Here is a 72,089-nt window from a genome sequence, read left to right on the forward strand (position 1 = left end):
TTGTGGGAGGCGGGTAATGTGACTGAGGATGTATATGAAGAGGCGCAGGTGAAAGTGCGGGAGGCTTGCGTCAATTGCGGATATGATGCGGCGACGCCAGAAACCAATGGGGGGTGGACGCCGAAGGAGAACTTCCCAGAGATGACAGTGGAGAGGGTGGCGATGATGATGCAGAGTAGAGGGATAGGGATATTGATCTGTTTTCCGTTTGTTGTTTTCTTCCCCATTTTTTTTATATTCGTAGTCGATTGTCGTTGTTCCTTTATTCTTTTTTCCTTTGTTGTTTGTTTTTTATTATTGTTGGCTTGGGCCTTATGTAATCCGCAACCATTTGCATGGAGACTTTGTATAAAGAAGAATTTTTCGTTGTTATTTGTCTTGTATTCTACCCTTGTTTTCGTTTCGCGCGATTTCGTTGCGAGATAGATTCCCGCACGAAGAGTCCCGTTTTTTTTTTTGCACTTTTTAATGGTCCTTGGCCTTAGAAATATTTTGCACTTTCTCTCTGGAGACGGCTTATGGCCTTAAAGGATGTTCGCCGAAATATTAACCTATCGTTGTTCGATCGAGAATGAACTCTTCTTTTTGGTGAAGGCTTTTGGCCTTAAAGGGTGTTATTTCGAACTTATCGAAATAATAACCCGTCGTCGTTCGATAGAGGTTGAACTCTTCTTTTTGGCGAAGGCCATTGGCCTTAAAGGGTGTTATTTCGAACTTGTCGAAATATTAACCCATCGTTGTTCGATCAAGGTCGAACTCTTCTTTTTGGCGAAGGCCCTTGGCCTTAAAGGGAGTTATTTCGTACTTGTCAAAATATTAACCCGTCGTTATTCGATCAAGGTCGAACTCTTCTTTTTGGCGAAGGCCCTTGGCCTTAAAAGGTGTTATTTCGAACTTGTCGAAATATTAACCTGTCGTTGTTCGATCAAGATCGAACTCTTCTTTTTGGCGAAGGCCCTTGGACTTAAAGGGTGTTATTTTGAACTTATCGAAATAACAATCCGTCGTCATTCGATAAAGGTCGAACTCTTCTCTTTGGCGAAGGCCCTTGGCCTTAAAGGGTGTTATTTCGAACTTGTCAAAATAATAACCCGTCATCGTTCGATCAAGGTCGAATTCTTCTTTTTGGCGAAGGCCCTTGGTATTAAAGGGTGTTATTTCGAACTTGTCGAAATACTAACCCGTCGTTATTTGATCAAGGTCATACTCTTCTTTTTGGCGAAGGTCCTTGGCCTTAAAGGGTGTTATTTCAAACTTGTCAAAATATTAACCCGTCGTTGTTCGATTAAGATCGAACTCTTCTTTTTGGGGAAGGCCCTTGGCATTAAAAAGTGTTATTTCGAACTTATAGAAATAGTAACCCGTCGTCGTTCGATAAAGGTCGAACTCTTCTCTTTGGCGAAGGACCTTGGTCTTAAAGGGTATTATTTCGAACTTTTCAAAATAATAACCCGTCGTCGTTCGATCAAGGTTGAACTTTTCTTTTTGGCGAAGACCCTTGGCTATAAAGGGTGTTATTTCGAACTTGTCGAAATATTAACCCGTCGTCGTTCGATCAAGGTCGAACTCTTCTTTTGGCGAAGGCCCTTGGCCTTAAAGGATGTTATTTTGAACTTGTCAAAATATTAACCCATCGTCATTCGACCATGGTCGAACTCTTCTTTTTGGCGAAGGCCCTTGGCCTTAGAGGGTGTTATTTCGAACTTGTCGAAATAATAACCTGGCGTCGTTCGATCAAGGTCGAACTCTTCTTTTTGGCAAAGGCCCTTGGCCTTAAAGGGTGTTATTTCAAACTTGTCAAATTATTAACCCGTCGTCGTTCGATCAAGGTCGAACTCTTCTTTTTGGCGAAGGTCCTTTGGTCTTAAAGGGTGTTATTTCGAACTTATCGAAATAGTAAGCTGTCGTGAGTCCCAGTTTTTGGAAAACCAAACATTTTCTGGGAGAGCCCCAGTTCGTTTGACATTGCTTGCATTAGAGGGTGCAACGTCGGAGAATACGAAACTTTGCTATTTCGCTTAGGTTCGTTCTGCGCACACATTGTAGTTTCCTTGTTTGACTCCTGCCTTCCGGCTTGGAGGTGTCACCAGCTAGCGGTACTTCGGTTGTTTTGCAGTAGTTTTTCGTTCTTTAATTGAGATGTTTCTTTACTCGCTCGTCCGCGCGGTCTTTGTGTTTCTGCTTGAGCAAAGAGCAGAAGGTGAGTTAAAATGATACTTTCCTTACCCCCCACCCGGTGGTCCGATGGAGGAGAACAGGTTGGTAAGGTTGTTCGTCTCGTTTGGTATTTCGATGGTTAATGGGGCAAAGATTTCTAGATTTGGTGATTCTACTCGGCTCTCCTTCCCCTACCGTGTTGCGCCTTTGTTCCGCGTGGGTTGGGTTTTTCCTTAGCACTCTTTTCGGTGGGTGATCGTATTTCTTCTCTTTGATCTGGGAGAGACTAGAAAATTTCACTAAGAAATCCCCATAGACGACACTAAATTGTTTGACTCAAAAGATATCGGAATCTTTTTGAATAAATCAATCAAAGAAAATGAAGGGGTAAATCTTAGTCAGACATAATAAATTCCAGATCAAAGAGCTAATAGTGTAGATAATACATAGGATGAAAGAAATAAAGTCGATCTTATTGAAACTCAACATTGTGGCTCCATCAATCAATGGGGGATAGTTTTACATGTTCTTCTGCAGATTATTTCTCTCCTATGAAAATTACAGGAAGAGAGCTCGGGAGAGAGAAAGGGAAAAAAGCCCCCCTCCCCCATCGAGGGTTTTTCCCTGCTATATATAGTCAAGGCATCCTTGCCATTTACTTGGTCTGACACTCTCTCGCACCAAGTGTGCCTTGGTCGTTCTTTTAGACACTTCCTTCCGACTTGACGGGTGTCGAGAAGGGGATGTAGGGTGGGCTATGTTATCTTTTACTACTCTGTCACTTGGGTGGGACGTTGGTCAGCTCGGTCGTGACGGTCAGATTTTGACCAATACATATATATCGGAGAGTACGATCTTTCCAAAGGTGGAAAAAGTCAAATTGATCATTTCGAAGGTGAACGTCCAACACTTACCAAAACTATGTTTAATGTTGTAGTATATACTAAATTGAACCTTTGGGGAAATAACATGTATGTAACCAGCAAAGAGCTAAGTGGGAAATTAAGAAGAAAAAGAAATTAAAGGTCTCTTTATGTGCGTAAATAATTTTTTACACCTTCAATGTAAATTGAAGTTAAACTCCGAGTAAATTAAACCCTACGCATATAAATGCTGGGAAATAACTCAAGCAAAATTTGGTTTTGTTGTTGCAGCTAGACTGCTGGTCCCCCATACCCTTTTGGTTACAGGACTATAAAAAAACATTTCCGTACCCATACTCATCAAGTTGCATTTATTAAACAAAGAAACTGTAATGTTTGATGAGAATCAGCAGTTAGACTTTGCTTGTTTTGGTGCCCTTTGGATAGGTGCCTTTCAACTAGAATTCTCATAAGGAGCTAGCACCTTAGCAGCTTTGCAGCGTATTAGGTAAAGAGAAATGGTCCATATATATATATATATGAACAAACTAAAAGCTGAAACGAAACATAAACTAGAAAATGCACGCATGATCTAATATATATAGAGAGAGAGGACTTAGCTAGAGATCACTCATGATGCTGGAGAATCTCCTTTTACAATGACATGAAATAATTTATTACTTTTAGTAAACCATAAACAAATCCCATAAATAGGACAGTTCACATGGACATCTTTCTAGACTCTCAATAATAGAACAGAAAATGTAGCAACCATAGACTTAGCTTGCCATGCCACATTTTAGGTCGTCTCTGAATATGACACATAAAATACTTAGAGAAAGAGTTTTTTTTTTTTAAGCAGCACATCTACTAAAAGTCTAAACTCCCCAAATTTACGCCATAGTTATTCAGTCTAGCTAGGAAACTGAATATGAGGAGCGCTAGCTAGCAACCATAGCAGGTAGTAGAAATTAAAGGAAATGATCCAAGAAACCTGAACCCTCTATAAATTAGGCTCAAATATTTCCTCCTCTTCCATGGCCTCCGGAAGGGCTTTGATCATTCCATGATGGAGGATAAGGGAAAGGAAAATTATGTGTTTGATGAAAACCTCCCAATTCATACCCCCTTTGGGGTGCAACCAATGGAGCTGAAACATCGTTGCAAGAAGCATAGCGAATTAAATCTGCGTTAGCAGCGTCGAGCTCCTTCTGGAGGCGCTCGACTTGGCGTTGGAGGAAAGTGATTGCGCCAACACACCCATAAACGGGATCCCTGACTCTTGCCTCGGCTTCGTAGGCCAAAGTGTTGACGGCGTCCTCCCTCTGGTGAGGGAGGAGCTCGTTCAGAAGCTTGGTCACATTGCTAGCCCCGAAGATTTTGTGGACATTGGCAAATTTCTGTGGCTCCTCAGGTGGGAAATAAGGTGCAAAGATGCAACCAGGCAGACATTTTCTCCTTAGGAATTTGCAGGCAGCACAAGGGGAGTTGTAGCAGCTGGATGAAGCCATGTATATAGATATATATTTCCCTCTAGCTAGCTAGCTGCATCAAGTTAACATGATCAAGTAAATCCCTTCTTTCAATTTTCTTTATATGCATCTTTAAGCCATATGGGGTATTTAACTATTCTACTGGTTACTATAAGCTAGAATATACCCACAACTTTTCCTTAACTATTTCTAGCCTAATTTCATTTTTTCCAATTTGGGATTTTCTTGAAACTTTTATGTCTTGAATAACCATCAAAGAACCTTAGCACACCTAAGATTAAGAAAAAGAGGAGAAAATAACTTGGCTATAGGCCTTCTATCAAGAGGAAATCACAAAAAGTCTTTTTATCATATCTGCATGTGTGTTAGAGATCGTTCGATGATACATGTACAATGTCTAATTAAATGAATTTGTTTATGGTATTCTATATAGTGCTAATTAGCCAGCTAATTATTTTTCTTATTCTGTTCTCTCCCCTAAACTAGTTCCTTTTTTTCTTTCCTTTTAACGGCTAAAAGGAACTATATATGCATGGTTTGTTCAATTTAGTTTCAACAATTTTTGTCTTATCTATTATCATCCAGCTAGCGCACACCCACTAGAATATTGTTGAGTTCAGTTGGATATAATGAGATAGCCTTCTGAATATAAATTCTGTTAAACACAAGATCTGATCTGAATATAAACATGATGAAATCTACCGTTTTTGAAATACATTTTCAGAATATAAATAAAAAAAACTGGTAAACCCTAGATCGACAACTATGACATATAGTAGTTGTATAGCAAATATATATTTGTTGGACTTTATCTTAACACCTTTCCCAAAAGAGTGGCAAGTCGCACAACAGAAAAAAATTTAGCAAAAAAGATAAGAGATCACAAGAAAACGTCATGACTTTACCTGTTCGTTGTGATCTATGTTTTTCTGATGAGAATAATGAAAAGGGAAGTACCTTTTTTTTTATTTATAATCTTTGTGAAAGCTCTCTCAGAAAACTGGTTACAAAGTAACAAAGAGAAAGTACTTCACAGGTTCTTTAAATTACCACTAGTGATGAAACCCTCAGAAGGGAAACCCTACTTGGAGAAGGGAGCTTTTGCCCTAATCTGCAAATCCTATAGCAAAAGTTGTGAACAAAACTGAAAGGAGGAGGCAAAGAGCATTTAGTGATGGAGAAGGAATGAAGGCAAAAGACAAAAGGGCAATAAATGGGAGGTACATTATGATAAAAAAGATGACTATGGCCCTCAAAATCGAATAATAATAATAATATCAAGGAGCTGTGGGGTTGTTTCCCATTTTTCCTTCTACCCTTTTCTTCCTGCTCATGCACTACTCAGTCACAACCAAAAGAAATTCTAAATATGTGTTTCGTTTTTTTATATTTTTTTACTCTGTCAAATGAATCTCAAATAGTATGTGTCAAACATCTCATTTACCTCCTGGTCATTCCTTGTCTGGTTGGCCATTATATTAAACCAATAATTCAGCAATTCAACCAACATGAACTATTGTGGTGGAGTGGTAAAATACTTCTTATTTCTTATTCAGAGGTCTTAAATTCAAACCTTGAGTATGAAGTCGCCCTTATTTATGGAAATCTTTACCTCCCAACATAGAATTTTCCGGCACGAATCCAAATTTAATTTAGTCAGACTCCAATACATATATCCCGAATTTAGTCAGGCCCCAATACCAGACAACATATAATAAGATAGGAAGAGATTGAGTTACAGATAGTTTCTTAATTTAAAAAAAAAGGTATATATTCTCGTCGAATTGGAGCATGGAGATGATTGTTTGAAGAGAAAATGCAAATTAACATTGCGTATAAAAGAGAGCTAAGCCTTACCTGAATTTCCCTCCTAATTTGTAGAAAATCCTATCCAGTATCCACTTGTTTGTATCACTTCTTGTCCATTCATATTTGATGATCACTCTTTTTATGGAGTTAACATGCTACGTTACTGCTCTTGACAAATGTCTAGGAAATAGGTGAAACAGCAATTGAACTTAAGTATATATTCATCATTCTGACGTTTTTCGCGCACCATTTAAGAACTAAAAGGAAATATTCCTTATATATAACATCATGTCGTTGTGCTTAAGAAAATAATCACTAGTATCCAATGCTAACTCATGGTTTGTTTTGTTGTTTATATAAGAATTTCAAATTAGATCAATGTACCTATATACAATTTTTATTTTTTGCGTGTATGTGTTGACCTAAGCGAAATATGTTTTGATGATTTGACAAAGAAACAAATGCATAAACCAGGTCATGGATACTGTACACAGGTCAACATTGATCGGAAACAAGCAAAAAGCATACATGTTGCAAAGGATAAGCATAAGTGGTTATTTCTGATAATACCTAAACAAAAAGATTGCATATTTGATAATAAGGAGCATGACTCCTAACTTGAAGAGAACTCAATCCAGAATAAGGAAAGAGTTAGAGGTTGAAGTTAACTAAAACTTTTCTACCAAGGAAGAACAAATAAAGCAATAGATTTATAGCTACTCTTTATTTACTAACTCTATACATATCAGTGTTGTTATATTTTACAGGCAATCGCGCACATACAAAAGTGAAAGCAAGAATTAAGAGCAAATAACAAGGCATGTTGTGAACAATTCCTTTTAGACTTAAAAGTGTGACCTTGAAGCTACACGAATCCGATTGAACAACCAGTTCCATGAAGAGTTTATGCATCTATCTTTATTTCTTGTTTAAGTGTAGTAGGAGTTTTTGAGTTGTACATTCAGCTTGCTCTAGAAGCATTTGTACTAAGCACTTGAGTTGTGTTATTCAACGTAGAATTAACTTGAAGTAGTTGCAACAGCCTGTGACATTGCTACAGGGGTTGGAGTTTAATCCTTATATTTGCAAGAGTTTTGTACACTTTGTTACGTTTTGGCTCAGAGTTTGGTGAAAAGTTTTGAATAAATTCTACCGGAAAATAGGTCGTGGTTTTTTCATCTTTTTGAGCTGGGTGTTTTCCACGTGAAGATCTGTGTGTTCTTTACTTTCTGCTTTATTGATTCCGCTACCATAGTTAAGAAACTCATAGAAGAATCAGGTCCTTCGATAAACGAGCGCACGCAAAAATTCAAATCACCCCTGTTGTGTGTGGTCTTGAAGTATAAAGCATCAATATATATTGTCTTGATCTTGTTTCTAGATAGGAAATAAACAAATTTAATAGGATTGAAAAAGTTGGGAATGAGTTGGAATATTTTTTCTTTAAACATCAAATTATGAGCAGGGTCATGTTTATTAATTTGAATTTCCCAGTATTTGGAGTTTTTTTTTATTAGTAGTTGCATTAATGAAACTTATAATCAAATAATTCCGAATACTGGGAAATTCAAATTAAAGACCACAAAAGGTGATTTCTAAGAGACGATGGGTATTTGTTATTGTAATTTTTATTATCAATTAAATATAGTGGGATAAAATAAATCACTAAAAGGTGATTTCTGGTAACATTCTGATGTAAATGAAGAAAAAAATTTATATTCCTGTGCACTTTTAATCAATTATACTATGGATTTAAGACTTCACGGATGATGACTAGAATATTCTTCCACACCAAAGTATAGAAAGGTAATGTCAATATTGAACAGTCGATCAAATTTTGTTGTTATTCTATGCATGATTCAACAGTGGATCTGTACGATCAGTGACGAAATTGGTTCTGGCGAATACAAATAAACATTTCTTTGATTCATAGGAGGAGCTTTTAGTTTTAGTTGTATTCGGTTTTAACAACAAAAAAAAAAATATAGTACCTAAATATATTTAGCTCAAAAAGTGAAATAGTTGTCTGGAAACTAATATAATTGGTTTCCAAAATTAAAGCCAATCCAAACCTACAAAACTGACCAGCTTGCTCAATCCAGTCAATCTTTTTCTTCATTACTCATGTATCCCCCTTTCCTGATCTTTCTTGCTTAGTGTAATCTTTTTGGTAATTTTGTGCTATATGAATATGAATCAGGAACGAAACACAGAAAAAGATCATTTTTTCGAGACTGTCACAATTTTTTTTTCTTCCTATTTAACATTTAGATATAATCTGCTCTATGAATTTGGACTAAGAGGGTGTTTGGATTGGCTTATTTCAAGCTTCTATTGGTTTTTAAGTACTTTTTTAGTTTATTTGGTTTTGTACTGTGATTAAAAGAACTTACTTTTAGGCATAAAAATTACAAAAATAAGTCAAAATTATGATTTTTGACTTTTAACTTAAAAGCCTCTAACACTGAGTAAGCTACAAAGAGAGGGAACACTTTTCATGAAAAAGTTCCAAACTCAGACCTCTAATTTATAAGGGTAGAGTGAAATGGTCCCAATGCATTTGCAGCCAAAACAAGGCCCATTTTAGTATTTGCTCTTTTTGGGGTGAAATGCAAAAATAGTCAGACTTACCGGTATTGAAAAATAATCATAGTTTGAGAGGTAATCGAAATTTACCCATTTTCATGTAAAAATAAATTTGAACGAAAATACGGTTCAAAATCCAGAAAATATTCCAACATAATATATTGGAGTTCGAATTTTTTACATGTGAACTTCCAGCATAATATGCTGGAAGTTCATACACATGTGCTACAATCTCCAGCATATTATACTGGAACTTTCTGTGTGCTGAAATTCTAGCATAATATACGGAAAGTTCATACACATGTGCATCAATCTCCCATATATTATGTTGTAACTTTTCGTGTTGCAGCAAAATATTGGTTATTTTTTAATGACTTTATAAATGCTGGCTATTTTTCAATTATCAATCTAAAAATTGGTTAGTCCGTGCTATTTCACTCTTTTTTGGGAGTATGCATTCAAATGCAAAGTCATTTGAATATCCATGCGATTAAGATATCTTAATTCATAACCAACTTGATGGAGTGCCCTAGCACCTATATTAGTAGGTCATAATCAATGCGCATGGTCAACTCATTCTTTGATGGACTCTTTTAAATTCCAGTATTACCCTTCTTTTATTGGTAGCTTATTAAAGGTGACCATCATCTATGAGGTTTTAAAAAAAATTACACAACCTGTCAATGGTGATTATTATATAAGCATAAACTTTAATTCATACCATGATCTTGAACATGATAATGTTACATGTAATTGCCATAGAAAATATACCTGAAGCGGAATTCATTATCTTGAAGCGGAAGCGTTAATTCAAAAACTGATTTCTCGCCCCTTGCCCTAACTTTATGTTACCGTCGCCTTTAATGATGGAAGAAAGAAAGTAAAATCCAGTAACCCTAATGGGTGGGGAGAGGAACAATTTATAGAGGTTCTCACTTAATCCGGTACGTTCATCAATTAAATATTAATTAAATATTAATTATGGGCCTAATCTTATTGGGCCACATACACGTAAGAAAATAGTTTACATTCTCCCACTTGGCCCAATAATCACATAATATTAATATTTAATATAGTAACATTAGTTGCGCATAAACAAATCTCTTCTATAATGTCCATCATAAATACCATAATACGATAAACTACTAAATGTGAGTTATGGCGGTTATATATAATTTGTCTACATACTCTCTTCCATATACCACAACATTAGCAACTCATTGTACCAGGTCCATAAGCTATAAAATATTATGGTCCACAATAATATCTCATTGAGACTTATCCTGTAATATCTCAAAATAATAATGTGTACACCATTATGAGAAACAGGAAATCACTAATGTATATTAGAAACATATAAATGAGCTCAGAGTGTCAAAACATCATAAATACATCAGTCATAAATACAGCCAAGACTCATTCTATGTACTTGTTCTTTAAATATCTTTGGCTGTAAACCTTTCGTTAATGGATCTGCAATCATGAGATCAGTTCTAATATGCTCAAGTGACACTCTTTGTTTCTGAACTTCCTCCTTGACGGTAAAGTACTTTAATTTCATATGTTTGGCACCTTTGGAGTACTTATCGTTCTTGGAGAAGAATACTGCTGCAGAATTATCACAGTAAATTTTCAGCGGCTTGGTAATGGTGTCGACAACCCCAAGTCCTGAAATAAAGTTTTGTAGCCATAATGCATGAGTTGTAGCTTCAAAACATGCCACAAATTCTGCTTCCATCGTGGATGTAGCAATAACAGACTGTTTGGCACTCTTCCACGATATTGCTCCTTCAGCTAATTGGAACAAATAACCAAACGTGGATTTTCTAGTGTCAATACATCCAGCGAAATCTGAATCCGAGTATCCAACAACTTCCAAATGCTTGGATCTCCTATACATGAGCATGTAATCCTTCGTTCCTTTCAGGTACCTCAAAACTTTCTTTGCAGCTTTCCAATGATCAATTCCTGGGTTACTCTGATATCTTCCTAGCATTCCGACCGCAAAACTAATATCCGGTCTTGTGCAAGTTTGAGCATACATCAGACTACCAACAATTAAAGAGTAAGGAATTGATTCCATTTCCTTTCGTTCTACATCATTCTTAGGGCATTGCATGAGACTAAATTTGTCCCCTTTTTGAATTGGAACAATTCCTGCTGAACAATTATTCATGTTAAATCTTTCTAGACCTCTTTCGATATAACCTCTCTGAGACAATCCCAATAATCCTTGTGATCTATCACGGAATATTTCTATTCCTATCACATAGGATGCCTCACCCATATCTTTCATTTCAAAATTCTTAGAGAGAAAATCTTTAGTCTCACGCAATATGCCTAAATCATTAACAGCAAGTAGAATATCATCAACATATAGGACTAAAATATAAACTTGCTCCCACTGATCTTTTGGTATATACACCGATCAACGGTATTTTCCACAAATCCAAAAGATGTTATGGTATCATTAAACTTTATATAACATTGTCGTGAGGCTTGTTTAAGTCCATATATTGACTTCTTCAGTTTACACACCATTTGACCTTTTCCTTTAGTTTCGAAACCCTCTGGTTGGTCTATATAAACTTCTTCCTCGAGGTCTCCATTAAGAAAGGCAGTTTTCACATCCATTTGGTGTAACTCTAAATCATAATAAGCCACCAAAGCCATAATAATTCTTAACAAGTCTTTCTTTGAGACCAGCGAAAAGGTCTCTTTATAATCAATGCCTCCTTTCTGAGTATAACCCTTGGCAACAAGTCTGGCTTTTATCTCTCAATATTGCCATTTAAATTGCGTTTGGTCTTAAAGACCCATCTACACCCGATTCTCTTAGAACTTTCTGGCAATTCAACAAGATCCCAGACTTTATTGTATTCCATGGATTTTAACTCTTCCTTCATGGCATCAATCCATTTTTCAGACTCATTACTTTTTATGGCTTGTGAAAATGAAACTGGATCCTTATTAAGACCAATGTCAAAATCTGACTTTTGCAAATAAACCACGTAATCATCCGAAATAGCCGATTTTCTAACTCTTTGAGATTTTCTTAATGGCATTTCTTGTGGTTCATTTGTGTCATATATTTGTGAGTTAGTTTCTTCATGAAGTGTTTCATCCAAATGTTGCTCGGTATTGTCAAAGTGTTCTTCAACAATTGGAACAATATTTGGTATTTGTGTAGAAGTAGGCACATTTTTGGGTAATAGAATATTGACCCTCATCTCTTTAATTTCCACACTTTGCTTTTCAACACTCCCACTAACTTCATCATTCTCAATGAATCTTGCATTACCGGTTTCAACAATTCTCGAACTATGGTTTGGACAGTAAAACACATACTCTTTAGATTTCTCTGGGTAACCAATAAAGTAACCACTTACTGTTCGAGAATCTAATTTCTTTTCTTGTGGATTATAAACTCTAGCTTCCATTGGGCAACCCCAAACATGCAGGTGCCTTAAACTAGGTTTCCTTCCTGTCCACAGTTCAAAAAGGGTCTTTGGAACTGCCTTACTAGGAACCCTGTTTAATAAATATACAGTGGTTTTAAGAGCATACATCCACAATGATTTGGGTAATAAGGAATTACTTATCATGTTCCTAACCATATCCATAAGTGTTCGATTGCGCCTTTCTGCAACACCATTTTGTTGAGGTGTTTCTGGCATAGTATACTGTGTACATATGCCACGTTCCTCGAGGAACTTTGCAAATGGACCTGGACATTGTCCTGATTTATTATATTTTCCATAATATTCACCATATCTATCTGACCTAATAATTTTTACCTTTTTATCTAATTGCCTTTCAACCTCATTAACAAACACTTTGAGAGCATCTGCTGTTTGAGATTTTTCTTTCAGCAAATAGATGTATCCATAACGTGAAAAATCATCGAAAAAAGTGATGAAATATTTCTCTCCACCAAAAGATGGAACATCAAAAGGTCCACAAATATCGGTGTGTATAATTTCAAGAAGCTGGGTGCTTCTTGTGACACCTTTCTTACTATGCTTGGTTTGCTTTCCCTTAATGCAATCCAAACATATAGTAAGATCAGTAAAATTTAGATTCAGAAGAATCTCATTTTTACTAATCTTTCTAACCTTTCTTTGGATATATGACCTAAACATCTATGTCACAAGTAAGCAGAACTTTCATCTAGTGAACTACGTTTCATTCCAACATTATGTTGAACAGTAAGAAGGGATTCAGAAAAAGCAATATCGAGTTTCAATTTATATAAACCATTACTGAGAAAGCCAGAACCATAAAAAATAGCATTCTTATATAAATTGAAACATCCATTTCCAAACTTTAAATCAAATCCAGAAACATCAAGTCTTGAAAGAGAAATCAAATTCCTAGAAACTGAAGGTACATAAAGAGTCTGTAATAGATCAAGGTGACGTCCAGTCTCCATGATCAAACGATAAGTCCCTATGCGTTCAATTGGAGCCTTCATACGATTTCCCATGAACAATAAATCCTTATTTGGATTTGTAGTTTGGATCGTAAGGAATCCCTGCAACGTAGTAGATACATGAGCAGTTGCACCAAAATCAAGCCACCAAGTATTATTAGGAACTTCTACTAAATTTGATTCGAAACATACAAAAGCACTAATTGAACCTTTCTTTTCTAACCAAGCTTTACGTTTCAGGCAATCTTTCTGATAGTGTCCTTCCTTGTTACAGAAACGACACGTATCTGCCTTATGTTCCTTGTTAGCATCCTGTTGAGCTTTAGCAGGTGCTTTCTTCTTCTTGAACTTGTTGGCCTTCACGTTAAGTCCTTTACCAGCTCCTTGACCCATGAGGTTAATTGAATGATTCCCTTGTTTCTTAAGTCTCGACTCCTCCTGAGTAAGCATTCTGGACAATTCACTAACATTCCACTTATCCTTAATAGTGTTATAGTTAATTTGAAAAGGCCCATACTCAGGAGGTAACGAGTTCAGAATAAACTGAACCAAGAAGGAGTCATCCACTTTCATCCCCAAGGTCTGAAGTCTTGCTGCAATGTTAGTCATCTCGATGATATGGTTTTGCATACTACGCGACCCATCAAACTTCATGGTCGTGAGTTCAGCCATTAGTGTACCAGCGAGAGACTTATCTGCAGAACGAAAACGTTCTTCCACAAGCGTCAGGTATTCTCTGGCACTTTCTGTTTGTGGAATAATACTCTTAATGTTGTTGGCAATATTCATTCGCATAAACATAAGGCTTAGCCTGTTAGAGCGTTCCCATGCTTTATGGAAAGACTTCTCATCCGCACTGCTCGAATCAGTAATGGCAGCGGGCTTATCATTCAGCAGAGCCAAGTCAAGATCCATTACACCTAAGTGGAACTGGACTTGTTCACGCCATTCAGAGAAGTTCAATCCGTTGAACACAGTAACAGACGAAGCAAGCGAATGAAAGGGAATAGCTGCAAAATAGATAATACATGCTCACAAATCAATATGGATTCAACAAAACAGTTAAAGCATATCGCAATTCTCCTTTGGGTAGATACTACGACACACTATCATAATTTAAATGCCATTTAGTCTTAATAGGTAATTAAATATTTTTAACCAAATATATATGTCATCTTTGGACAGACAATATATATTTGACTAAGAATATTAATTTACCTTATCATATTCACTATTCATAGAATAATTGATGCACCTTTGGGTAAATCCTTAAGTTCTAGCAATAGTGAAAATTAATTTATCCACTATTTTTATATTATAGACATTTCATTAATTTCATGGATAAACTATAATTTTTATGTATGCATATTTCTAAACATACTAGTTTGGTCACTTTAGCGACTAACAAACTATACAAATTTAAGCACATACATTAATTGTTTCACAGTATAAGAACCAAATAACAATCAATACGTGGTGTTTACATACTGTTACTGCAATATATGCAAAATCTGTAAATTAGTGGTCCTACATACTCAAGTAATTAGCCTAATCTTCATATTTGGCATGTTCTGGCTCAAGTAGATGATATAGTTACTTATTTGTTTTAAAAACTAAACCATAAAATTAGTAACCCTAAGAGAGCATCAAATATATATAGCCAAAAATATTAGACAGTGGAGGCCGTCGACGTTAACTTTCTAAGAACGCCGTCTCTATGGCTTTATCACCAATATCCCTTAATTCCTTAAACGTTACTTTATTTTAATTGCACATGATTCCATTATAAAATTATTTTAGTGTAGATGCTTTAAACACAATAACATAATATTGTCTCTTATTTTGGCAGAATCCAAAACGGCATTTATCAGACAAATCTAAGCCTCCAAAATGTAACATTAGATTACTACTGTAATCATATTCAAATAAAGATGTAATCACGTCGAAGCATAAGTCATCTAGGCATTCATCCGCGAAGATTATCAGTTCAAATTCCAGGCTCATGATACCACATGTAAGCATAAACTTTAATTCATACCAGGATCTTGAACATGATAATCTTACATATAATTGCCATAGAAAACATACCTGAAGCGGAATCCATTATCTTGAAGCGGAAGCGTTAATTCAAAAACTGGTTTCTCGCCCCTTGCCCTAACTTTATGTTACCGTCGCCTTTAATGATGGAAGAAAGAAAGTAAAATCCCGTAACCCTAATGGGTGGGGAGAGGACCAATTTATAGAGGTTCTCACTTAATCCGGTACGTCCATCAAGTAACCGATCGGACGGATGAGATTTGCTCATTAATTAAATATTAATTATGGGTCTAATCTTATTGGGCCACATACACATAAGAAAATAGTTTACATATTATCCTACCTAAATTAAGAACTGTTTGTTTAGAAGAAGAGAAAAAAGAAATTGTTTCTTTCTTTTTGATGAACAAATGTTTTTTTTTTAAATAAAAAATAATCAAAAGTGTTTCTTCAATAACAATTGTTTCAAAGCAAAATATACTAAATCTTTCAAGACGAAACCACACATGTTATTTCATAAATAAACTAAATTCTCAATCGTTTTCTAGATTACAAATTATAATATGCAGGCTTAATTATCCATTTATTAAAAAAAATCTCTGAAATGATACTCATATCATATGAAATTATAGCATTAATTTATTAACAAAAATAAGTAAATAACCAATTTTCGTCATCCACCTTGCCAAATGATAAATATGTCAACTTATATGGATGTGTTTTTTACGTAATTTGACACCTCACAATCCTATTTTAAAAATTATTGCCAAAAACAAACTACTAACTAAAATAATTCTTAAATAATTTAGCCCAACATGAACTACTATTCTCCAAAATACTTTTTTTTTTTATATAAATAAGAAATACTTGTTGAAATTAGCTGACTTTGGCAATAGGCTTTGTCTAAAACACGTGCGTTAGCGCCCGGTTACATCTCAAAACCTGGTTAGTCGTTAGACGTATGAAACAGCATTACGAGATCTCTATGCTTTCATTCTCACACATCTGGGGAACAATTAACCCACAGGTAAATTAATGATTCTAATTTTGTGTACAAATATTACTTATATCTGTAGTAATATTTTAGGTGGAGATCAATGGCGGGTGCCACCTCGGCGCTGTTTCTTCTTGATATGAAAGGTAGATGCCTTATAAGTCGTGACTATAGAGGCGATGTTTCTGCTCAACAAGTCGAGAAATTCTTTTCTAAGCTCCTCGAGAAAGAGGTATATGATTACGTTGTGCATGATCATGTCAATCGTTTCAATTTTATTGTTCCAATTGTATACATTGTGCTTTTCCAGTTTGTTTTTCTCTCTATTCTTACTAGCTAGCTGATTCAATTTTATGAATTTTCCGCATTTGGTGTAGTACTTCTGAATTGCTAAGGATATGATTGAGATATTAGTATATACTAGTCGTAATTAGCTTAATTCTGGGATGACGAGTTTTAAATATTAGATTGTCTCAATTGAGATTAACTTGTTTTATTTTGGAAATCCATCGAGTGTCAGGAATTTTAAATACTGGTTCACATTGACTCCAATGAGTGATTTTACTACATACTGTTTCTTTTTCTTTTTCCCCCTTTGCTTTGGTTTTTCCTTTTGTCTTCTTATTGAATTAGCTTACTCTTCCTTTAAGCATAATACGTCTTGGTTTCTTAGGTACAATAAGTTGATGAAGTATATGAGAAGTCTTTTATATGTTTGTCTTAATCATTAGTTCTTCCCTTTTACTGTTGCCGGAACATGGATTTGGTAAAAGAAATGACAAATAATGTGATTCATATGAGGATGGGATTTTGTGGTCCAATAGCTGAGAATAAAGTGGTTATGATGCACAACATATATAATAGACATCAGGGTGAGTAGTGAGACTTTGAGTCAAATTGAGATCTCTGAAACTGTAGTTCGCATAGTTTATGGCTTTATCCGGGAAGGTACAAATGAAGAATAATCTCCTTGCACAAAGAAAGGGGGAAATCTTAGGACATGTTTTATTAGCGAAGAATTTGTTCTTGTGACATTGACTGCTTCATATTTTTGGTTTACTAATGGAATCCAATTCCATACTAATTCTTTTTCAAGAAGGGGAAGTGAATGGACTGTGCTATTTTGTTCAATCTGCTTACATTAGGGTGACGTAGAATCTCATGGACCAGTATGCTATGAAAATGGCGTGAATTACATGTTTATACAACACAACAACATTTACCTGATGGCAGCATCGAGGCAGAATTCTAATGCTGCTAGCCTCCTTTTCTTTCTACATCGTGTAGTTGATGTAAGTGATCCAACCAATTAGTTTAATGAGTGATTGAAGTGAGGGGCTTTCTTACTGTCTGCATTTTCTTCTGGAGGTCTTTAAGCACTATTTTGAAGAACTGGAAGAGGAGTCTCTACGAGATAACTTTGTCGTTGTGGTGAGTTTAAGGAACAGCTTTTAAAAATATAAGGTTTTAGATTATGGCAGATAACTTATGGATTTCATTCAATGATAATATGTCAGTATGAATTGCTTGATGAAATGATGGACTTTGGTTACCCTCAATATACGGAAGCTAAGATTCTTAGTGAGTTTATCAAGACGGATGCATACAGAATGGAAGTCACCCAGCACCCTCCAATGGCCGTGACAAATGCAGTTTCGTGGCGCAGTGAGGGGGTATTTTATAAGAATAATGAAGTATGCCCTTTTTATTTCCTTTTGTTCCCTATGCATCTCTTATTAGCTTAGCTTCTGGCTTAACTATCAAACTTTCTTTGTCTTCAATCAGGTATATTTGGATGTGGTCGAACATGTTAATCTCCTTGTCAACAGCAACGGCCAGTCAATACGTTCTGAAGTTAACGGGGCGTTAAAAATGAGAGCTTATTTGAGGTACTTGGTTTATCAACGATGCTATTTTTAAATACCTAAGACTTGTTTCTCTGTTCTGTTTCTCTACTTAGCAGGCGAATCACAGATGAGAGTAGTCCTAGTTGATATCATTTCATCTCTACACTTCCTTGTTGATCACCGTACAGGCTCTGCTCATTGCCTTATACCTTGATTTTATTTAAACACGAACATTAATCCTTCCAGTATAATAAACTACGTATCTAGAATGAAAAAACTGTCATTTTTGAATTCCTTTTCGTATATTGCTTTGATTGGATCAACCAGGTCGCAGATCTTGTAAAAGATCTCTCACACTGTTAAGCTTTTGATCTATTGAATGGTCCCCATGACATAGTTTTGATTTTTTGTCGTATTAATTTTGCGGATATCCTTCAAAAAGCCAAAATAAGTGTATCGTCAACATTTGCAATTTTAGTGTTTACAATGGTTGAAGGGCTCCAGTGATATCTGACGTTGGTGCTTTAGTCTCACTATTCAGATATGACTGAAATAAATAACTTGATCTATATCACAATGTTCAGTGAAATGGATTCTTCATCAAAGATTTACAATTTTTCATTAAGAGAAGGAAATGAACGGTAAGCATAATTAAAGAAGTAACCAACTACATGAAACTTCACCTGATAAGCTGTTAGAAAATAGGTGCATAAGCTTCAAGTTTTTCTTCTTATAATCTCTTTACACCGGTAATGTAGTTCATGCTTTTGTATCTATCTTAGCCACAACTAAGGAAGCTTACTGCAAACTATTTTTGTTCCCCATGGTTTTATACAGGAAATTTACTTACTGAAAGCCAAAAAGATATGTATACTCTTACAATGATCTGTTTTTGCTTTGATAAAACATTGTATTTTATCGATGGCAGTGGCATGCCTGAGTGCAAGCTTGGGCTTAATGACAGATTAATATTGGAGGCTCAAGGTCGGCCTACCAAAGGCAAATCCATTGATTTGGATGATATCAAATTTCATCAGTAAGCATTTTCTAGTAAAAATTGAATTATTGGTCTACTAAGTGACTACTTCCTCAATATGCTGTAAAATTATGCAAATGAATTGCTCGCACCACCCTCTTGAGCCAAGCTTACTGTACACCAGAAAAGCTTCTTCGCTCTTGACTAATAAACTCCTTCGGTGTAAACCACTTGTGCGTATATTCAGGTGTGTGCGTTTGGCTCGTTTTGAAAATGATCGCACAATATCTTTTATACCTCCTGATGGCTCATTTGATCTGATGACATATAGACTCAGTACTCAGGTTTAACTCATGTTCTCTGTTACTATGTTTTCTTTGTAGCGTGCCTATGATTGTTCCTCTTTTATTAGTTGAGGCAACTGAAAAGTGCATAAAATTACTAGTAACGCATTCAGGTGAAGCCACTGATTTGGGTAGAAGCTCAAGTTGAAAGGCATTCAAGAAGCCGGGTTGAGATGTCTGTCAAAGCCAGAAGCCAGTTTAAGGAGCGTAGGTAGCATTTTTCTCTTTTCTCACATATAGGAAATTTTAACTTGTAGAATACATCTTTTCAAATGTTTCCTCTCTTCATTTATATTCCAGCTATCCATTCCGTTAGACAAGTTCTAAGTTCTATCAAGTTGGTGAATAAATCTGTGCAAATAAAAAACCGTACCAGCCATCTAGAACTACACATGAAGATGTCATTCTTTTATCACTGCAAATTGATGTTGTGGAAATCTTTGAACTGAACTAGCTACTTCATGTGGCAGCACTGCTATGAATGTGGAAATTGAGTTGCCTGTGCCATCTGATGCGATGAATCCCAATATACGAACTTCAATGGGATATGCTACATATGCTCCTGAGAGAGATGCTGTGGTATGGAAAATCAAGTCATTCCCTGGTAATAAGGTAGGGATTGAGCAACTGATGCATCTGTATTTTATCCATTGATTGTGAGAAGATCTTCTACTGCTTTATCAGTCTTAACTAATGAACAGGAGTATATGCTGAGGGCAGAGTTTAGACTTCCAAGTGTAATATCTGAAGATACACCTCCTGATAGAAAAGCTCCAATCCGTGTTAAGTTTGAGATACCATATTTTACTGTCTCAGGAATTCAGGTAATTTTACCTTAACATTCTGGTGCTAAAGCTCCATTTTCCCCCTTGATCTTGTGCCCTGAATTAGGGTTTCATGATTCACCCTAGAGGATTTATTTGCTTTATCCCTGTGTTTGGATCTGACCTCAACTGCCAAATCAGAAAAGCATCCGTATATTATAAAATACTAGAATAACAAGATTTTATATTGTGTTCCAATTGTGTTCAGGTCTTAGACAAAGCCATATCCATGTTAAGGCTGCCTCTAAGCTGCTCAAGAGATTCAAAAAACAATATCTTTATATTCAATGAGGGCATCATGTAGATAAAGATATTAAACTGTTAACAAGATATTCGACTTGGCAAATGATGGAAAACAATGTTTCAAGAAACCAAACCCTTTGTATCATGATCGGTTTTGAAGACCATTCAGCATATGACTAGATTAGAATTTTTGTTGGTATGTCGGAGGTCCTTTTTAAATCATAATACTAATAGAGCTTTCCTACACCACTGCACTTATTATACCAACTACTATATAAATGTAAGAGTTTTGGTTTTGAGCAGGTTCGTTATCTCAAAATTATTGAAAAAAGCGGATATCAAGCTCTTCCATGGGTGAGGTACAAAACAATGGCTGGTGAGTACGAACTAAGGCTAGTATGAGCAGGACTCATCATTGTGGCGCGCTGCACATGTGCACTGGTGAAATCTAAGCTATTACGGTAATAACTATTCTTAGTGTTGCTTCATATATTTATCTTGGATGAAGAAAATATGAACTTACAAGTGTGGGGTCCAACCCATAAATTAAGGAAGACAACTTTCTTCCTTTGTCTTCTTTTTTCTAAAATGACAGCCACCGTTGTTTTTGAATTGCTTAAAAGTCATCCTTTGAAAAAAAAAATTCCTTTCTTTTGATGTCACTGATGACATTTGTAGGGCTATAGAATCTCTATAAATAGAGAGCTTCTGAGCCATTTGAATTACACCAACAAAGAGAGGAAGAAAGAGTGAGGTTTCACAAACAAGGTATAAGAAAATAGTCTGTGAGAAAAATAGAGAGTGAGTGATATTGTAGTGAGGTGGGAATATCAAAAGAGGGTTATTTCTTTTGAGTGTTGTAATGGTCTTTGGAGTATTTTACTCGGACCTACAAAGTGTAAAATTCCTCACTATAGTGATATCAGTTGCTCCTCTCGGGGCCGTGGTTTTTTCCCTTATTAAAAGGGTTTTTCCACGTAAAAATCTTAGTATCGATTTTACTCTTTTATTCTTGTTAATTACCATATCTCGGTGCTACATTATTAACCGCTTTTATTACCGTGAATATTATTTCTGTGGGGGTTTATTCCCAACAACTGGTATTAGAGTCAGGTTCTGCTCGTTCACTGAAATACTATTCACTGTCGGTAGTACTATACTCGGTGAAAAATAAAAATGCTCGGAGTAAAGTACGAAGTAGCAAAATTCAACGGAGATAACAGTTTCTCAACATTGCAAAGAAGGATGAGGGATCTGCTCATCCAACAAGGATTACACAAGGTACTAGATGCTGATGCCAAAAAGCATGATACAATGAAAGCTGAGGATTGGGCTGACTTGGATGAAAGAGCTGCTAGTGCAATCAGGTTGCACTTATCAGATGATGTGGTAAATAACATCATTGATGAAAACACTGCACGTGGAATTTGGACAAGGTTGGAAAGCCTATACATGTCCAAAACGTTGACAAATAAATTGTACCTGAAGAAGCAGTTATACGCCCTACACATGGGTGAAGGTACGAATTTTTTGTCACATTTAAATGTGTTTAACGGACTAATCACACAGCTTGCCAACCTCGGAGTGAAAATCGAGGAAGAAGATAAAGTCATCTTGCTATTGAACTCGTTGTCATCTTCGTACGATAATTTGGCAACAACCATCCTGCATGGTAAGACTACTATTGAGTTGAAAGATGTCACATCAGCTCTTCTACTCAATGAGAAGATGAGAAAGAAGCCTGAAAATCAAGGACATGCTCTCGTCACAGAAGGTAGAGGCAGGAGTTATCAGGAGTTCGAGCAACTATGGTAGATCCGGAGCTCGTGGGAAGTCAAAGAACCGATCCAAATCAAGAGCTAGAAATTGCTACAACTGTGATCAACCAGGTCACTTCAAAAGAGATTGCCCAAATCTAAGGAAGGGCAAAAGTGAAACCAGTGGCCAGAAGAATGACGACAACACAGTCGCCATGGTGCAAAACAATGATAATGTTGTCCTCTTTATAAATGAGGAAGAGGAATGCATGCACCTGTCAGGTCCAGAGTCGGAATGGGTGGTTGACACAACGACATCTTACCATGCCACCCCGGTAAAAGATCTTTTTTACAGATATGTAGCAAGTGATTTCGGCACAGTAAGAATGGGTAACACAAGTTACTCAAAGATTGCGGGGATTGGTGATATTTGTATCAAGACAAATGTCGGATGCACATTGGTTCTAAAGGATGTGCGGCATGTACCTAATTTGCGGATGAACTTGATCTCGGGAATTACTTTAGACTGAGATGGATACGAGAACTATTTTGCAAATCAAAAGTGGAGACTCACTAAGGGATCATTGGTGATTGCAAAGGGAGTTGCTCGTGGCACGTTATACAAGACAAATGCAGAAATATGCCAAAGTGAATTGAACGCGGCACAAGATGAGATTTCTGTAGATTTGTGGCACAAAAGATTGGGTCATATGAGCAAAAAGGGATTGCATATTCTTGCCAAGAAATCACTCATTTCTTATGCTAAAGGTACAACAGTAAAACCTTGTGACTACTGTTTATTTGGTAAGCAACATAGAGTCTCATTTCAGACATCGTCTGAAAGAAAATTGAATATACTTGATTTAGTATATTCTGATGTTTGTGGCCCAATGGAAATTGAATCAATGGGCGGTAACAAATATTTTGTTACTTTTATTGATGATGCTTCACGAAAATTATGGGTTTATATTTTGAAAACCAAAGATCAGGTGTTTCAAGTTTTCCAGAAGTTTCATGCTCTAGTAGAAAGGGAGACGGGTCGAAAGCTAAAGCGTCTCCGAAGTGACAATGGAGGTGAGTACACTTCAAGGGAATTTGAAGAGTATTGTTCAAGTCATGGGATCAGACATGAAAAGACAGTTCCTGGAACCCCACAGCACAATGGCGTAGCCGAGAGGATGAACCGCACCATTGTGGAGAAGGTGAGAAGCATGCTCAGAATGGCTAAACTGCCTAAGTCATTCTGGGGTGAAGCAGTTCAGACAGCCTGTTACCTGATCAATAGGAGTCCATCAGTTCCGTTGGCGTTTGAAATCCCAGAGAGAGTTTGGACCAACAAGGAGGTGTCCTACTCGCATCTGAAGGTGTTCGGTTGCAGAGCTTTTGCACATGTACCAAAAGAGCAGAGAACAAAGCTGGATGATAAATCTGTTCCCTGCATATTTATCGGATATGGAGATGAAGAGTTCGGGTACAGACTGTGGGATCCTGTAAAGAAGAAGGTCATCAGAAGCAGAGATGTAGTCTTCCGAGAAAGTGAAGTTGGAACTGCTGCTGATATGTCAGAAAAGGCGAAGAATGGTATAATTCCTAACTTTGTTACTATTCCTTCTACTTCTAACAATCCCACAAGTGCAGAAAGTACGACCGACGAGGTTGCCGAGCAGGGGGAGCAACCTGGTGAGGTTATTGAGCAGGGGGAGCAACTTGATGAAGGTGTCGAGGAAGTGGAGCACCCCACTCAGGGAGAAGAACAACCTCAACCTCTGAGGAGATCAGAGAGGCCAAGGGTAGAGTCACGCAGGTACCCTTCCACAGAGTATGTCCTCATCAGTGATGAGGGGGAGCCAGAAAGTCTTAAGGAGGTGTTGTCCCATCCAGAAAAGAACCAGTGGATGAAAGCTATGCAAGAAGAGATGGAATCTCTCCAGAAAAATGGCACATACAAGCTGGTTGAACTTCCAAAGGGTAAAAGACCACTCAAATGCAAATGGGTCTTTAAACTCAAGAAAGATGGAGATGGCAAGCTGGTCAGATACAAAGCTCGATTGGTGGTTAAAGGCTTCGAACAGAAGAAAGGTATTGATTTTGACGAAATTTTCTCACTTGTTGTCAAAATGACTTCTATTCGAACAATTTTGAAGCTTAGCAGCTAGCCCAGATCTTGAAGTGGAGCAGTTGGATGTGAAAACTGCATTTCTTCATGGAGATTTAGAAGAGGAGATTTATATGGAGCAGCCAGAAGGATTTGAAGTAGCTAGAAAGAAACACATGGTGTGCAAATTGAATAAGAGTCTTTATGGATTGAAGCAGACACCAAGGCAGTGGTACATGAAGTTTGACTCATTCATGAAAAGTCAAACATACCTAACGATCTATTCTGATCCATGTGTATACTTCAAAAGATTTTCTGAGAATAACTTTATTATATTGTTGTTGTATGTGGATGACATGTTAATTGTAGGAAAAGACAAGGGGCTGATCGCAAAGTTGAAGAGAGATTTGTCCAAGTCATTTGATATGAAGGACTTGGGCCCAGCACAACAAATTCTAGGGATGAAGATAGTTCGAGAGAGAACAAGTAGAAAGTTGTGGCTATCTCAGGAGAAGTATATTGAACGTGTACTAGAACGCTTCAACATGAAGAATGCTAAGCCAGTCAGCACACCTCTTGTTAGTCATCTAAAGTTGAGCAAAAAGATGTGTCCTACAACAGAGGAGGAGAAAGGGAACATGGCTAGAGTTCCTTATTCTTCAGCAGTCGGAAGCTTGATGTATGCAATGGTATGCACTAGACCTGATATTGCTCCCGCAGTTGGTGTTGTCAGCAGGTTTCTTGAAAATCCTGGAAAGGAACATTGGGAAGCAGTCAAGTGGATACTCAGGTACCTAAGAGGTACCACAGAAGATTGTCTGTGCTTTTGAGTATCGCATCCAATCTTGAAGGGCTATACAGATGTTGATATGGCAAGTGACATTGATAATAGAAAATCCACTACTGGATATTTTTTTACATTTTCAGGAGGAGCTATATCATGACAGTCGAGGTTGCAGAAGTGTGTCGCACTCTCTACAACTGAAGCAGAGTATATTGCCACTACTGAAGCTGGCAAAGAGATGGTATGGCTCAAACGGTTCCTTCAAGAGCTTGGATTGCATCAGAAGGAGTATGTCGTCTATTGTGACAGTCAAAGTGCAATAGACCTGAGCAAAAATACCATGTATCATGCAAGGACGAAGCATATCGACGTGAGATATCATTGGATTCGAGAAAGGATAGAGGATGGGTCTATACAGGTAAAGAAGATCCATACAAGTGAGAATCCTTCGGATATGCTGACCAAAGTGGTACCAAGAGACAAGTTTGAGTTATGCAAAGAACTTGTCGGCATACACTCAAACTAGAACATCCGGTGTTACCTCCTTCAGGTGAATGGGACTAGAGAGGGAAATTTGTGGGGTCCAACCCATAAATTAAGGAAGACAACTTTCTTCCTTTGTCTGCTTTTTCTAAAATGGCAGCCACCGTTGTTTTTGAATTGCTTAAAAGTCATCCTTTGGAAAAAAAAAATTTCCTTTCTTTTGATGTCACTGATGACATTTGTAGGGGTATAGAATCTCTATAAATAGAGAGCTTCTGAGCCATTTGAATTACACCAACAAAGAGAGGAAGAAAGAGTGAGGTTTCACAGACAGGGTATAAGAAAATAGTGTGTGAGAAAAATAGAGAGTGAGTGATATTGTAGTGAGGTGGGAATATCAAAAGAGGGTTATTTCTTTTGAGTGTTGTAGTAGTCTTTGGAGTATTTTACTCGGACCTACAAAGTGTAAAATCCCTTACTATAGTGATATTAGTTGCTCCTCTCGGGGCTGTGGTTTTTTCCCTTATTAAAAGGGTTTTTCCACGTGAAAATCTTGGTATCGATTTTACTCTTTTATTCTTGTTAATTACCGTATTTCGGTTCTACATTATTATTCCGCTTTTATTACCGTGAATAGGGGTTTATTCCCAACAACAAGGAAATCCTTTTTTATTTTTTATTTTTTATTTTGTGGTTTTATCAATATACATTCTTTCAAGCAATCTTTTATTTGGGTGGCAGGATATATATCTGTTTCTTTTGTTGATATGATTCAACAATCCAAATTTTCAGTGATGCAGCCTCTTCTGTGTGGATCCTCCCTTCCTCCTACTTGGTTTGAGCAATACAGCAATGTGTTCAGTGATGTTTGCTCTTTACTGTTATTTTTTGCCAAAATGGTTTAAGATATTGCAAGCAGAGCACGTGAAACTTATCCCGAAAATAGAGAAAAAGAATAAGATCGTCTTAAGGAATTTTTCTGTAACTCTATTGTCAGATGTTGAATAGTCACATAAGCTGATCATTTAGTAAAGAGAGAGAGAGAGAGGCAGAAAGTTTCAATTCTATAACCTAGAATTGAGACCTACCACATTTCTCTGTTTTGTTTGTCATTCCAGCGCATGCGCAATGCTAATCTTTTTTGTATCTTTCCAACTTTATCATGTTCCATAATTAGTTAATCATTAGTCCCAAATTAATTGTGTTACGAATTGTTTGTATTATATTGGCTTCATCATAATTAGCTAGTTTATGTTGTTGTTAATACATTATTCTTCTCCTCTATTCGAGTTTGGTACCAACTTTTTTTTGCAAGCTCATATACGTGGAGATCCGCTCTTACCGAGCAAGTAAACAATAAAACATAAAGTCATTACATCCACGAATAATGGAATAACTCATTAGTGTTTTTTTGGTCCCCAAAAAACTTTAAAAGAATCTTATGGTTCACTAAGCTTTCACTTTGTACAAGATTTAGGAAAGAGCTGGATGATATTGAGTGTATGTACATGACCTTCTAAAATATGGACACACCCAGTGGAAGATTCTAGTAGTATCTGAGGGTTGAACATGTTAATAAGAAAGATCACTCCGTAAAATTTTTATAGAACTGTATACACAAGTACTTGGTCCTGAGAGAATTTAGGGGGCCTGAGGTTTATAACTATTTTATTGGAATAAGATTTAAAACAGTCAAGTGTTTCACCAAAATCTCACGGAGAAATAGCACGGTCTAGCCAGTTTTTAGACTGATCATTCAAAAATAGTCAGCGTTTGCCAAGTCATTGAAAAATAGTCACTATTTTGCTGCAACAGAGACCGGTCCAGCATAATATACTGGAGTTCGGTGCACCTGTGTATGAACTTCCAGCATATTATGTTGGACCGGTATACTTTGATGGCTCCAATATAATATACTGGAGACTGGAGCACCGGTACTCTAAACTCCAATATATTATGCTGGACCAATATATTATACTGGAACTCCAATATATTATGCTGGAGTATTTTTTCGGATTTTGAACAGTATTTTTGTTCAGATTTATCTTTACATGAAAAGTGGCTAAATTTCGATTACTTTTGAAACTGTGGCTATTTTTGAATGACCACTTATAAATCTAGCTATCTCCTTCATTTTTGTTTTGCTTTTGCTATATCACATTACTACTTTTGGCTCTGGGAGACTTTAAACTCAGCCATAGTGATGGTCAGGCCAGAGCTACAGTTTGACTTATGGATTCAGCAGAACCTAGTAGTTTTGGCCTAGACCATGTATTTGGGTTAAAAAATTCAGATAATATGCATAAATAATTAATTCAAAGCTAATAAACTGTGTTTTCTAGAATCTAGAGTCCATAAACTCAAAATTTTAGCCCCGTCTCTGGTAATGGTATACTAGGCTATCAAACATGGTGGTGTGGAATTACATTGCATTTTAGTTTGCGATATCTCTTTCCTACGTGATCAAAACAAGACATCTTTGGTCCTTAACTGAGTGAAAAAGGTTCAAACAAATTGACGATGTATTTGCATTAGTGGTTATACTGAACTAGAGCAATGCTACTGATAAAGATTCTATAAGTTCACAAATACTAATATATAGGTTGCTTGTTAAATTCTTCATATGTTACTCCGAATGTTGGGGGTAAAAAAAAAGTTGAGATAGATGTGATGTTAAATTATTCAATCAAAATGTCAAATAGATAAATAGAGCAGTTTTCGGATATTTCAAAATAAAGTTCGTCCTGCCCTGCTCTCCCTATTAAATTTATTAAAAAATTAGCCCTGCCCTGTCCTGCTTTGCTCCACCCATCTCAATCTTTCCCTGTCCGACCCCATTTAGTGTTTACCCTGCCCGCTCTACGCTACCCCAATTGCCATCCCTAATTAAAACCATTTACCCACCCACTCTGTGACCCGACCCTCTAGGTCTTTCTCTTTTTTCTTTTAATAAAAAATATAAAATAAATCACATTCGATTAAAACAAAATAGTGCAAGCAATTAGCATTTGTTACTCAGCTATATATCTATAAGAAATGATTTGATAATACTCCATATATCTATCTCTTGGTAGGCTGATATAGATAATGGACTAGACTTGAGGTTGTCTAAGGGTAGGGTAATATCGGTACCCGTACCCTTAAGTACCGATACCGGAGCGTACCACTCCAGTTGGGGGTAGGGGTGAGGGGTTTTGGTGAAGGATATAGGTAAAGGTATGATACACGAAATAGTACCTTAGTACTCGTACCGTAAATACCCTTAAGGTACGGTACTGGTACCCAAACTTTTTTATATTTAAAATCTGGTTGTTTTTGTACCATTAGCCAACAGCCTTTATTACCGTTGACAACGGCCAAAAACAGTTAATGGAATTTTTACACCCTATAGAAAACCTTAGTACCCTATTTATTTTAAATAAATACCATTTTAAAATATTACATCTTATAGATACCTTTTATACTTTATAGCCAAATATCTAATTACAGTTACATCCTACATTTAAGGCACCATATATGCTAAATAATATTTTTCTCTCTCCTTTTTAGTCTTTTCTCTCACATAATCACAGTAAAATTGACTAACCACGTTCTCTCTCTTTTTGCATACACTTTACTCTTTCTCCCTCAACCCACGATTCATACCTCTCCTCCCACCCAAATTCTCTAGTTCTCTTCCATTACAATCGCCTAGGGTAAGTTTAATTCGTTGATTTTGATAGACGAAGAGCAATTGGTTCAACTGTAGCGGCTCGATTCTGCTTGGCAGTGGTCGTTGAAGTAGGGTTCACAGTTTTTGCGTAATTCATGGCTTCGTTTGTGGGATTTGAGGGTTGGGGATTGTTTGTAGTTGTTGTAGGAGGTTGGGCAGATGTGTTAGGGGGCTGACCTGCCGGAATTAATGGCTGGCCGCCGGCCGGCGAAGCCATCAGGCTGCTTCTCTCTCTAGATCGCCCAAATCGCCTATTTGTATTCAGTTGTATTCGAATGTATATTTCAGTTGTATTCACATGTATTCAGTAGCATTAATTTATATATTTTAGATGTATTAAAAAGTTATGCGTATTCTCTTGTATTCAGTTTTAATCAGTTGTATTTAACTATTTTATTCAGCAGAAGTTAGTTGTATTTTGTTACATTCAAGAGTTTTATTCAGCTGTATTCAGTTGTATTTTGTTGTATTCAAGTGTTTTATTCAGATGAATTAAGTTGTATTTTGTTGTATTCAATTGTATACAGTTCTACTCAACTGTATTATTCATATGTATTTCTCTTTATTCAGCTATAATCTTTATTATGTATCTTTCAAATACAGATTAATGAGGGATCGTTTTAGTTCGTTGAGTTAAATTAGGAGAATATCATGTGATTTGATTTCCTTAGTTCGTGGAGTTAAATTAGGAGAATATCATGTGATTTGATTTCCTTAGTTCGTGGAGTTAAATTAGGAGAATATCATGTGATTTGATTTCCTTCTGTTTTTAACCAGTTTAACCTTCTGTATTTAACGTTAATGCCGCTTGAATACAGCTAAATACATGTCAAACTTAGCTGGAATTCCAGTTTTTACGCCTATTTTTTTGGGTGTATTAATGAATACAACAGCTTAAATACATAAAATACATTGTATAAAAACATAAAAGGTATCTATAACACGTAATATAACAAAGAGTATCTATAAATGAATAATTAGACTTAAAAGATGGTGCTTTATGAAAAATTCCCTTAATTTTACCTCCCTAGCCCCCAACATCCCCTTACCTCCTAATTTTTGTTTTTAACCCCTAAGTTTGTTCAAATACATTTTGCCTTATTTTAAAACTATAAACACCTTATTTCATTGTTTCAATTTTCATTCAAAAACTCTCATATCTCTCCAACTCTCTATCTTTCTCTATCTCTAATTGCAATTAACATCGACATTTATGTCAGCGTTTGGTACATTCGTTCCAACTCATATTAATTTTCACAATTATTTTTGTTATACTTGTATTGCTATTTGTTGTAATTTTAGTTATTTATTATTAAAAATGGCTCCTAAACTGGTAAAAAAAGTGTGTAAATAAATCTATCATACCTCCTTTTTACGGGGAAAGATTTTTTTCACTTTAAGTGACATTATTGAAATGTGATTATTTATTTTATTTTTTAACAGTCGCCATTTGAAATAATTATTTATGGTGTTCCAAGTCACCATTTATTTTAAAATGCCAATTCAAGGAAAATTTGACTCTGTTTACTGTATGTGAAACACAGAAGACTGAGTAAGAAATTCTATTAACCCGAGAGAAGGTATTAGATACTTTCAAATTCTGTAATTTTAGCACGGTCGTTTTACAATCATAACTTGGCTTAATTAACGAATTATTACAATCTTTAGAACCTATGTGAATTTTATATTTTATCGCTTTTAAAATTACTTCTTTATATGATAGTTATGGAATTATATTGGAAACAAATCACGTGTATATGTATCCGTTTTGTTTGAGTGTTAAAAGTATGTCACGCAGATGTGTACACAATTAATAACACTTAATTATTTGTTAAGATTGTTTGGCCAAAGTCGCGCGAACGCATACTTCTGATTTATTTGGGTATCATAATTATGTCACGCGACGTATACACAATTACGATAATAAATTAAACACACCTAAAGCATTCTATGAATGTTTATAAATTGTTTGATTAATTTCCTGAGTTGTTTGCAGATGATTTTTAAAGGGCCATGAATATATATATAAAGTTGGGACAATAGGAGATGACTTGCACCTCTTTTTGGCCAAAGATCTTATTTATCTATTTTCTCCTTTATTGGGGTTTATCCCTTTTTTTTCCTATTTATATGCTATTTAAAAAAGAAGTATTCTTTTTTAACAAATTCCAACAGTCACTTAATTAAAAAATCCAAATATCACGTCCTTTCATTTTTCTTTCTCCCATGTCTTCAGCCGTTACCAGCATAATAAACTCATTTATATCTTTCCTCATTACTACTACTATTTATTTCTTCTCCTAAAATTTCACCTCTTCCTTCCTAATTTCTTATCGTTTTCCCTTCTTCTTTCCTACGTTCTCTATTGCAGAAGAATTATGAGTTGTTCTTTTTTCTTCTTCTTTTTGTGTGTGTGTATCTTTTAGACCTTTTTAGTCGAAAAGGTTAAAATTTGTAACGTTTATTGTTACTAATCATCTTTATTTTTTTATTTCTGTTACTTTTCTTAATTCTTAGTCGGAAATAATTGTCATTTTGAAATATGTTTGAAGCCTTTTCCTGCTTTAATTGCAAAAAATTAGAATATTATTGTGCTTAATGTATTATAAGATTATGATGTTTTCTATCTCCTCTTTTTTTCATTGATTTTATTTTTGTGTTTTTTGCAGGTTGATTAATGTTGTGTGTAGTTGTTGCATTTGGATTAATTTGTTTCAAGGACAATAATGTTAAGCCATTTTCTAAATTGTATTTCCTGGAGCAATTGCACTTGCAATTCAGAAGACGTTTAAGTCTATCATGAGGAGTGATAATTGATGTTGTATTATTTTTTGCCTGTAATGTTTTCTTTCTCCTTTTAAATTTCATTGATTTTAGTTTTGTGTTTTTTGCAAGTTGATAATTAGTAGTGTGCTTAGTTGCTGCATTTAGTTTATTTCATAATTTCTAAGGATATTGTTAAATCGTTGTCTAATGTGCATTTTCTGGAATAATTGTGATTTAGAGGAGTTTAAGTCTATTATGAGAATGATAACTGATGTATCATTATCTTTTGCCTGAAGTGTTGGTTGATCAAAATAAAATCTTCGTCTACAAATTTAATTTTATGCGAAAAAGAAATGAAGGTCATTTAATTTTATGGTTGTATGTTTTGCTTTTATTAATTCTCTTATTTACACTTAAACTATATATAAGGTTTTAAGTACAAAAACAATTGTTCAACTATCTCCTACTCCCTCCCCTTTTTCCTTCTCTTTCTCCTTTAGTTTTCAAATACTGGGTGAAGTATTTGCCTCTATAAAATAAATTTTAAGCAAGGCGGTATTTAGGGCAATTTTTATTTGAACATTTCCATTGTTATGAATTCTGATCAATTTGGTTGTGCCTTTGTGCAGAAACGTTTCTCTTTCTTTTTAGTGCATGATGTACATCGTATCACGCATATTCTGTTCTCTTATACCTATTCATAGTCGTAATTGATAGTGTAATTTATAAAAAGAAATTTACTATTTGTATAATACTTATCTAACAAATTTTTATTTGTTTGTGTTAAGATATAGTGTCAGATTTTTTAACTCACGGATTCTGATTCACAATATTTTTTACATACTGAGTTCAACAATTGAAAAAAAGGAGGTACTTATTGGCGAAAATTGATGGGAGCAAAGATGACTATATATGAAATAATGAAGAGAGAATAAAATGGAAAGCAAAATCTATTTGAGGAAAAAAAAATGTATTTTTCAGATTTTTTTCGAAAATTAGCAAGAGGAAAAAGCAGGAGGAAAAAGAAGAATAAATTTGATTATTTTAGAAGGAATAACAAATGTTAAATATCTGGAGTACAATAACAAAGAGGTCCAATAAGAACGAGAAAATCAAAGAGAAGGAAGAAATGAGTAAGAAAAGAAGGGGGAAAGGGAAAGAAGAAACGTGGGGAGTGGGGGGGGGGGGGAAGAAAATAAAGAAGGGAAAATTGGAAATAAAACTCTCACTCTATAATAAAAGAAATATAAATCACGTCTTTTATACATATATGTTTAAGAAATTGATCTTCTAAGAATACAATCAAATAAATACTAAATGCATACCAAAGTATCCTTTACTCAAATACTTATGAAAATATAGAACACGAACATACTTTTTAAGAAATATAACTAAATATACCTACTATAATAGGAAAATATTTAAAAAGGGTTATAAAATCTCTAAAAACCTTTAATAGAGTTCTAAAATTAGTAGAAAATATTTTTCTTTTTAATTTATCTTCTCCTAAAACGAGAAGACTTTCAAATCTTTTTCAAAGCACATTTGGTAAAATTTTAGGAGTATGAAAAGTAAAACAATAATGATGTACGATGAGCAATTGAGTTTTATCAAATTTTATAACAAAAAAGATGTAATTTTACTTGCCTATATTATTGTTACTATAATTTCAATAGACATTAACATGATATTTATAGGTGAGACCAATAATTCTCATGTTTTTTCTTTCTTCTACCTCAATTCACTTTTAAAAAATATTATCTCATTAATTCATGATTAATACCTTTTACAAAATAACCGCGCGAAGCGCGACAAATTCACTAGTTATGGATACAGTTTGTGGAGAGTGGAGACCGTACCAAGGGGCATGAATAAGCTTCTAAAATTAGCACTGGATTTATCAAATACTAAAACTCATCTGTAATTAAAGGCAATGATACATGAAATGAGACTAACAACTAAAGTGAAATACGCTAGTTAATAAGCTTTAACTTGTGACAAATTTATGGTGTATAAGAAATATTAGAATCTATTTATTATTAGATATTTAAATATATATTTAATAATTATAAATTGATAATGAATCGAAAATAGTAATCGGTATGTCCAACTCATGTGAATATAATATAAAATTTTATTATTTGTTTCATTTTCCAAATAACAAAAGGATAAATATGAGTTTAGAAAGTATTTTTTATAATAAATATCTATACTAATTACTCAAGCTTTAACATTGCCTTCAAGTATTTAAGATTCAAAATAGAAAGGTAAAATGGATGTAATCAATTTTAAAATCAAGTCTAAGAAAGGATTTTTCGCTCGCTATAAAGTTTATCTTTTTAACTGAGACGTCTTTTTTAAAAAATAACTGAAACGTAGTTCTCTGTTCTGAAAGCTAAATGTATATCTTATAATGTAATATTTATGTTTCCTCAAGCTGTATTACTTGAAGATGTCTAACTTCAAATATCAACAAAAGATTTGGCTGTAATATCCCCATTTGTAAATTTTAATATATTTGATATATATATATATATATATATATATATATATATATATATATATATATATATATATATCCACAGATAAGTTTTACATATAAAAAGTTTAAACTAGTGAAAAAAACAAAGCTAGTGAAACACAAAATTATTTTTTATAAGTGTTCTTCATATATTTAAAATAAAATTGAAAGAGGATAAAGTGATAAACAATATATATGTGTTACAAATAAAAAAATAATTTTTTTTGAAAAATAACCTTTGTTCTGTATAATTACGCCCAAATAGTCTCAAACAGAAAACTTTTCGGCCAGGGTTGGTCAATCTAGTGAATGTTCAAAATATTTTTTAAAACAGATTAATAAGAAATGAAAGCGAGAAAAAGAGAAACAAAAGGGTAAAACAAAAGGGAGCAAACCAGCGGCAAGTTGCCGTACCTACAACCTCCGCTTCCTCCCCGCCGGTGGTAATTTTCCAGCGAAGCTCAAGCATAAGTTGGTCTCTGAAAAAATTGAGTTCAAGGTAAACTTTTTGGTGATTCTTCTAGCATCTGTTGTGCTTGATAAATGGCTTTAAAGCTTATTCAAAGAGGAATCCATGAAGCTGAAAACCCAATTGAAGTGTCTCTTAGAGAAGCTTTTGAGCTTCGTAAACCCCAACTAAACCCCCCATTTTCCTTAAAAGTCCTAACACAAGAGGAATACTCAAAAATTAATAAAGCTTTAATCTTTGGCATTTTATCCCAATCCCATTTGGCTAAAGTTCATATTAAGCACCTGCATGCAATTATTACTGATGGGTATGGTTTCTTTACTTGTATTCTTGTCAATATTGTTGATGAATTGTATCCAAAGTTGCTTGACTCAGTGAAAATTCAGCTTATATGGGTTACTAAAGAGATGTTGAATGTATTGGCTATAGGTTTTGATAAATTGCTAGTGGTTATTTTAAGGCAAATTGTTGGTGGAGATTTTAGGGAGGGCAATTTGTGGTTGTGTTTGGAGATGGTTACCTTGTTTTTAGCCAATTGGGATTGTTTATTAGAGGAAGAACCATTGGTTTTGAATAAGGGGTTGTATGTGTTCCTTCGATTATTGGCCGATCATTATAGGGTACCAAGTACTCCAATGGTAGACGCATTGAAGAGAATGGAGGTTGAATTCTGTGTTCGACTTTTGAGGGAACACTTTCCTTTGTGTTTGAAGATAGGGAGGGACTTAATTAGGCTTTTGCAAGACTTGGTTCATATACCTGAGTTTAAATCCATATGGAAAGACTTGTTATTGAATCCGAGACAGTTTAGGGCGGACGGATTTGAAGATATCTCACAAATTTACCGCATAAGAACTTCAAGTTTGTACTTTTTGCTTCGAGTAACTCCTGAAATGGAAACCAAATTGAGGTTTTTGCTTACACATGTCAGGTTGGGTAGTCAAAAGAGGTACCAGGTTTGGTTTGCTAAGAAGTTCCTTGGAGTACCCGAGAGAGAAACCATTTTAACTGACATTGTTAGGTTTATATGCTGTTCAGTTCGTCCATCCAGTGAAATTACGCAACCGGACATCTTACCCAGATGGGCTGTGATTGGTTGGCTATTGAAGTCGTGCAGGAAGAGTTATATCGAAGCAAATGTAAAGCTTGCATTGTTTTATGATTGGCTTTTCTTTGATGAAACCACTGATAATGTAATGAACATTGAACCTGCAATTCTTTTAATGGTGAACTCTATACCTAAGTATATTGAAGTCACCCATACTCTTCTTGAGTTCCTGCTAATTGTGGTTGACAACTATGATATTGAGAGGAAGGAGATTATCTCCAATGGGGTGTCAACGGCTCTTTCTACGATTGTTAAAAAGGGAATTATTGGTTCACTTGATATTTTGACTCGATGTGACATGATATCACCAGTCCTTAGGGAAATGCTTGGAAAAATGTTATTGGTCATGCAAAGTAGCCATTCCAAAAAGTTAGGATCAGCCAGTGTTACCCATGACATATCACCACCTATACATTTGCTTCCATCAAGCTTGGGATCCCAACACCCTAACAGCGTAAGCTGAAATAAATTGTGTGTCGTCACAGGCATATTCAGGGCAGATTTGCTAATGCATCTCTTTCGCGTCCTGAAGAATTGCTTGTGAACTTTTTTTTTTCAATAGGTGATAAGGTTCCACCAAGGGGACGAAAATTTCAAGGAAAAGTTTGAAATCAAGGTGATAGGAGAAACATCTCTTTTGCCTCCTGACGAATTGCATGTGACCTCTTGCTCAATAGGTGATAAAGTTCCACTCAAATGGATGAAAGTTTCAAGGAAAAGCTTAAAATCAAGGTGATAGGAAGTTTCTCTGGTACTACTCAGATATCCTAAGATGTATATTCCCCGTCATGTTGCTAAAAGTTTGCTTTAGCTCTTGAGTACTGCACATTCCTATCATTATTATGTTATTATCTGATATTCTCTATTTCCAGAATAGCTTGTTTTTCTGCATTCTGCAGTTGTCAAATTACTTAGACCACAGGAATTAACATCTTCAACAACTCTTAGTTCACATCCTAAATGATAATTGTAAGTTGTGATAAGATTTGGTCATCTAATCCGTGTGAGAGGTGATCACAAGTTTTGAATTGTACAATGTAGTCGGACAAGATATGGTTTTCCCCACCCAAACTTTACTATGCCACCCTCTTCCAGGTAAGTCTTATACCCTGGCGACACTGTATTTGTACCTACCTCAGCTGTGGGGAACTTGCGTTAAGAAAATAATGTTTCTTGGTTTTATTCATTCTGTGCTAGTGACTTGGCCATCAAAAAAGGATGAAAACAGCACCTCCTTTGATGAACTTATTCGCTCAAGCCTCAGCCTCTATTATAGCGAGCGATTTTGTGGAGAATGGGAAGTGGAGATGGACTGATAGTAGAGGTTAACTACTTCGTGATGTTAACCTGTTCACTTTATGCCTAAAGCCAGTCGTATAGATCGAGTAAGATGGAAGCTTGAATGAGAAGGTTGTTTTACTACCTGTAGTGTGTAACATTTTCAGGCACAATGGATTAGCAGGTGTATTGACAATTGCTATGGCATAAACTGCAGTCAGAAAGTTCTTTGGTGCCTTTTCATCTTACGGTTGGCTTGTAAAGGAGATTATAAGTTCTGCAACGTCATCAAATCTATTTGAAATTTTGTCTCTCTAACCTTTTCTCCTGGTCTATCTTGAGACATATCAATTTCATGTGACATACTTTTTTATTGAAGGATGAATATTTCTCTTATATTAGAAGCGACACTTGACGAGCTTGAGCAGCCTGTTTCATCAACATGCCTGCTTGGCAGCCATGTGTTCCGCTCTCGCTCTCTCCTATTAAAACTCTAGAGCCTCTGAAATATCCCACCGTTTCTGGATTCCTCTATCCTTCCGCTCTTCTCCTAAGCCCAGTAGGATAGCTAGGTGGTCAATAAGGCAGCAAACGTTAGGAATTCGGCCAGCCAATTTCAAACGACGCCATAGCCGTTTTCTCTTTTGGGCCTAGCAGTGAACTGAAACGACACACTTTTTTTTTGTGTTAAAAAAGTGAAGCGGTAACTTCTATTTGAATGAGTAACTTCTGAATCGCAGGTCTTGCATTCTGCGGACTCACTGTCGATTCCTTCAGGTATGCACAATTTCTCCAAAAAGTCATCTAGAAGTGTCCGTCCCTTGTTTTTCTTATCGGGGTATTTTTTTCTCCTTTTTTGTTTAAAATAGAGCCTCCTCATATTGGAAATAGATTCTCAAGTTATACATATGAATCCCCGGTTTTGAGTGGCATTGATGATAATGTAGCTTCACAAGGAGATATCCAAAGTCCAAATAAGGTACTTGAACTTCCGGGTATGATCCGTTTCCCCTTATTATTTTCGCAACTTTACGCTTTTCCCCTTTCTTCCAACTTAAATTTGTCGAAAGAAAATATAAATTTGTTACTCCGTGGGGATACTTAATATTTTTTTTAGGTCTGTTATACGCCTCTTCACGTGGGTTCTCATTCTTTTACTTGGACCAAATACATGAAAATATTTGTTAATGAGTGGCGGAAGGATGCAAACTAAAGATATTTGTCTGCTCTAATCAGTGTTGTCAAAGGCGCGCTTTAAGCGCGCTTAAGCCCTGAAGCGAGGCTCAAAACACGTTGAGCGCTTCGCCTCGCTTTGTGGGCGCTTTAACGTCGCATCAAAGCTCTAAGACATACTTTTCCTTGCCAATGAGTGTAATCTTGAAAAGGCGACCTTAAACAATTGATATTTTACTTTATTGCGATTTTTTTTTTCAATTTCTTTGTCCATATAATATTCGTTATTCATGCTTATAATGATTAGTCTTGGACTTACTTTTTCTCCCGTTGCGCCTTTTCCATTAAATCTCACGCTTTATTTGCGCTTTGCGCTTAAAGCCCCAACGGACCTTAGAGCTTTTTTGCGCTTTTCGCCTTTAATAACATTGGCTCTAATACTATGTTTAAATAAATGAAACCCTCCATTTAAAGTTTAAAATGGTTAAAGAGGAGACACATTTTATTTGTTCATTTAAAGTGCAATGGAAGTGAAAATGACTACTTTTAATTGGCCGCCTACTATGGTAATGAAGGTGCTTGTCTAGATACCATTACCACTTAATAATGGACCTGGAAACCTCTGCAGCTTTATTGTTCTTTCGTTCTGACCCTTAGGATGAAACAAGCATGTGGATGCAGAGTATGCATAGAATTATAGCTAAACTGAAGACATAATCAACTTAGTAAAAGTTCTAGATATGCGATAAGGTGAAAGAGTAGGTCCACTTGGGAACATGTGACATCTAAATTTGTTAAGCAGTGATGACTTAAGTTTTAACCTTCGAACATATGAGTTAACCATCTACAATTAGTTTGAGAAGCTCGAGTCAATTTTTGCTCGGTGTAGGTTATAGAGATTCACAATCCAATGCTGGAATCATCTGGTTAGAGTTTGGGATGGAAAGTGTTGGTAGTAGCAAGCTTGCATTTGCATGTGTACTATCAATGTGTATGGTTCCTCACAATACTTCTGTAGTAAGTGGTAGCTAAGCCTTTGATCAATTTAGTTATTGGAGTAATTAGCCAACCAAGTTGATACTTGACAGTAAACAAAGTCCAGAAAGGAAGCCATTGGTTGGTAGAAGCCTGTCAGGGATCAGCTCTTGCTGAAACATTTGATGAGACTAATTGATGATGCAACAGTTACTGAAAATTCCAAAATAGACATATCCATACTGTCCTTTTCCCAGTATTCTCCTTGTGGGTTTATTAATCTATTAATGAATCTAATTCAACGTTTAACAGAAATGGATGGTCCATGATTTCACCAATCACAATGACGTAAATATAAGCTACGCAGTTTTTGTTGTGTTATCATACGATTTGATTATACTCGGAAACCATTGCGTTAGAGTATTGACTCTGAAGAGATTTTTGCTTTCTACTTCTTGAATTTAGCCTTAGTTACTAGGAGCTTTCAACGTTTTAACGGTTGTAGATTGTTACTGAATATCATTTCTAAGATTAGTAATATAACTTTAGAAGTTGTTTCACAGGTTTGGAGAGATTCAGATAATATCTCATTTTCTTCATCTAAGTTATGCTCTTCTACATACTATAAAGTATTGCTTACTATTGTCTTCAGGAATCTGAGTAGTGGAAGTGAAATTTAAAACCTTATATATGCCCTGAAACTAGACCACAAATTAAGGATTCCAGTTCATCTTTCGCCCTTAAATTTCACACATCAAATTTGCTCATATCAAATTCGTAGGAAGCTGACTTTCTGTTCCGATGTCAATGCTATCACAACCTTTAGATGCCAAGGACTGTTTCTCAAGTTTTGTGCCTGAAACTCCTGCATTGGCCAATAGTGATGATTTTAGGGTCCCTGAATCAATTGACATCGGCTTCAAAGAGGATACTAACACCAAAGGATGCAAAGAAGACAGCGACAACAAGGAGGAAGATAATTCTGCTGAAAATCGAACAAATGGAAAAAGTGATAGTGTGTCTTCTGGTGTTGATGTGGCTTCAAAGGGCCTTCTTCAGTGTATAATCTCTGTTGCAGATAACAAAAGGGTAGGTCAGGTGAGTTATTTTCCTTTTGTTGGGGTAAATTTAGATTGCTTCTTCCGACGTAGCTACGAGACTTCTCTGCTATAAAATGTACTGCATTAATAGCTGCACCCATACCATTAAGGTTTAATCTTGGTGGAAATTTACTATAAAAACAATTTCATCAAGTTTAATTTAACAATACAGCTTTGTTTGTTTGGCATGATGATCCTGCATCTCTTAATCCTCGAATTCTACTCATCTTCATTAGAAAAGGAATATTGGCAACTATAAAGTGATTTTTATTACTATTAAAACATGGGATAATCATGATTTTATAGATAAAAGCCTTATACCAAAATCCTCTAGCATTTCCTGAATGAAATAAGCTTAGGCTAGGATGAAAAAATAGTTGTGTTTCACTCTCTCTCTCTGTTCTTACTCTTTCTGAGTTTTATTCTTAGCAGACAAAGCAGTTTAAAAATTTTATTACTTCAGATACATGATTTGTAAGCTTAGATAGACGATAGAAGAGCGAAGTGGAGCGTCCTCCAAATTTAGTATAGTGATAAGTCATAATAAAACAAAGGTAGAAGAAAGAAGGAGCTAAGCTTTGCTTATAGAGTATGTAAATATAGAGCAAAAATAGTGAGTGAGAGCTCTGATGAGATAGTGTAAGGTAAGTGTTCTGTTTTCAGATCTGGAGTCTATGTGAGTCCCAACTTTGATATGCAGGTAGCAAAGATCAAAAGGGAGTATGTTAGTCAAATAGCGGGCTTTCATCTTTAATTCCATGAAGTTCCATTTTTTCACACAGGAAAAACCGTTTCCTAGATTGTTGTGAAATCTTGAAACCAATGCATTCAAACACCTTCCTTCAATGTGTAATAATCATTCTACTGCACAACCACACTCTTCTTACTCATGTGCATTTATTTAAAAATGCTTCCAGAATAGTTGTTTTCAGCTAATCATTATGCTTCCTCTCTTTCCGCTTGATTCACTGCAACCTATGGATAACGTAGATGACCGAAAGATAGCACCATTGATCTGTGTTTTCTCATTTGATATGTATAGTGATGATTTATGCAGGTTCTTTTGACATGCAACTATTTTCCATTCAATTGGGAACCACCAGTGACAACCTGTCAACGACAATTCTGCTGTAGCAGCCCAAAATAAAAATTATGCAATTTAAAACTACCATTGTGGAGGTGCATATACTGAAAACTCTAGATTCATTTTGAGTCGCTCGAAATTGATTTAAATTCTTCACTTTACTCATTCTGTGATAAACTTTTTTCGACAGAGATAATTGTTATCTGTTGAGCATATCAGGTGCTAGACAAGCTGTTCAAAATTCTTTTACAAAAATCACTACTCTGAACACTGATCTCCCCTACGCCTAGGACGTTGTTTGGGCCAAGAGCCATAGTTAGTTGCTGTTTCCATTTGGTTGTTTCTTCCTCGTTTTTGATACCGGCAAGACCCAACCAGATGATGTCAGCTGGTTGGTAGTGAGAGACTCTTAAGTACCTACATACCCAAAAGAGGGCGCTGATTATAAACTACCTGGTACCTTTGTCATCTTATCTTACATGCAAAAACAGATTGTTTTCGACTTGGCACAATTTTCAACATCAGCTACTATTGGCGAGGGAAGTAAAAGAAAGGTAGAATCCATCACTTCTGAAGAAGTAGATCGCAATCCGTCGACGCAAAGATGCAGACCTAAGCAAGAAACCAAACGTACAATCAGCGAGTCCTCTGCAAAAATAATGAAGGTTAGAAATTGATACTTGATAGCCCATACTTTGTTCCTTAACAACTTTTAACTAAGTTACTTTGTGTTTAAGAACAAAATCAGAAAACATGCACCTAATAAACAACCGCACACACAAAGAGTAAATTCATATATAATAAAAGTTTTGTCGGGTAAAAAATGCATAACAATGTTTAAAAGTTTCAAAACTGTTTTAACTTTTCTGAACAATTTCGAAAATTTGGAACAATTCAAAGTGAAATCTATTTACAGTCTCTTTACAATTCTTAGTCCAAATTACATATTCTCAACTACTCTTTTACACTAACTCTCAATTTGTTGTTCATACGGATGCTTCATCAGATTTGAAGTGCAACAAAGGCCGCCTCAATGTTTTTTGATAGCCTACAGCAATTGTAATACTTGCATTCAAAGCAGATTTTGGTGGTGGCGGTTACTGCAGTACAATCTTCCACATTTTGTGTAAATAAGTACGCAGATTTTCATGAAATGTATACTGTAGTACAATGTTTCACATTTTGTATAATTAGCCACGCAAACTCACTCTTTGAATATTCTGGTAAATCCAGGTAGCTCCCTTTATAAATACATTTATGTTCTCATCATACCTCCAAAACTCCAAAGCGTTTGATAATAATTCTAATCCAAGAGTGAAACCGTAGCCGCATACCCTACAAAATAATATGCAAGCTTAGCTTACTACTAACATAGTTACTCTCAAATAGAAAAATTTACTATCAAGACCTAAAATTTAAAAAAATATACCCACTCAATGTTACCCTTATGTTGACAAGGTAATATAATACTATATAACAAGAAAGTATAACTTTGTTCACGTTGGGCCTGGGCAGAGCCCAAGCTAATCCTACTAGTATTCTTGGAAGCACTAGGATCCGGATCTATCTTATTGACCGACTTTGATCGAGCAACCGCTACATTTCTTGAACGGCTACTGCCTACATAACCCCTCTCCCTCTTTTCAAGGAAGCGAGTCTCAAACCCTATGTAGTTTTCGGTCCTTTTTTTGAAAGTTCCTGACACGTGCTTTTGTAGCTCTTCACTCCAGCCCTGAAGTAGTTTGTGAGCCCATTTTAACGTGGACCCTCCGTTATAGAATAGAAAGAAAGTGGTGCAGAGATCCATCCACTAGGTACCATCACCAGCGCACTACCCTCCCCGTCCCTCCGGATCGATCGGAACAGACCAACCACATATGATTCATCTCTATCTAGGGCCTCGAAATGGAGCATCCATAAAGAACGAGTTTTCTCTCTCATAAGTTGCTTATAGATGAAGGAGCTGCTTAGACTTTCCCCCAATAAGAAGTCTAATTTTTGCTGTAAAACTTTTATTCTACACTCCCCGCCCACGGGCGGTAGTATGTAGTCCCGAATGAATCTCCTTCGATGGCTAGTCCAAAAAGGGTCAGGGTCTAGTTCGCCCATTCTATTTGGGTTCTTCAGATTTACAATTAGGTCTATTTCGTGATCGGAAATCAAGAAATTCTTCTACCCCAAGAGGTGCACAAGTAACCTCTGCTTGATGACACCCCTTACAGAATCCATATCCGATTCTGGAAGATCCAATTCTGGAAGGACTGCCTCCACTGCATTAGGGGGTGCATTTTGGGGGTTTGGCTGGGCGAACTCTTCGTCATTTGAATAATTATTATTATCCGCAAATAGGCCTACACCGAAGGACGGCCAACCGGGGCCTCCACTACTACCCCCCAGGTTTCCTTTAGACCCAAACATACCCCCTCCCCCCCGATGCATGAAGAAATGGAGCGACAGCCCTTTGAAGTTCATCCATAAAGAGGTATCCAAGCGATACTCCTACTTAAGTAGAATTAGATAAATAAAAAAGCATATAGATATATACACCTTGGGTGAGATTTTCTTTAAGAGGGGAAAGCGTCGCAACATTCTTTGCTTCCAAAAAAGAAGAAAAATAAAAAATAATAATTGTAAATCGACAAGTATATGCTGGGAGAGCCATCTATTAAACCAACATATGCTGCTCAGATCCAAACCAAATCACCAACACAAATTGCAACAAAAACAGTGTTGAAATCGATTCAATATGTACATGGCGAACCAACTGTTTGTTTTACCATAAGAAAGGCGTGAATTTGCAATGGAGGAGGGGTTACACCAATCTGTTGTTTTTAAACTATCTTCAGGTGCACCAGATCTCAAAGAGCTAAGAAATTTACTGCCCAAACATCTAGGAACAAAAGGTCGATGCCTCGTAGGTTCACTCGCACCAAGGCAAATTCTGTTAAGGTTCGATCAAAATGAAGATTATGTACAAGCCTTAGCTCGTGCAGTAAATTACCTATCATGGAATGGCAAAGAACACCAGTATAGAGTCTTTCCATGGACAATTGGATTTAATCCAAACAAAGAAACTACAATGGCAGTAGTTTGGATTTCGTTGCCGAATCTGTCGCCGGAGTTATTTGATATGCATTCGTTGCTATCAATTGCTTATGCTGCTGGAAAACCTATAGCCATTGATAAAGCGACACAAATTGAATCCAGACCAAGCACAGCGAGAGTGAAGGTAATTTTTGACCTGATGAACAAGCATCCCAAGCGAGTGAGAATCCAAAGTTTGGATAAAAATTCTGGAAAAATTGTTGAAGTTTTTCAGGAAATTGTGTATGATAATCTACCTTTGTATTGTAATTGCTGTAAACATCAGGGTCACGATGAGAAAACATGTCGATATATATCGAAAAGGGCACACAAAAATGATGAGATTGAAGATGTAGAAGTTTTTTAAGAACCAATTGATCAAGGTCCTGTAGAACAATATCAAGGGGATTTAAGGCAATTGTTGAATGCAAGAAAGATGCAACAGGTTTTAGAAGGCAAAAGTGTGGATCCAGATAACAATTTTGAAAATAATTCCCTTGTTTATCATCAAGGAGCTGATGTAAATAAGCAGAATATTGCAACAACTCAGTCTGCATTGACTGATGGTCCACGACCAGCTATTGTTAAGGGCCAACTACAGAAAGATCGAGATACTACAGCTGCGCGTGAAATAATTGGAAAACCACCATTTGTTCAATCTACTGATGTTGCATTGAAAAATGATGTTGCATTGGATACAAAGTTGAGTGATATCCCTGCTTCCACAGTATTTTCAAGGATGTATGAAACTACTGCTGTTTCTTTAAAGGCAGTTGCTAATCGAGCTGGTAATTTAAACAACCTTGATATGTTTAAACATATCCCTGGGCACCAGACACAGAGGAAGAAATCCTTGCTCTTCGGGCTAAGATGCTGACTTTGCCATGGAAAGAGTAATGAGAGGAAAGCCTTGACCTTCCCTTGTTCTACCCTTCGAACTCGGAGATTGAAGAAGATCACTCCATGCAACGACATAGGCAAGATGTCTATATGTTGATAGATACCCAAGAGACTGAGTCCTTGGGGGAGAGAGAAAGGGGGAATTACTCCCAGAAAATGTTGAACCAACCTTTCCTTCCCGCTTCTTTCATGAGAAGAGAAGGTAGGGGCTCTATTTCCGCATCTGTTCCATATCAGTATTCATTGTTAAGATCTCTCGGTAGAATCAAATGGTAACTGAATCATTCCAATAGTTCCGAACAAGTCCTGCATGGGCTCTTTGACGAATGAGTTTGCATTTCTCAATCCAATATTTAAACTTTTGACATCTAGAATAACTAATCAAATGGTTCTTTTAGAGGTGAATGGTACAGTTACCCACAAAAATAAAACTATTTACCCTTACCTACTCATTTATTTTTTACCCAAACTAATTACATTTCCTACCTATAGTAGTTTTTTGTGGGGAATTTTCTCTTTTTTTCTCCAATTCTTTTTTATTTCTATGCTTCTTTTCTTTTTTTCTTTCTTTTATCCTTTTCTTTTTTCTCGTTTTCTTCTTATTTTTTTGTGATGACCCGGCCAGTTGTCTCATGAGTTACCGCTTCGTTTCCCCTATTTCTGCTTCTTATTACTTTGTCTATCGGTTCTAGGTGTGATTGGGTTGGTTGGCTCGGGTTTGGAAAGGTGTTGGTGAGGTTTGAGACACTTAGTCTTTTTTAAGGAAGCTTAAGTTGGAAAAGTCATATGGATGTTGAATTATGTGTTAGAGGGCTCGGATGTGAGTTCCGAGTGTTCGGATAGCTTTGGGAGGTAAGATTTTGATATAAGGGTCAGAATGGAATTTCGGGAGTTGCAGTAGTTCCGTTGTGTCATTTGGGATTTGTGGGCAAAATTTCAGGTCATTCAGACGTGGTTTGGTAGAGGTTTTGATCAAAAGCGTAATTCGGAAGATTTTGGAAGCTTAGGCTTGAATCCGATGTGTTTTGGGTGATTCGATGTTGTTTAAGGTATTTTGAAAATTGGTACAAGTTTGAATGGTGGTGTGCTTTTGGTTGAGGTCCCAGGGGCCTCAGGGTGATTACGGATGGTTGGCGGAAAGTTTGGAAGTTGGTTTTGGCAGTTGAAGATGTGCCATTTGCTGTCATAACCGCACCTGTGGCCAGGGGACTGTATGTGCGGTCTCACAGAAAAGAAAAAGGGAGCCGCAGATGCGGCCAAGTGGAAGGTTGTCAGGAACAGTAGAAGCGGTTGAAGAACCGCACCTGCGATGGCGCAGGTGCGGGTTAGGCATAGTAGATGCGGAGGATGAGTGGCTTAAGTAAAAACCGTAAAAGCGGTTCATGGACCGTAAAAGCAGTACCGCAGAAGCGGTTAAGGGGCCGGAGGTGCGAAATCCCTGGGCCAGAAAGTATATAATGTTTCCTTTGCGAAAGTTTTGCTAAGTTCTTCGTTTTTGAAGTCGGGAAGCGAGCTAGGGCAGTGAATTCAAGGGAAAATCAAAGAGAATCAGCTGGGTAAGTTATCTAAGCTTCATTACTTGAGTTTATGATCATATTTCCATTGGTTAATCATGGTATTAGTGGAGATTAAGGGTTAAAGTTGGGGAAACTAGGGCTTGGTATTGGAGACCTAGACTTGAGGATTTGAGGAGCCATTTGTGGTCGAATTTTAGGACTTTTGATATGTATGAACTTGTGGGGAGATAAGGAATCTATTAATGTAAATTTTATTGAATTCCGAGACGTGGGCTCAGGGGTCGGGTTTTGGTAATTTCTGGATTTGTGTTGTGAATTGATTTTTTTTTGCATGGGCTTCGTTCCATTAGCGTATTTTGAAGTTGTGATTCTAATTTTGGACAGATTTGACGTGAGTTGAGGCCGATTCGAGGGGCAAAGGCGTCACGGGCTAGAGTTTGGATCGGATTGAGGTGAGTAATAATTTTAAATGTTGTCCTGAGGGTATGAAACCCTGGATTGCACATCGTGGTGCTATATTGAGGTGACGCACACGCTAGATGACGAGCGTGGGGTCGGACACCATTGGGGATTGTGACTTAGTCCATCCCGAATGACTGTTTTATCGTGTATTTAATTGAAACTATTTGCTATGATCATGTTTTGGGTTGAATGCCATATTTGGGCCTCGTGCCAACTATTTGGACCCTTAGGGGATTTTTACTGATATTTTCTCACTGTTTTGACTTTATACTTGTACTCAGTCATGCTATATTCTACTATTTTCATAACTCAACCACGATTGCTCTACTTTAACACTCAAAATGATATTTTGGGCTGAGCATCATGTTTTACTGTTGCCCGAGTGGCTTGTGAGATTCTGACTGAGTAAGGCTGAGGGCCTAGGTTGTGAGGAAACATTGATTATGATTAAGAGGCCGAGGGCTTGAGATTTGTACGCCACGAGGTGGCTTGTTGATATGAGGTCGAGAGCTTATGTGATTATGCCAGGAGATGGCTTAATACTGCGCTTGGGCCGTAAGGGGCCCCTCTAGGAGTCTGCACACCCCCAGTGTGCGTGGGTATCCATTGTGATATGAGATAGAGCCCGAGGGGCTGATATTATTCCATGTGTTGCCCGAGGGACTGATTCTATTGGTATTGTGCCCGAGGGGCGGTTCTTTATGTGTTTACCTTTTCTAGTTGCTTGTATTCTACTTGCTTAACTGTTTGAAAAAGGCAAATTTTAAGAGGCTTAAATTGAACTTAAGTGACTACATATTTTCACTGTTTCATTGCTTTTACTGGCCTTTACTGCTTCTTTATAGCCTGTTGATGTGCCTTTACGTGATTTCTTATTGCTCAGTCTGTATTTATTATTATTACTTACTAAGTTGGAGTACTCACTTTACTCCCTGCACCTCGTGTGCAGATTCAGGCGTTTCAGGACCTGCTTGCGAGGGTTGAGAGCTTCCAGCAGATTCGGAGTTACACTAGGCAGCTGGTCGGCGTTCGCAGCCTAATGCTTCTCCCTCTATCGTATTCTCTTCTTTTTTAGTTATGTAATAGTTGAGTACACTCTTTCAGACTAGTAGTATTATTATAGATGCTCATGACTGGTGACACCCCGATGTCGGGCTATGTCTATTCCGCAACTGTAGTATTCACCTTATTTTGGGATTTTATTATGTTAAAGTCTTAATATTTATCATTATAATTGCTTAAAATGAATTGGAAGTGTGTCAGCTGGCCTTGTCTTCACGATAGGCGCCATCACGACCGGATCCAGAATTAGGCTCGTGACATTTTTTTTGTTTTTTCTCTTTTTCTATTCATTTATTGTTGCTCAAATCGTATTATTGTTATTTTTACCACAACTTATTTCACACTCAATTTTGACACCTTTATTTTTTTCTTTTTATTTTTTTCTTTATTTCTTGTTCTTTTTCTAATACCATTTAACTCCTTTTTGTTTTATTTTCTTTAGTTCTTGTTCCTTTTCTAATTTCATTTAACTTCTTTTTTTATATTCTTTTTCTCTTGATAATCTAATTTTATTTACTGTTTTTACTATTTTTTGTTATTTCTTTTTTTTTTTATACAGTAAGAAAAAATAACTGATATAGTAAATATTAGTTCACTTTTTTTAACATAACTAGTATAATATTCCTTTTATCTTTTTTTCTCATTTTTTAATTCAATTATTAAACTAAAATAATATAAGTTATCGCTTGATTTAATTCACTGAATATCACACTGACAGTTGTTGAGCACCATTAGGTACATAATTAGATTCTAAAAATCAATACGTGATTGCCATGCAAACCTTGTTCTCCTTGCCTATAAATATCAGTACACACTCTACTATTAGCAGTAACACAACCAGTTATGGAGCAATAAAACATAATCTACGGCCACCAAATCTCCATACATATTAGTTAGAATAGAAATGATAGCAAAATATTGGAAAATGCAATAAAAGTATAAGTAGCAAAAAATACTTCTAGTATCATATGATACCAATATGGTATACATGTATACCAATATGATATACCAATATATCAATAGAGTATATGATTGCTCTAGAATATTGCTACAACTATCTGCGACTATAGTGTTGTACCAAAATATTAAAGGATGCAATAAAAGTATGAGAAAATTACATGCTTATATTGCAAGCTAAATATTCGCAAAGAAACTTGCTTATTCCGTATATTAACAGGGTATATAGTTGTATGGGATCGTTCCAACAATTGCATATAACTATAAAAACTGTTACATAATTCATATAATCGACGTCCATCGGCACAAAAAAAATTTAGCACTGCAAATCATGTTCATATAAATAATTTCATAATAGAATTCACTTAAAAATACAGCTAAAACAACCCAAAAAAAAAATTCAAACTATCATTTGATACCAAGATGTCATATAACTATACCAACATGGTATACAATTTTACTAGTTAAATTCCGACAACTATATAACTATACTACTATTACATAACACACATGCATAAAGAGAAAAATAAAAAAATAGTGTACCACATATTAATATAATAAAGTATTTCAAGATATTGTACTATATTACTATTATTAAAAGAAAATCAAATAGTGTACCAAATAAATGCAGCTATTACAATAAAAAAATAATTTAACTAGCATATAATACCAATATAGTATATAACTATACAAATAGGGTATATAGTTGTGCGTGGTCGTTCCAATAACTACATATAACTATAAAAACTATTACATAATACACAAAATCGATGTCCATAGGTACAAGAAAATCCAACATATCAAACATGATCATATAAATCATTTCAGAATAGAATTTACTTAAAAATTCAGCTAAAACAACCAAAAAATATTTCAACTACCATGTGATACCAATATGACATATAATTATATCAATAGGATATACAGTTCTACTAATTTATTCCAGGAAACTATGTATGACTATACTACTATTACATAATACACATGCATAAAGAGAAAAATCAAAAAATAGTATACCACATATTAATATAATAATATATTTCAAGATATTGTACTATAATACTATTATATAAAACAAACGCATAAAGAAAAATCAAGATGATTACATAATAGAAATGCATAAAGGAAAATTAAAAAAAAATTCAAGATATTGTATTATTCTACTATTACTAAAGAAAAATCAAATAGTGTACCAATTAAATATAACTAATACAATCAAAAAATATGCCAACTAACATATGATTCCAGCATAGTATACAGATATACCAACAAGGTATACCATTGTATGCAAAGATTTTAAAAAAGATTTTTTTAATTCAATTATTAAATTGAAATAATATTAGTTGTCAATAAAAAATATAAAAAATTCTAAAAGGAACTCATTGTAAGATTATACCGTTACATTATTGTCACGACCCTAAATCCAGACCTGGTAGTGATTGCGCCTATTGTGAAATAAGGCCAACCGACACAACTCCCAATTCAATTTAAACAATTTATAATCGCACAATTTAAGTCATTAACATGCTAATAATCCCAAAATAAAAGTGAAATAGTATAATTTGCAAAAAAAATAACACAGCCCGACATCAGGCTGTCACCAGTCATGAGCATCTAACAACTGTCTAAAAGTAGGGAGAGTCTACATAGTCTACTACAAAGAAATCCAGTACAAATCTGGGTTGCGAACGCCGAGCTACCTAGTGGACTCCGAACAATCTGCTGAGAGCTATCAACCCTCGCTAGCAGGACCCGAAACTCCAGAATTTGCATACATGGTGCAGGGAGTGATGTGAGTACGCCAACTCAGTGAGTAATAAGAATAAACGAAGGCTGAGCGATAAGAAAGCACGTAAAACACAACATGATGATACAAGAGGCCGTAGGAAATCAATACAATGCAATAAAACAGTGAAATTCTCTTTAAAGTCTCTTTTAACAGTTAAACAAGTAAATGATAAAGTAGCGAAAAATAGATAAACACATAAAATCAGCCCCTCGGGCACAATATCAACAGAATCAGCCCCTCGGGCAATAACATGGAACAACATCAGCCCCTCAGGCTACATCATATATCACACTGGGTACCCGCGCTCACGAGAGGTGTACAGACTCTGGGAGGGGCCCCTTACGGCCCAAGCACAATATCAAGACATCTCGTGGCATAGTCAATAGGCTCTCGACCTCATATCAAGCCACCTTGTTGCGTACAACTCAGGCCCTCGGCCTCATAATCATGAATCGGCTCAATAATGCTGTGGCGCGCAGCCCGATCCCATAATAACCTCACAACACAGGCCATCGGCTCTACTCAATCAGAAATCTCTAAAAGTCACTCGGGCAGAGTAAAACATGATACTCAGCTCAAAATATCATTTAAAAGTGTTAAAACAGAGTAAACATGGCGGAGTTATGAATAACAGTAGAATATAGCATCATTGAGTACAGATATGAAATCAAAAAAGTTAGGAAATAGCAGTAAAATTCCCCTAAGGGTCCAAAACAGTTGGTACGAGGCCCAAATATGTCATTACCCAAAATATGATGATAGCAAACAATTTTCAATCAAATACGCAGTTAAACAGTCATACGGGATGGACTAAGTCACAATCCCCAACGGTGCACGACCCCACGCTCGTCATCTAGCGTGTGCGTCACCTCAACATAGCACAACGATATGTGATCCGAGGTTTCATACCCTCAGGACAACATTTACAATTATTACTCACCTCAATCTGGTCCAGACTCTAGCTCGTGATGCCTTTGCCCCTCGAATTGGCCTCCGGATGCTCCAAATCTAGCCAACATCAGTACATAACTATCAAAATATGCTAAGGGAACAAAGCTCACTCAAAAGTAATCAAAATACCACGCAAATTCCGAAATTAACCAAACCCGACCCATGGGCCCACATCACGAAATTCGATAAATTTTACATCATTAGGCTCCTTATCTCCCCTCGAGTTCATACATATCAAAAGTACTAAAATCCAATCACAAATGACCCCTCAAACCCTTGCTCAAAGGTCTCCAATCTCAAGCCCTAGGTTTTCAAATCTTAACCCTTAGTTTCATAAATTACAAGCCTAATCCGTGAAATAATACCATAGAAACGAGCTTTTGGTTCAACAATCTTACCTCAACGAAGCTCCCTTGAATTCCCTCTTCAAAATCTCCCAAAAAGCTCCAAAACCAACTTAAAATGGTGAAGAACGGCTAAAAATTGTGAAGTCCATAATTTATATGTTCTGTCCCAGCTAAACCGCTTCTGCTTTCACAACCCCGCACCTGCGGTCCCAGGTGCGCTTTTGCGCAAATCACTTAAACGCCCAATTTTCGCATCTGCAATAAGATACATAGCGCAAGTGCGCTCACCTAACCGCTTTTGCGGCTCCAGCTCTCCTTGGCTCCTTCCGCTTCTGTGACTGATTTTCCGCATCTACGGGGGTCGCACCTGCGGCCTCCCAACCGCATATGCGGTTATGATAGCAGTCTCAAAATATCAACTGCCATTTCCAAATTCCTATCTTTCCGTCAACCACCCGAAATTACCCCGAGGCCCCCAGGACCTCAACCAAAATCACAAACAAGTCATATACCACTCTTCCAACTTATATCAATCTTCAAAACACCTCAAACCACATCGAATCAACCAAAACACATCGGATTCAAGCCTAAGGTTCCCAAAATCTTCCGCATTTCGTTTTTGATCAAAAAGTCTATCAAACCACGTCTGAATGAACTGAAATTTTGCACACACATCCCAAATAACACAACACACCTTCTATAGCTCCTAAAATTCCATTCCGACCTCTATACCAAAATCTCACCTATCAACCGAAAAACGCCAAATTCCAATTTCGCCAATTCAAGCCTAAATCTGCTACGGATCTCCAAAACATGTTACAATCACACTCCTAAGTCCCAGATCATCTCCTAAAGCTATCCGAACCATCAAAATTCACATCCGAGTCCTAATTCACATAAGTCAACATCCGGTTGACTTTTCCAACTTAAGATTACTCCAAAGAGACTAAGAGTCTCAAACCTTACCCAAACCATTACAGATTCAAACTGACTAACCCAAAACCACATAACACGGATAAATAAAGCAAAAAGAAGCAGAAATGGGCAAAATGGAGCGGTAACTCAAGAAACGACCGGCCGGGTCGTTACATCCTCCCCCTCTTAAACAAACGTTCATCCTCGAACGGGTCAAGAAACATACCTCAAGCCTCAAATAGGTGAGGATATCTTCTCCGCATCTCCTGGTCGGTCTCCCAGGTAGCCTCCTCCACGGGCGGACCTCTCCACTGCACTTTCACTGAAGCTATCCTTTGATCTCAACTTCCGAACCTGACGCTCCAAAATAGCCACTGGCTCCTCATCATAAATCAAGTCACCATCTAACTGAACTGTGCTGAAATCCATAACATGAGACGGATCCTCAATATACTTCCGAAGCATAGAAACATGAAACACCGGATGCACACTCGACAAACTGGGTGGCAAAGCAAGCTCATAAGCCACCTCCTCAATCCTCCAAAGTACCTCAAAAGGACCAATAAACCGAGGACTCAATTTACCCATTTTCCCAAATCTCATAACATCCTTCATGGGTGAAACCTTCAACAAAACCTTCTCACCAACCATGTAAGACACTTCCCGAACCTTCCTATCATCATAACTCTTTTGTCTCGAGTGCGCTGTACGAAGATTCTCCTAAATCACCTTCCCCTTGTCTAAAGCAGCCTGCACCAAGTTTTTCCCCAATAGCTTAGCCTCGCCCGGCTCAAACCAACCCACTGGAGATCTACACCGCCTCCCATACAAAACCTCATATGGAGCCATCTAAATACTCGACTGGTAGCTGTTGTTATAAGCAAACTCTGTCAGCAGTAGAAACTGATCCCATGACCCTCCAAAATCAATGACACAAGCGTGCAACATGTCCTTCAATAAACTGCCCATCCGTCTGAGGGTAAAAAGCTGTGCTCAACTCAACCTGAGTGCCCAACTCTCGCTGCACAGACCTCCAAAACTATGAAGTAAACTGAGTGCCCCTATCTGAAATGATGGAAACTGGGACACCATGCAAACGAACAATCTCCCGGATATAGATCTCTACCAACCGCTCTGAAGAATAAGTAGTACACATAGGAATGAAATGCGCGGACTTGGTCAGCCGATCCACAATCACCCAAATAGCATCGAACTTCTTCAAAGTCCGTGGGAGCCCAACTACAAAGTCCATGGTGATCTGCTCCCACTTCCACTTTGGAATATCCATCTGTTGAAGCAAGCCACCAGATCTTTGAGGCTCATATTTCACCTGCTGACAATTGAGATACCGAGCTACAAATCCCACAATGTGCTTCTTCATTCTCCTCCACAAATAATGTTGTCTTAGATCCTGATACATTTTCGCGGCACCTGGATGAATGGAATACCACGAGCTATGGGCCTCCTCTAGAATCAACTCCCGAAGCCCATCTACATTAGGCACACATATCCGACCCTGCATCCTCAACACCCCATCATTACCAATAGTCACAGCTCTGGCATCATCGTGGTGAACTCTATCCTTAAGGACAATCAAATGAGGATCATCATACTGGCGCTCTCTGATGTGATCAAATAAGGAAGACCGAGAAATCACACAAGCCAATACCCGACTGGGCTCCGAAATATCCAACCTCACAAACCGATTGGCCAAGGCCTGAACATCAACTGCAAGAGGTCTCTCCCCCACTGGAATATATGTCAAACTCCTCATACTCACCGCCTTTCTACTCAAGGCATCAACCACCACATTGGCCTTCCCCGGATGGCACAAAATATTAATATCATAATCCTTTAGCAACTCTAACCATCTCCGCTGCCTCAAATTGAGATCCTTCTACTTGAACAAGTGCTGGAGGCTACGATGATCCGTAAACACCTCACAAGACAGACCATTCAAATAATGCCTCCAAATCTTCAACGCGTGAACAATGGCACCCAACTCTAAATCATACACTGGGTATTTCTTCTCATGAGGCTTCAACTGACGAGAAGCATAAGCAATAACTCTACCCTTCTACATCAACACACACCCAATACCAACTCTCGAAGCATCACAATATACGGTATATGAACCTGAAGCTGATGGCAAAACTAACATTGAAGCTGTGGTCAAGGCAGCCTTGAGCTTCTAAAAGCTCTCCTCACACTCGTCCGACCACATGAATAGAGCACCCTTCTGAGTCAACTTGGTCAAGGGCGATGCGATAGATGAAAATTCCTGAACAAACTGGCGGTAATAACCTGCCAAACCAAGAAAACTATGAATTTCTGTGGCTGAGGACGCTCTGGGACAACTCTAAACTACCTCTATCTTCTTTGGATCAACCTGAGTACCCTCACTGGACACCACGTACCCTAAGAAAGCCAGTGAACTGAGGCAAAACTCACACTTGGAGAACTTTGCATAAAGCTTCTCCTTCCTCAATCTCTGCAACACAACTCTCAAATGTGCCACGTACTCCTCCCGACTACGCGAATATACCAGAATATCATCAATAAAGACTGACAAACGAGTCAAGATACGACCGGAACACACTATTCACCAAATGCATGAACACTGCTGGGGCATTGGTTAGCCCAAAAGACATCACCAAGAACTCATAATGACCATATCGGGTCCTGAAAGCTATCTTAAGAATATCCGAGTCCCTGATCTTTAACTGGTCATACCCTAAACAGAGATCAATCTTGGAGAACACTCTCACTCCCTGAAGCTGGTCAAATAAGTCATCAATGCGAGGCAACAGATACTTGTTCTTAATTGTTACTTTGTTCAACTGCCTATAATCAATTCTCTTCCTCATCCTGCCATCCTTCTTCTACACAAATTGAACCGGCGCACCCCAAGGCGACACACTAGGCCGAATAAACCCCTTATCAAGGAGTTCCTGAAGCTGCTCCTATAACTTCTTCAACTCCGCTAGTGCCATACGATACGATAGAATAGAAATGGGCTGAGTGCCCGGCACCAGATCAATACCAAAATCAATATCCCTGTCCGGTGGCATGCCCGGCAGGTCTACAGGAAATATATCGGGAAAATCTCTCACAATAGGAACAAAATCAATACTAGGAGTCTCTCCACCGACATCCCTCACAAAGGCTAAGTAAGAAAGAAAACCCTTCCCAATCATACGCTGGCCTTCAAGAATGAAATTACCCTATTGGGAACATAATCAGTCGAACCTCGCCACTCAATCTGTGGCACACCCGGCATAGCCAATGTCATTGTCTTAGTATGACAGTCCAAAATAACACGACACGAAGATAAACAATCCATGCCTAATATCATATCAAAGTCTACCATACATAATAACAACAGATCCACTCGGGTCTCCAGACCCCCAATAGTCACCACACAAGATCGGTACATACGGTCTACAATAGAAGTATCGCCCACCAGAGTAGATACGCGAACAGATGAAACAAGAGACTCACGAGGCATATCCAAATAACGAGCAAAGTATGATGGCACATAAGAATAAGTGGAACCAGGATCAAATAATACAGAGGCATCTCTGCAGTAGACTGAGACAATACCTGTAATGACAACATTTGAAGCACTAGAATCGGGTCTAGCTGGGAGTGCATAGAAACGAGCCTAACCGCCACCTGATCGACCTCCTCCTCTAGGACGACCCCTAGCTGACTGACCTCCACCCCTAGCTAGTTGGGTGGGTGATGATGAATTAACTGGCGTCGAGGCCGATGGCTGACTCCTCTGCTGAGATGAACCCCCAAGACGACGAGGACACTGCCTCCACATATGACCCATCTCTCCAGACACATAGCAACTCCCGGGTGCTGGAGACGGGGACTGAAGGGAACCCCTAGCACTGAAATGACTATTAGATGCACCTGGCATAAAAGAGCCCTGAACTGATGGAGCACGAGACGAACTCTGAGCTGGAAGGGCACTAAGTGATAACTGGCCCTAATAAGAACAGTGAGAACCATGACCCGCTAACTCCCCACGACAACCTGGGCGAGCTGGCTGAGCATGCCTAAATGGATGGCCTCTACCATGCTAAAACTGACCTCTCGAAGGAGCACCACCATAACTACCAGATCCTCGAGGCCTCTTGGCCTCCCTCTCATCTCACTCCTAGTGACGAACTGACTCAATATCTCAAGCAATGTCTACAACCTCCTCAAAAATAACACCACACACCCTCTCCCTGGTCATGAGAATTTGAAACTGATACGTAAGGCCATCAACGAACCTCGTAATCCTCTCTCTCTCTGTAGGAACCAACCAAATATCATGGCAAGCTAACTCCGAAAACCTCATCTCATACTGCGTCACAGTCTTCTCTCCCTAACATAACCACTCGAACTGCCTACGCAGCTCCTCTCTGCGAGACTGTGGCACATACTTCTCCAAAAAGAGAACGGAGAACTGCTGCCAGGTAATGGGTGTTGTACTAACAGGCCTACGCCTCTCATAAGCCTCCCACCAAGTGAAGGCGGCTCCAGAAAACTGAGAAGTAGTAAAAGTGATCCCCCGGTCTCCAGAATACCTGTTGTACGAAGAATCCTCTGACACTTGTCCAAGAAACCCTGGGCATCCTCGCCCTCTACACCACTAAAAGCCGGAGGCTGAAGTCTACCAAACCTCTCCAATCTACATTGCTCGTCCTCTGGCATAGCAGGAGCTATATAGTCCTGAACAACTGCAACCGGCTGGGCTGGATGTTCCCCTGGTGTCTGAAGTCCCTGCACAACCTGCTCAAGTGTCTGAGCAACGGGAGTCTGAGTGCCTCCCCCGGCCTGAGAAGTAGCTGCGGCTGTAGTAATTGAGACCACCTGAGCTAGGCCAATACATACTGATAGAATCTGAGCCAAGGCCTCCTGAAGACCCGAAATCACAATGGGCACAGCTGGTGCCTGAGCTGGTTCTGCTAGAGCGTCCACAACTAGGAACTGATCCTGAACTGGGGCGGCTAGTGGATCTGCAGGGGCTGCCCTAGCTGCTGTGCGGGCCATACCTCTACCCCTAGTGGCCACAGCTTGTGGTACTGGTGATCGTCCATCCTGACCGGTCGCTCGTGTCCTCACCATCTATGAGAGAATAGAATAACAGAAGTTTAGTATTCGGATCAACAAATTCGCACGCCAAGAATTTCAAGAATATGAAGTTTCCTAAAGGTTTTGCAGCCTCTCGAGGATAAATACAGGTGTCTCTGTACCGATCTGCGAGACTCTACTAAATCTACTCATGACTCGTAAGACCTATGTAACCTAGGCTGTAATACCAACTTGTCACGATCCTAAATCTAGACCCAGTCGTGACGGCGCCTATCATGAAACAAGGCCAGCTGATACAACTCCCAATTCATTTTAAACAATTTAAAATAGCACAATTTAAGTCCTTAACATGCTAATAATCCCAAAATAAAAATGAAATAGTATAATTTCCGAAAAAACCAACATAGCCCGACATCGGGGTGTCACCAGTCATGAGCATCTAACAACTGTCTAAAAGTAGGGAGAGTCTACATAGTCTACTACAAAGAAATCCAGTACAACTGACAATGAAGATAGGAAGGAGAAACACTAGGCTGCGAACGCCGAGCAGCTACCTAGTGGACTCCGAACAATCTGTTGGGCGCTATCAACCCTCGCTAGTAGGACTCGAAGCTCCAAAATCTGCACACATAGTGCAAGGAGTAATGTAAGTACGCCAACTCAGTGAGTAATAAGAATAAATGAAGGTTGAGCGATAAGAAAACACGTAAAACACAACATGATGCTACAAGGTGCCGTATGAAACCAATACAATGCAATAAAATAGTGAAATTCTCTTTTAACAATTAAACAAGTAAATGATAAAGCAGCGAAAAATAGATAAACACATAAAATCATCCCCTCGGGCACAATATCAACAGAATCATCCCCTCAGGCAATAACATGGAACAACATTAGCCTCTCGGGCTATATCACATATCACACTGGGTACCCGCGCTTACTGGAGGTGTACAGACTCTAGGAAGGGCCCCTTACGGCCCAAGCGCAATATCAAGCCATCTCGTAGCATAGTCAATAGGCTCTCAGCCTCATATCAAGCCACCTTGTGGCGTACAACTCAGGCCCTCGGCCTCATAATCATGAATTGGCTCAATACCGCTGCGGCGCGCAGCCCGATCCTATAATAACCTCACAGCACAGGCCATCGACCCTACTCAATCAAAAATCTCTAAAAGCCACTCGGGCACAATAAAACATGATACTCAGCTCAAAATATCATTTAAAAGTGTTAAAACAGAGTAAACATGGCTGAGTTATGAAAAACAATAGAATATAGCATGACTGAGTATAGATATGAAATCAAAACAGTGAGGAAATAACAGTAAAAATCCTCTAAGGGTCCAAAACAGTTGGCACGAGGCCCAAATATGACATTCAACCCAAAACATGATGATAGCAAATAGTTTTCAATCAAATACGCAGTTAAACAGTCATACGGGATGGACTAAGTCACAATTCCCAATGGTGCACGACCCACACTCGTCATCTAGCGTGTGCATCACTTCAACATAGCACAACGAGGTGTGGTCCGGGGTTTCATACCCTCAAGACAACATTTACAATCATTACTCACCTCAATCCGGTCCAGACTCTAGCTCGCAATGCCTTTGCCCCTCGAATCGGCCTCCGAATGCTCCAAATCTAGCCAACATCAGTACATAACCATCAAAATATGCTAAGGGAACAAAGCCCACTCAAAAGTAATCAAATACCACGCAAATTCTGAAATTAACCAAACCCGACCCACAGGCCCACGTCTTGAAATTCGATAAATTTACATCATTAGGCTCTTTATCTCCCCACGAGTTCATACATATCAAAAGTACTAAAATCCGATCACAAATGACCCCTCAAACCCTTGTTCAAAGGTCTCTAATCTCAAGCCCTAATTTTTCAAATCTTAACCCTTAATTTTCATAAATTACAAGCCTAATCCGTGAAATAATACCATAGAAACGAGGTTTTGGTTCAACAATCTTACCTCAACGAAGCTCCCTTGAATTCACTCTTTAAAATCTCCCAAAAAGCTCCAAAATTGACTTAAAATGGTGAAGAACGGCTAAAAATTGTGAAGTACATAATTTATATGTTCTGCCCCAGCTAAGCCACTTCTGTGGTCACAACCCCGCACCTGCAGACCCGCACCTGCGGTCCCAGGTGCGCTTCTACGTAAATCACTTAAACGCCCAATTTTCGCATTTGCGATAAGATACCCGCACCTGCGCTATCGCAGGTGCGCTCACCTAGCCGCTTCTGTGGCTCCAGATCTCCTTGGCCCCTTCCGCTTCTGCGACTGATTTTCTGCATCTGCGGGGGTCGCACCTGCAGCCTCCCAACTGCAAATGCGGTTATGACAGCAGTCTCAAAACTTCAGCTGCCATTTCCAAATTCCTATCTTTCCGTCAACCATCCGAAATCACCCCGAGCCCCCCAGGACCTCAACCAAAAGCACAAACAAGTCATATACCACCATTCCAACTTATAAAAATCTTCAAAACACCTCAACCACATCGAATCAACAAAAACACATCGGATTCAAGCCTAAGGTTTCCAAAATCTTCCGAATTCCATTTTTGATCAAAAAGTCTATCAAACCACGTCCGAATGACCTGAAATTTTGCACACACATCCCAAATGACACAACAGACTTACTGCAACTCCTAGAATTCTATTCCAATCCCTATACCAAAATCTCACCCATCAACTAGAAAACGCCAAAATTCCAATTTCGCCAATTCAAGCCTAAATCTACTATGGATCTCCAAAACACATTCCGATCACACTCCTAAGTCCCAAATCATCCCCCAATGCTATCCGAACCATCGAAATTCATATCTGAGCCCTAATTCACATAAGTCAATATCCGGTTGGCTTTTCCAACTTAAGCTTACTCCAAAGAGACTAAGTGTCTCAAACCTTACCAAAACCATTCCGAATTTGAACTGACTAACCCGATACTGCATAACACAGATAAACAAAGCAAAAAGAAGCAGAAATGAGAAAAACAGAGCGGTAACTCAAAAAATGACCGGCCGGGTCGTTACAATTATATAGTATACTATAGCAGTATATTATTGGAATGAACTGTATACCAAAATGGATAGTATATCATTTTGGTATATAGTACAAATTCTTCTTCACCAATCTAACAGAATAAATTATACAATATTTAATTAACCAAAATGGTATATAATATTTTATTTATATAGAGGATTGGTTCATTCCTTCAAAAAGTAAAATTAGTAGTATACTATTGTAGTTAATTATATACTCTTGAATTAATTATTGTATACTAATACTGTATACAATATACCATTTTGGTATACAGTATGAATCTGTCTTCTTTGATAGTTCAACTCAATTTCAACTCAAAATTTAAAAAAAGGACCCAATGAAAAAGTTTAAAAAGGACCAATAACAATATACTATACTATTATATTATATTGTATACTGTAATAATATATGTTGTAAAGAATTGTATACCAAAATGGTATATTTGTATAATATTTGGGTATAGCAAAATGGTTCAACTATATTTCAACCCAAATTTCTAAAATCTACTCCAAAATCTCCACCAAATTGACTAAAACTTTAGCTATAACCTCCAATCAACTTTCCAAACAAACCCATGCAGGATCGAATCAAAACAATTAAAAACTCAAACAAACCAAGTTATGAGTTTCAAGCTTCAAGGTCCTTCTATGGTAGATTTATATTTTTGTACAATAAATCTCTTAAAACCAACATCAAAGGTATAATCTACACATCAAAGAACATAACTAACGAATTTCAACAGTAAAACACTATAAAAAATGAGATCTCGCATTTTGAATTCATTCATATGGAGTTTCAATTTTTCTTTTCCAGATTTGAAATTACATTTTTTATATGATAATGACTAATAATCAGTTGAAAAGAAGATTATCACGGTGTACTACTCTTGGCAACGTCGATGGAGGTTTATGATGGTATTTATATCATTGTGGGTCTTTCAAATGGGAAGGAAAAATTATCAGATGGTCAAACAAAACTGGGGATGGGTAGGCTGGTAATTAGTTTTAGTTAGAAAGGTATATATTATAATAAGTTTAATAATGGGTAAAGACGGGTAAATACTTTGATTTTAATATGTAGCTTCTGTAGTTTCTTTCATCTTATGGTTGGCTTGCTAAAGCAGATCTTAAGCTCTGTAACATCTTTTGAGTGTATGGACCATTTTGTCTCTCAAACTATTTATAACACTAAATTAGTAGCCGAGTAGGCAATTTTTCCAGACTAAACTTAAGTTTAGATTAGTGATGGTAACCAATATATATATATATAATTCATTAAGTTACTTCGAAGGATTGCTCAATCACCTAAGTAATGGTAAAGTTAATTTCATCGCATTTGAATAACTATGGAAAAGCGATCTCAAACAATTTACTTCCGCTAAGGAGTTCGCTAAGGTTGAATATTTCGTTGTTTGATAAATGAAGTATAACTTTTTCACAAAAATGATGTATAAGCTTGTTAGCTATCTTGGGACTCGTCAAAATGCCTCGAGGCTCACGTGTGGGGCTTAATATTGTGAGGTTTACGCTCCAAGCGCCCGACTATGCACCTGAAATATGCCTAATGCTCAACGCTTTGGGCTCGCCTAGTAGTTCCTAGCGCAAATCATTTGTCGAATTCCCTAATTAGCACTATTAACCCTCAAAATTCTTTAAGAAAATAAATGATTAAAGTTATATTTCATTTAACTCAAAATAATGAGCCTTAGTAGTGCTCATTTATTAACGGAAAAGTTTTCTTCCGAATAGGTATTCAACATTTAAATTTTCACTCACTACATATCTTCTTGTCTTAATTCTATGTCTCTCAAAATTATCAAATTTTTATTATTTTGCTATTTATAAGTAATTTTAAATTTACTCATAAGGAGTAGTAATTTAAATTACATTTATTAATTACTAACTTTTAGAGAGATATAAATTGTGTAGTTTGATAATATTTTTTTAAGCAATCCTAAATATTTTAGTTGTTTGAAAGATAACACTTTATAGTTGATTTTTATTTCATAATAATTTTTACACTATTGAATTATTTATATTTATATAAGAATACTAGATATTTTATTTTCAATGAGTTTTTTTTAAATCTTTTAAGGTAATTCAGGTTGGGGATAAGAGGTTGTTCAGGTTAGCCAAGGCGCGAAAAGGAAGGCGCGTGACTTGGACCAAGTGAAGTGCATCATGGACGAAAAAAGTAGAGTTTTGTTGGATGAAGGGCTTATCTGTCGGAGATGGCATACCTACTTCCATAGTCTCTTGAACGAGAAGGAGGACATGAGCATTGTACTGAGTGATTTGGAACTCTCTGGAAGTCATTGTGACTTTGGGTATTGTAGGCAGATTAGAGTTGATGAAGCTGAGGAGGCTATCCGTAAGATGAGCAAAGGCAAAGCGACCAGGCCATATGAAATCCCGGTGAAGTTTTGGAAGAGTGCAGGTAAGACAGGCTTGGAGTAGCTCACTAGGTTATTTAATCTCATTTTTAGAAGGAAGAAGATGCCCGAAGATTGGAGGTGGAGCACGATGGTTCCTGTATACAAAAACAAGGGTGATATCCAAAGTTGCAATAACTATCGGGGTATCAATCTACTTAGCCATACTATGAAATTTTGGGAGAGAGTGGTAGAGCTAAGGGTGAGGAGGAGTGTGTTTATTTCCAAGAACCAGTTCGGATTTATGCCGGGGCGTTCGACTACAGAAGCCATCCACATTGTTAGGAGATTGATGGAGTAGTATAGGGAGAGTAATAAGGACTTGCATATGGTGTTCATCGACTTAGAAAAGACATACGATAAAGTTTCGAGTGAGGTTTTGTAGAGATTTTCGGAGGCTAGAGGTACACCTGTTGCATGTGTTAGGTTGATTAAGGACATTTATGATGGAGCAAAAACTTGAGTGAGGACAGTGGGTGGGGACTCAGACCATTTTCCAGTTATGATGGGGTTGTATCAGGGATCGACACTCAGCTCTTTTTTGTTTGCTTTGGCGATGGACATACTGACGTGCTACATCCAAAGGGAGGTGCCGTGGTGCATGCTATTTGCAGATGATATTGTTTTGATTGATGAGATGCGAGATGGCGTGAACACGCAATTAAAGGTATGGAGGAAGACCCTGGAGTCTAAAGGTTTCAAGTTGATCAGGACCAATATAGAATACTTGGAGTGTAAGTTCAGTGGTGAGACTCAAGGAGGGGAAGGGAGGTGAGGCTGGACTCGCAGGTCATCCCTAGGAGAGAAAGTTTTAAGCACCTTGGTTCTATTATTCATGGGGATGGGGAGATTGGTGAATATGTCACACATCATATTATGGCTGGATGGATGAAATGGAGACTCGCTTCCGGTATTTTCTGTGATAAGAAGGTGCTACCGAAACTTAAAAGTAAGTTCTATTGAGTGGTGGTCAGACCAACGATGTTGTATGAGGTTGAGTGTTGACTAGTCAAGATCGCTTATGTACGGAAGATGAAGGTAGCAGAGATGAGGATGTTGAGATGGATGTCGGGAACACCAAGTTAGATAGGATCAGAAATGAGGTTATTCGCGAAAACGTGGGTGTGGACCCTATTAATGACAAGATGCGAGAAGTGCGGCTTAGGTGGTTTGGTCATGTGAAGAAGAGGAGCAAAGATGCCCCGGTGAGGAGGTGTGAGAGGTTGACATGGAGGGCCTACGAAGAGGTAGAGGTAGGCCAAAGAAGAGGTGGGGAGAGGTGATTAGGCAAGATATGGCGCAACTTTAACTGGCTGCGGACATAACCCTTGATAGGAAGGTATGGAGGTCGAGGATTAGGGTAGTAGAGTAGGTAATTCATAATAGTACTATTGGCATGCAGTCTCACTTTCTATTGGTAGTAGGTTTTTATGACTAACCGTCATTTTCTTTCATTGTTGATCAACTTACTATCTTGTTGTCTTTGTTTTGCTTTTATATGACTTCTTGGTACTGTCCCTTCTTGTCTATATTTTCATTAATGTGGTGCTTATGCTTTCCTGAGCCGAGAGTCTATTAGAAATATCCTCTTTATCCTTACAAGGTAAGGGTAAGGTTTGCGTACACACTTGTCAAAACCCCAGTTCGTCCTTCGTGAACTATCGTGACGGCACCTAGTCTCTATGACTAGGTAAGACTAACAATTTAAGGAAAAAGGAACAATAGATAAAAACTAGTAGAAACTATGGATAAACATAATGAAAATGTTTAAGATGCTGCTCGGCATATACAAATACACTCTCAACTGAAATATCTCCCAAAACCCGGAATCTCATGAAATCACAAGCTATGGATACTACATAGTGGTCTAACTCCAGAATGTCTAAATCAAAAAAAATAATACAAAAGGGCTATAACTACAAGCGAGAATGGAGAGTGACTCCTCGGTTTACGGACGCAGCAGATATACCTCAAAGTCTCTGAAGAATTGCCTCGCCTCAAGGATAGTAGGGTTGAGTCAAAGAACCTGTATCTGCACTCGAAAACATGTACAGGAAAGGGCATGTGTACACCACAACAGTACCCAGTAAGTGCCAAGCCTAACCTCGGTCGTGTAGTGACGAGGAAGGTCAGAGCCCTACCGGTCATATACATATATATTTAATGAAATGAAATAGTATAAAGTAACACAGGATAGTAAGAATAAAAAAAATACAATGGAGAGAAAATCACAGAAAGAACGTAACTACACAGAGATAGCAACCATGGATCTACCAGGATACTGTCCTATAGTCCCCAAATATAAATATCCAGTGGATCTCCTAGGTGTCATCCCGTAGTTCAACTCGTAATGCGCAGGGGGACCTACCAGAATACCAATCCATAGTCCCAAATGTAAATACCTAGTACTGGGGGAATCTACCGAGTGTGTAGCACCCCGAAAAATTTCGAAGTACTTAAGCGCTATTAAGAAAGTTGACGTGTGCTAATTACATTATTTTGTGTGAAGACGAGGACTATTAATATGATGGATATTAATTGGATATGATAATAAGTGTACGAGATGTATTTGAAGTGTTATAGGTCATAAGGAGAGCCTTTGGGGCAAATTAAGATAGAAATTACATGGTAGACTAAAGTTCCAAATGAGTACGCACAAGAACTAAATTTGGACGAGCATATCTACATATGTATAAGGAGTTATGTGATAGACAACCTATTAAATGAAAGGTCTTTGAGTCCAATCTCTAACGCTTCAAACCATTTGTCATTTGGACATTCCTACAAGAAGTTATGACCAAATTATCAAAGGCTGGCGGAGGAGCCGGCGGATGCGAAACATCCAGGGTCGGGTCCGAAAGAATGACTGGTAGTGAAGTGCTTCCATAGAGTCCAAGGCCGCGTCCGAAGCCCAGAAATCTGGACTCTACAAATACCAAGTCGGGGGAGAGAATATTTTGACTATTGGGGTTAGGGTTCTTGAGGTGAAGGGGCGATTTTAAGCTCAAATCAAGTTCAATCGACCAAGGTACGTTGTTAATGTTGTTTTGGGTTGATTCTTACTCAATATACATGAGTTCTAACATCATTAAAACATCCAAATTCTAGATTTAATCATTAAATCCTCAAGAACATAAAAATCACCAAAGTTGTGATTTTTCAAGATTGATCTACTAAAGGTAATTTCAATGCTTCAAACTCGTTTATTATGAGTAGTTAGAAGTATTTGTTATAAGTTTTATTGGTTGAAATATTGGATTATAAAACTCTAGTTCTTGGCATGAATAGTACTTTTGAGAAAATAAGAGAGAAGATGAATGGTGAATCTTGGCGATGAAATTGATTGAATACAAAGAACCTATGGAATTATTTGTTGGGAAAAGATGGAAGTGATCAACTAAATAATCATCCGAATTGTATATTGTGTAAGTATTGATTATGGAAGATGATGAATAGTAACTTGGTGGCATTGGACTATTTATGTAGTATCATTAATGACTTCGAATGGGTATTAAAATATAATGATGAAGTTGAATGGTCTAGCTTGTAAATCTATTTGGCGATTTGAGTTGTTGGAGGCTTGTAGCCAATTTATGAGCCATATATGGATATGATCAATATCTTAGGTCATATTTTGATGTAATTAGCATATCTAATTATAGATATCGACTTGTTGGTGATGTTGCACTTTTTAATCAACGTTGGAATGATGGAAGAAAATTGAAAGCTTGTGAATGTTAATAAAGCGAAAGTGAGGTAAGTTGATTAAAACTTACTCTTCTTGAGGGACTTTCTCTAAAAGCATGTTTCAAGTTAATACTTAGGTTGTTTGAAAATGTGCTTTCGTGCGTGTGGGGACAAACAAGTACGGAAGTCTCCATGTACTAAATATTATGTTGCATATACAGTGTCATGCAATTTTGTAAAATTTTATTTTAAATCTTGTTGGCAAATTGACACTCAAGGTAAATGTTATAAGTTTTTATCAAAACTTACGTATTGACAAGAGTATACATATTTGAGTGCTAAAGATAAGTTTTCATGGAAAGTATTTCTTTTGGAAATTGATGTGCAAAATAGCTATTGTGGTATCTTTTAAAGATTGACGTTAAAGGCTTTAGCATGTAAAAGATTGTTTATTTAATTTTTGTTCAAATGATTTAGATTTTCTATAAATTCTATGATTTGATAAATATAGATCCTTTGAATCTACTATGCTATGAATCTATTTTTGAAGTATCAAATGTTTTGGGAGTTATGTTCACCGAGATTGACTTCAGATATATTGTGTTTGTTATCATAAAACTAGACGTGCCGGTGTAGGCGTAGATGGCCACTTTGTGGTATAGACTACGACAGAGTGTTCTCCCTCGAGAGCGTACTATTTTGTGCTATTATTAGCATGGCTGAGTCGATTCGTACAGCACTACGATGAGACGACCTGAGCAATTAGGGTATATGATACTTGCCGCTAGGTACATAACCTAGTTGACTTTCTTATGTCGGTGATGGTATAGTACTCCCAATGAAAGGTAAGGATGATTTTCTTATGTTTAGGCCTAAGAAGCTGAAAGCGATTTCGATGACTTAAAGCATATGAAATGATTTTGTACGGCTTATCCAAAATCTTGGATTGATGTAAATGTTTTAAAAGTTTATATTGTGGGTTATATTTCACTTGGTTGTTATTTAACATAACAAGGGTCATGAATTGGTAAAATTTCTTATCGTTTTGTATCAAATATTGGTGCATTATTTTTTATAAAGTTTGTCCCAAGAACTTAAGTTAGAGAGAGTCTATGACACTTATTGAGTACCGTTGTGGTGTACTCAGCCCTTAGGTCCCCCCTCCAAGGCCCTGCTTACTTTACATGTTTCAGGATGATGTGTGATACGTGGCACGCGGTCAGGCCAGGATGACTCTCTTTCTGAGGTATTATGAAGCACCACTTTTATTTCATGGTAGCCATCATGTTCTTCCTTATTTTATTTTATTTTATTGGAATTACTCCAACCGTTGGTTCTATTCTTAGGCATAGAGGGTCCATAGATAGTTATGAAAGGTTGTAGTAACAGGATTGTACACGACATTCATGAAAGTATATTTTACTTAGTCTCATTGTTATCATTATTGTGACGACCCAACCCGTCGTCTCATGAGTTACCACTCCGTTTTCCCCTATTTCTGCTTCTTATTGCTTGATTTTATCGGTTCTATGTGTGATCAAGTTGGTTGGCTCGGGTTCGGAAAGGTTTTGGTAAGGTTTGAGATACTTAGTCTCTTTTGAGGAAGCTTAAGTTGGAAAAGTCAATCGGATGTTGACTTATGTGAAAGAGGGCTCGGATGTGAGTTTCGATGGTTCGGATAGCTTTGAGAGGTGATTTGGGGCTTAGGAGCATGATCAGAATGTGTTTTGGTGGTCCAGAGTAGATTTAGGCTTGAATTGGCGAAATTTAAATTTTGGTGTTTTCCGGTTGATAGGTGAGATTTTGATATAGGGGCCGGAATGGAATTCCGAGAGTTGCAGTAGTTCTGTTGGTTCATTTGGGATGGGTGTGCAAAATTTTAGGTCATTCGGACGTGGTTTGGTAGACTTTTTGATCAATTCAGAAGATTTTTTGAAGCTTAGGCTTGAATCCGATGTGTTTTGGTTGATTCGATGTTGTTTGAGGTGTTTTGAAGATTGGTACAAGTTTGAGTAGTGGTATATGATGTATTTGTGCTTTTGGTTAGGGTCCCAGGGGCCTTGGGGCAATTTCGGATGGTTGGCGGAAGATTGGAGTTGGGTTGTGGCAGCTGAAGTTTCCCATTGCTGTGATAATCGCACTTGCAGCTAGGGGACCACACGTGCGGTCTCGTAGGAGCGAAGGTGGAGTCGTAGAAGCATAAGAGCCTAGGAAGGCAGAAACCGCAGAAGCGGTTGTGGGACTGCACCTGTGATGGCGCATGTGCAGAATGTGCAACGCAGATGCGGAAGCTGAGGAATAAGTGAGGACCGCAGAAGCGCTTCGAGGACCGCAAAAGCGGTACCGCAAAAGCAGTTAAAGGGCCGCAGGTGCAGAATCCCTAGGCCAGAAGGTATAAAATGTTTCCTTCGCAAAATTTTGGCTAAGTTCTCCATTTTTGAAGACGGGAAGCGAGCTAGGGCAGTGAATTCAAGGGTAAATCAAAGTGAATCAGTTGGGTAAGTTCCCTAAGCTTCATTACTTGAGTTTATGATCATTTTTCCATTGGTTAATCATGGTATTAGTGGAGATTAAGGGTTAAAATTGGGGAAACTAAGGCTTGGTATTGGAAACCTAGACTTGAGGATTTTAGGGGCCATTTATGGTCAGATTTTGGGACTTTTGATATGTATGAACTTGTGGAGAGATAAAGAATCTAGTGATGTGAATTTTATCGAATTCTGAGACATGGGCCCTAGGGTTGGGTTTTGGTAATTTCGGGATTTGTGTTGTAAATTGATTGTTTTCGTATGTGCTTCGTTCTCTTAGCATATTTTAACGCCGTGATTCTGATGTTGGATAGATTCAACGCGAGTTAAGGCCGATTCGAGGGGCAAAGGCGTCACGGGCAAGAGTTATGACTGGATTGAGGTGAGTAATGATTGTAAATGTTGTCCTGAGGGTATGAACCCCCGGATTGCACATCGTTGTTCTATATTGAGGTGACGCGCACGCTAGATGATGAGTGTGGGGTTGTGCACTATTGGGGATTGTGACTTAGTCCATCCCGAATGATTGTTTGACCGCGTATTTGACTGAAAGCTGTTTGCTATCATCATGTTTTGGGCTGAATGCTATACTTGGGCCTCGTGTCAACTATTTGAACCCTTAGAAGATTTTTACCGATATTTCCTCATTGTTTGACTTTATACTTGTACTCAGTCATGCTATATTCTACTATTTTCATAACTCAGCCATGTTTACTCTGATTTACACTTAAGATGATACTTAAATGATATTTTGGGTTGAGCATCATGTTTTACTGTTGCCCGAGTGGCTTGTGAGATTCTGACTAAGGCCAAAGGCCTATGTTGTGAGGAAACCCTGATTATGATTATGAGGCCGAAGGCCTAAGATTTGTACGTCACGAGGTGGTTGATATGAGGCCGAGAGCCTATGTGATTATTCCACGAGATGGCTTGATATTGCGCTTGGGCCGCAAGGGGCACCTCCAGGAGTCTGCACACCCCCAGTAAGCGCGGGTACCCATTGCGATGTGAGATATAGCCCGAGGGGCTGGTATTGTTCCATGTGTTGCCCGAGGGCTGATTTTGTTAGTATTGTGCCCGAGGGGCAGTTCTTTATGTGTTTATCTTTCCTAGTTGCCTGTCATTTACTTTTTTGACTGTTAAAAAGGCATTCCAAAGAAGTTTTAACTGAGCTAAAGTGACTTTACTTATTTTCCACTATTTCATTGCTTTTACTGGCTTTTACTACTTCTTTATAGTCTGTTGATGTGCCTTTACGTGATTTTTATTACTCAGTCTGCATTTATTATTATTACTCATTGAGTTGGAGTACTCACTTACTCCCTGCACCCCGTATGTAGATTCAGGCGGATCAGGTCCTGCTTGCGAGGGTTGAGAGAGCTTCCAACAGATTCCGGAGATTCA

At 37.4% G+C, this 72,089-nt stretch overlaps 3 protein-coding genes and 1 non-coding gene across 12 annotated transcripts; 3 read left to right on the forward strand and 1 right to left on the reverse strand.

Annotated features, from left to right (window-relative positions):
* The first annotated feature begins 16,301 nt into the window (after positions 1–16,301).
* Positions 16,302–27,006, forward strand: LOC104222715 (AP-1 complex subunit mu-2-like). Of its 4 annotated transcripts, none has more exons than XM_070148520.1 (13): positions 16,302–16,322; positions 16,465–16,603; positions 17,517–17,663; positions 17,740–17,802; positions 17,889–18,065; positions 18,157–18,260; positions 19,147–19,254; positions 19,442–19,538; positions 19,652–19,749; positions 20,009–20,150; positions 20,240–20,362; positions 20,909–21,066; positions 26,466–27,006. In XM_070148520.1, the coding sequence occupies exons 2-12, from the start codon at positions 16,475–16,477 to the stop codon at positions 21,005–21,007; spliced, it is 1,287 nt and encodes a 428-aa protein (XP_070004621.1). In that variant the 5' UTR covers positions 16,302–16,322; positions 16,465–16,474; the 3' UTR covers positions 21,008–21,066; positions 26,466–27,006. The 4 variants fall into 4 exon arrangements, with proteins under 4 accessions (XP_070004621.1, XP_070004620.1, XP_070004622.1 ...); XM_070148519.1 differs by lacking the exon at positions 16,302–16,322 and adding an exon at positions 16,333–16,404; XM_070148521.1 differs by lacking the exon at positions 16,302–16,322 and having other exon boundaries at positions 16,343–16,603; positions 26,517–27,006.
* Positions 26,803–26,905, reverse strand: LOC138872312 (U6 spliceosomal RNA). Its single transcript, XR_011400770.1, has one exon. It is a non-coding gene; the product is annotated as a U6 spliceosomal RNA (small nuclear RNA).
* An 8,025-nt stretch (positions 27,007–35,031) lies between the features above and the next one.
* LOC104210191 (uncharacterized) lies at positions 35,032–40,693 on the forward strand. 6 transcript variants are annotated; one of them, XM_009759019.2, is made up of 5 exons: positions 35,032–36,754; positions 36,863–37,032; positions 38,319–38,355; positions 38,448–38,557; positions 40,608–40,693. In XM_009759019.2, exons 1-4 carry the CDS (start codon positions 35,267–35,269, stop codon positions 38,502–38,504), a joined length of 1,752 nt encoding a protein of 583 aa, XP_009757321.1. In that variant the 5' UTR covers positions 35,032–35,266; the 3' UTR covers positions 38,505–38,557; positions 40,608–40,693. The 6 variants fall into 6 exon arrangements, with proteins under 6 accessions (XP_009757321.1, XP_009757316.1, XP_009757320.1 ...); XM_009759014.2 differs by having other exon boundaries at positions 38,448–38,573; positions 40,508–40,639; XM_009759018.2 differs by having other exon boundaries at positions 40,553–40,639.
* On the forward strand, positions 40,528–43,179 carry LOC138872187 (uncharacterized). The gene is made up of 4 exons (XM_070150323.1): positions 40,528–40,824; positions 41,884–42,005; positions 42,101–42,575; positions 42,917–43,179. The coding sequence occupies exons 1-2, from the start codon at positions 40,528–40,530 to the stop codon at positions 41,971–41,973; spliced, it is 387 nt and encodes a 128-aa protein (XP_070006424.1). The 3' UTR covers positions 41,974–42,005; positions 42,101–42,575; positions 42,917–43,179.
* Positions 43,180–72,089: the final 28,910 nt, after the last annotated feature.

This window comes from Nicotiana sylvestris, chromosome 6, assembly GCF_000393655.2.
Source record: "Nicotiana sylvestris chromosome 6, ASM39365v2, whole genome shotgun sequence".
Taxonomy (NCBI): domain Eukaryota; kingdom Viridiplantae; phylum Streptophyta; class Magnoliopsida; order Solanales; family Solanaceae; genus Nicotiana; species Nicotiana sylvestris.

Coding starts and splice junctions, on each gene's coding strand:
- LOC104210191 (XM_009759019.2), top strand. CDS start 35,267: ATGGCTTTAAAGCTTATTCAAAGAGGAATCCATGAAGCTGAAAACCCA. Junction 36,755..36,862: donor GATCCCAACACCCTAACAGC/GTAAGCTGAAAT, acceptor TTTTTTCAATAG/GTGATAAGGTTCCACCAAGG. Junction 37,033..38,318: donor AGGAAAAGCTTAAAATCAAG/GTGATAGGAAGT, acceptor TCTGAATCGCAG/GTCTTGCATTCTGCGGACTC.
- LOC104222715 (XM_070148520.1), top strand. CDS start 16,475: ATGGCGGGTGCCACCTCGGCGCTGTTTCTTCTTGATATGAAAGGTAGA. Junction 19,539..19,651: donor CATATAGACTCAGTACTCAG/GTTTAACTCATG, acceptor TAACGCATTCAG/GTGAAGCCACTGATTTGGGT. Junction 20,363..20,908: donor TTACTGTCTCAGGAATTCAG/GTAATTTTACCT, acceptor GGTTTTGAGCAG/GTTCGTTATCTCAAAATTAT.
- LOC138872187 (XM_070150323.1), top strand. CDS start 40,528: ATGTCAATGCTATCACAACCTTTAGATGCCAAGGACTGTTTCTCAAGT. Junction 40,825..41,883: donor ATAACAAAAGGGTAGGTCAG/GTGAGTTATTTT, acceptor TGATTTATGCAG/GTTCTTTTGACATGCAACTA.